Source organism: Eschrichtius robustus, chromosome 6, assembly GCF_028021215.1.
Source record: "Eschrichtius robustus isolate mEscRob2 chromosome 6, mEscRob2.pri, whole genome shotgun sequence".
In the NCBI taxonomy this organism is placed as follows: Eukaryota; Metazoa; Chordata; class Mammalia; order Artiodactyla; family Eschrichtiidae; genus Eschrichtius; species Eschrichtius robustus.
The window spans coordinates 103,735,861-103,807,949 of record NC_090829.1 but is presented as its reverse complement, the minus strand read 5'-3'; positions in this window follow the sequence as shown (position 1 = coordinate 103,807,949).

Below are 72,089 nucleotides of genomic sequence, written 5' to 3'. Positions count from 1 at the left end.
CTTTTAAGTGACTCCTAAGTACTTGAGTGTTGAATTTAGCCGAGCCTCTTTGGAATGAGAGAATCTCCTTGAAGGACCTAGGTGTGTGTTACCTATTTTTTAAAAGGGTGAAATGCTGATTTTTAACAGTGGCAGAGTTCTGATATACTCTTTGTTAATATTTGCAGGATATTCCCCAGTAGAAGATCTCTGTTTTTGCCTAATATTTTTCTTAAAACAATGTTGTTTTAAGAAGAATGTTGCTATTCCAATCTGTCACTCCCTGGGGCAAAAGAGCATGGCTGATAAATTTCCTGTCTCATATATCTGGAGCTTCTCTACAATAACGTATTTTGAACTTAATGCACCCTTCTTGCTATGTATGTGAGACGCATAGTTTGTCATATTGTTCTTCATCTTGTAGGTTTCACTCCTTTAATCAGACCCACTTCTGTATATTAAGGAAGTTAATTGGTTAAAACACTATTTCAGGAATATATTAGAATACGTATCAAGTTAGGAAGGTTCCTTAGAGATTTCGCCAGCCCCTGCAGTGTATAACAGTGGAAAGAGCAGAGACCAGAGCAGTTAAGACTTTCCAGTGTTCAAAAAGCAAGTTCACAGCTGATACTTTTTGTAACTGTACTCAGGATGTGAGTTTATTTACATTGTAATCCATGTAACGACAATGAAAAAAAAAATTTCCTGGACTGTTAATGGTTTCAGAAAGGCTGAGTTACCAATATGGATCCTCTAAAGTTATATGCAGAAAATACATATTACTGTTTGTATAACTGATTTTTTAGAGTCATGGATACAATACCAAATAAAATGAAATATGTTAATATTGTTGCATTATTTGTTCCATAATACATTCATGTTGCTTTGCATTACATTTACTCTATGGACTTTAGAAATACTGAGAAAAACAGATGATACCAGTTTATGAGAGCTTTAATTAAAATAGTAATGAGTGTTTTATTACCAAAATTGATTTAAGTTGTGATAAAATATTATCCTTTTTCCTGACCCTTTGGCAGCCTTGCCATGCTGGCTGATTCTTAGAAATGCGAACTTTTCCTTGTCTTAGTGGCATAGGCTACTCTGGTTTTCTTTACACATCCTGTGGGCTTTTTACTGTTTTTTACTCCTATCTCTGAAAACTAGCAATCTCTAAGTTTCTTTCCTTGATTCTTTTAATTTATATCCCCATGCTTTTTGTATTTTCAAGCATTTCCACATATTCAACAATCATCCCAGCATACATGATTTCTAGCATTTTCAGCTTTTTTCCAACTACTGAAACTGCATTTTTAACTGCCTGTTAAATAGGTTCATTTTGATGTCTGCTGGTATAGCAGGTTTAATATGTCCAAATCTGAATTCATTATTTCCTCAACATCCTAAACCAGCTTGCCCTCCTTATTTTCTTCTTTCTGTTAATGTCACATCTTTCTCCTAGTTAATTAGGCTCAAAGTCTAGGAATAATTTTTCCTTATTATATATCATTCCCTTATCCTTGACATTAATAGAGTTGTCAAGACTTGCAGATTTTACTTCTGAAATGTTCTCTCATCCATCCTCAATTTTGCATTTCTCTCCTGCAATCCTAATTCATCTCTTTCCAGACCATTGTAAGAATGAACTGTTGGTCTCTTTACCTCTGAAAGTCTTTGTAAATTACCCTGCAAATATGTTATGCTAAAGCATAGCTCTGGCTCACGTGGTCAAAGGCTGACAATGGTCCCACTAGCTAACAGTGTTTTGTTTTCTTTTGTTGTTTTTTTTTTTTTTTTCTTTTGGTCAAAGCATAATAATTTCTCTAGGAAATGGCTCCAGACTACCTTGCTATAGTCTTTTCTTTCACTTTGCTACAGGGCCCCTATCCAAGTGTTTGTCAAATTTAACATGCATGCAAATCAAATGTAGATCATGCACTGTTCTCAGAAAGTGCTTTCTTGGTTCTGTGCTATTCACTGCCTCTAATACCTTGTCCCCCATCTCCGTCTATTATAATCCTATTCCTCCTTCAAAACACATCTCAAAAGCCAACATATCCATGAGATCTTATTTGCATGAATTTTATGTCCTTTCTCAAATTCTCAAACATCTATATGTATATTGTTCATAACACTTAAACTATGTTACCTCACATGATAGTTTCTCAAGTGGAAGGTAAGAATTGTGAAGCTGGGCTATGCTCTATTTCACTCTAAATCCCCTATAGACCTTGCTGAACACTTCACGTGAAGTAGGTGCTCAGTAACTATTGTTTAAATGGAATTATTCTATGTGATGGAACGACGCTGGTAGAATAAACTACTAGCAAACAGACTTGAGTTCGTAATTAATGTTTCTGATATTTCCTGTAAACTGGAAAAGCTTAGATTCTCTTTAGCTCTGGCCTTTCCAGAAATGTTTGTATAAATTCCAAATATCAAACTCTGCCCTATTGTTAAAACAACAGCAGATTTCAAGTCAACTTGAAGTCTGAAATTAAAAAGGAAAATGCTAAGTCGCAATGAATATGAAGAAGGTTAAAGCTTTTAATTTTTTTTTTAAGGAAAACTTAAATTGGTACAATTAAGTAGGAACAGGGTGTTCCTGTGGCTGAACTGGATTCTTTTACCTAGTTGTTCAACATATTGTTTGAGAAATGCTGTACGTTCTCAGTGCTTGTCTTAGTTTGTCACCACCCAAGCAGAGGGAGAATTGTGTCCATTATAAAGTGAGAATTGCTGGAGCTTTGGACTTAAAGGAAAAATGTCCCTGAGGTGCTCATTCAGCCATTCATATTTCTTGTGCTATTAATAGGTGCCAAGCAACGTGTAATAGATGGAGAACTGAAAGTCATAATCATTTTATAATCTGCTGAAAATCTAGTGGGAGAGATGGAAAAATAAACAATTACTAACAAAACAATGTGACAAGTTGTTAAAAATTGGGGAAGCTATGGCGCGTAAAAGAATAAGTAGGATTCGTTTGATAGAACAGGCAGGAGAGGACATTTCAGAGTGAGCAGTGTTCCTCAATCTTTTTTTTTTCATTATCACCCTCCTAAGGAGCAATTTTAGACCCTTTTTTCCTAAATGCTAGCCCCACCCCCATGAAATGTTAATACCACAGATATATTGTATGTCCCTTTATGTATATGGCATGTTGGAGAGCCATAAACCATTGTAATATCTAACATTTTTTTGTCCCCCCCCAAGAGCCAATTTTCATTCCCTTGGGTGATATCACCCCATTATAGAATGCTTGGCATGGAGGGATTAACTGCCTAGATCTAGTCAGTTAATTTGAATGCCCTAGGGTCAATCTTGGCAACCATTTTAGTGTCCTACTGCCCTTAGATTGTTGTCTCTACCTTGCTGTCAGCGATTTTCAACTGATTATGGCTTAAGTATTATAGCCAACTGGCTTTTGGGGTAACCTTCTCTGTATTTAGTAGGTTAAGATTCTTCTGTGAGTAATAGAAAAGTGAAAACTAACAGTGGTTTATGCAGGATAGTTTATTACTCACTCTCTTTTATGTACAGAAAGGCCAGAGATGGGCAAACCAGGGCTGGAGTACGACTCTGCTCTGCGTTGTCTTGAAGGACCCAGGCTCCTTCAGTTCACCCTGCTTTGTCACTCTAGACTGGCCCTTGTCCAAGTTGGCATCTGTAACCTAGTAGCAGGAGGAAGGAACATGTGACAGCTGTCTGTTAAGGTAGGATTCAGGAAGCTGCCACAGAGGACCCCTACTCACAGGGTATTGGCCAGGACTTAGGCACATGCCCAGACCTGGCTACAAAGGAGATTGGGACATGTTGCCTTATGCCCAGATAAAATTTTTATGAAAAATGAGAATGGACAGTGAGAAACCACTAGGGTTTTTGTTACTCCCTGCCAGGAAATTTTACTTTGAAGAAATTATTTTTGCCAGATAAATAATATGTAATGATTGGATCAAAATACAGTGCATTAAAATGACCCACAGTCAGAGATTTAACAAGTCAAGCTCCTTTAAGTATTCTTTTTACCCATATAGTTACCATCTGGGCACGACTTTTATATATTTATAATTAAATAGACAGATATAATTGTTTCTTTTTCATTTAATGTTTTAATAAGTACTTTTCTGTGTTATAGAATCCTCATAATTTTAATGGCTTTATATTTGTTATAATAAATATTTTCATGTGTATTAACTTCTCATTTTTTCTTTTTTTTTCTTTTTTCACACACACACACTGTATTTTATTTTTACAAGAGATAAATAGACTGACACCAAGCATTGTAAATGGATGACCACAACAAAAGCAACAATGATTGCAATTACCAAACTCATTTTTTCTTATTATTTTCTTTATTTCCTTTATCTTCTTACCAAAAGTGAGATAATTGGGTTAAAGGATACAATCATTTTATATGTCTTGAAATATACTGAAAAATCATTTTTCCAAAATGAATCTGCCAGTTTATTATTTTTATGTTATGTGTGAGAGTGCCAGCTTGATTACCAAATTCTCTCATTGTATTGGTTTTAAAAAGGCACATTGCTCTTATTTCAGTGTGTTCTTTTGAGAACTAGCAGAGTTGAACAGTTTTATATAGATATTTTACTTTATTAACTTTAACTCAAATTGTTCATATCATTTTTTATTTTAGTGTTATTTTTCATACTAATTTCCATATGCTTTTTATATAGTATATATTATGATTATTTTTAAAAAATTTTTTTAATTTTTGAATTTTATTTTATTTTTTTATACAGCAGGTTCTTATTTGTTATCCATTTTATACATATTAGTGTATACACGTCAATCCCAATCTCCCGATTCATCACACCACCACCACAACCCCCGCCACTTTCCCCCTTGGTGTCCATACATTATATATTATTTTTTATATATAAAATTTGCTGCAGATGTTTATCTGGATCTGTTTTTCTCTTATAAAATCATTATTTTTATCATGTTATATATTTTTACATAATATAAAGAAATTTTTATATAATATAAAATAGCTCTTTTATGCATATGGAATTTACATATTATATATATAATGGTATACATTGTGAGGTTATATTTGGTTTATATTTGTTTCTCCAAATTCCTCAGCAGTTATCACACTCCATTTTAAAATAACTCCTTCCTTTATATCTATGATGTAGCATTTTTAATACATAAATATATAACATATATGCATATGCATATATGTATGTACATAGGTGTAATTTGAATTATTATGCTATTTCATTTCTGTTTTTGCAGTAATTTCCACTGATAAAATGATGTTTTAAAATACATGTGGCAATGATGAATAATGTTAGCTCTTATTTTACCCGTTGTAACCTTTCTTTTAAATAATATATTTTGAGAGATTTATCCATTTTTTAAGGATATTTATTTTTTAATGGAATTTTGTTAAATAGGACAAAAACCCACTGTTAAAACCGGCTTTGGACACAGGCGTTAAATTTTGAGAATCATAAATGTGTACTGAGGAGTAGAGCAGCCCCTTTCAACCCCCAACTCCCACCCCCAAGCAGTAGTACCTGTGGAGAATATGTGGAGAGTATTTCTGCTCACAGGTGTTGGAGGGAGGCTGAAGCTCAAATATCTGTCCATTATTCTGAGGCTAAGTTCTAGGTTATCTGATTACCTCTCATCAATCATCTTTTGGGGGAAGTGACCTATAAGAAATAACATTTTTCTCCAACTCCCCAAACAAACTTTATCTTCTTTGTGTTGGCATATGACCTGGCAAACAACAACTAGTATCTTTCCAATCCCTGTTCTAGAGCCTGAGAGAAGATCAAGGAGAAAGAAAAAGCAGGAGGGATCTTTAGCGGAGGACCTGACCTAGAAAGAGGCATGGCAGAGAGAGGGGGAAACAAATTAGGAAAGAATGACTGAGATGATTCAGATATGTGGCAGTTCTCTTTGGCTTCTCTTCACATTTAAATGCATATAAGCATTTAATGTGTGTTCCTTTAAGTTGTGCTAGTTTTTCTAACATCTCATGGCCTATACCAAACCAAGACACTATTGTCTGACCTAAAATTATATGCAAGTTTAACTCCATCACATGCAAGTTTTTCCTCTTTGTTATAAGAACAAATATAAAATAACAAGTAGGGACCAATTTACATAAATTTACTCACTTTAGGCAGTCATAGCTTGAGATGAGTTTCTTTGAAGTTGCAAGTTGAAGTTTTATTCATTGAATCATCCAGGTTTGCAGCTTACATCAAATAATTCTTGAGCTCCACAATTCCCTTTGTACATATATGGGTTCAATATAAGGAATGATACTATATTGCTATTTATCTTGTTTTCTTATATAATTTTTACAGGAAAATATAAGTAGAAGGAAGGGTTCATTATTTTGGCCACTTGATTCCTAAAACTGTCCAAGAGGAAGAATAAATAAAGACCTGATTTATTATAAAATTTTGCAAAATTCAGCTAACAAATTCCACCAACCTTTCTTTCCTCAAACTCTCCGTCAAAATGAATTCTGTAGAAAAATCAAAATATAAAACAATAGAATACATGTCAAACATCAATTAAAGCTGTTAGAGCAGACCTCTGTTAGCCAAAGAAACATTCATTTAAAAAAATATCCTTCTCTGATTAATCTTTCCCTTGCATACCGCTAAAATAAATACACACACAAAATCAACCTTCAGGGTTTTCTTACTGTTTGCTGTGACAGTGTGGTTCAATCCATTAGAAAACTAGCAGTACAGTACTTCCCACACTCCACTCAAGGAATCACAATTTCACAGTTTGGTTCCCAGCACTGCCTTGCAGGGCTGCTATCATAATGAGTTTCTGGCTCTGGACACGCAGGCAGTAGTCTCTTATGTTGGCTTCTCAAAAAGGAAGGAGAGAAACACTAGAGGGAACAGCAGTCATAGCGACATATAATAACACAAAAGCTATAGAGTCGTTCCCAATACTCATAAGTATGTTGCTGAAGTAGTGTGTCTCTTTCTCCCTCAGACAATGATTTTTTTCAAGAAGACGGGTGCAGATTTGTACAAGCTAAAGCCTAGGAAGAAGCCTGAGAAACTAAGGTATTATGCATTATTTATTCAGAGCATTGTTTAACTGGGGTCTTTTTTACTTATTTATTTTTAACCAGAAGAAAAGAAATGACCAAATCCAAGAATTTAATCAGCTATAAAATTTCTGATACAGAAATCTTTTATGGATAAGTTGTTTATTTTTAAAAATCTGTGTTATTAAAACTATTATGAAAATAAACCAGTTTGAGGACATACTCTCATCGTATGCCGGGCAAGAGGGCATAATCATTTTATGTTTTGTGGCATTTTTCTAAAAAACAAGGTCGATGAGCAATCAGAAGAATCTAAAGTTATTTTAGCATGTGCTACTCCAGTGCTCTAGAGACATATGGCATCAGACTCCTCACTGGCACTCCTTCTCACCAGAGGCAATGTGATATATGAGCAATTGTACTGGCCTTGAAGCTAAACTTGGGGACACATTACAGCCTCTCCCTCCTTCTGTGTCCCTGGATAAGTTTCTTAACCTTTTTGTCTCTCCCTATTGCAAGATTTTAAAAAGTGATGCAAATCTACCTTGCAAGGTCATTGCAAACACCTGTGATAATGCAGATACAGTATCCACTTTGATGGCTATAACAACACGGGGATTCAATGACTAGTAGCTATTATTATTTTTCCTTCTCTTGTCTATCTGACATTATTTTCCTAGATCATGTGGGGCAAAAGTGTCTTAATTGTACTTGCATTTCCACCCTCATCCTCTTTCCACACCCCTGAGAAACACTGTTAATTGGTAATGGCACTGTGTTTAGACAGTCTTAGAATCTAATTATCTTACAAATTTGCTGAGGGAGATGCTGTGTTATGTACTTTTTTTTTTTTGGTAGGTGTTAAAATTTCCAGTACAAATTGCATGCAAGAAAAGATACATTTGTTGCATCATTTCTCAATTTTGTCATTTGAATTTTATTATAGTTTAGTTTTGTACAATACTGGAAGAATAAAGTAAGTGGGAACTAGTTTGTGCCATCCATGTTTTGAAAGTAATTTTTTTTTTGAGGACTGATACTGAGTAGAATCAGATTCCATTATGAATAGGTACCTAACTCCCACCTGATTAGTCTCCACTCATTTATGAAGAGATCCAGAATTCAAAAGGCAAAGAGTCCCCAACACTCTGTTCTTTTCCTGAGAAAGTCCAGAACTGAGTATGCTTATGGAAACTAAACCTTTAGGTAATAGGGAAAGCCAGTGCTGCCTCATGCACTGGGCCCGTGCTGCCCCAAAGAGGGACATCAGTTAGTGTCAGCCTAAAGCAAAATTTCCCAAGGGCAATTTCATCAAGACAGGTGGGCAGAGTTGTGATAGAGAGTTGTAAGAATTGCCATTATTTTCCCATTATCTGTTTTTTTTTCAGTTTTATTGAATACCATGATTTAGATCTCTGTGTAGTCTAATGAGATCTCTCTGTAATTCTACTCTTCCCCTAACTCTGCATTAGGAGGGTCTCACCAGTTTTCAATGGTTTTGCTTTTTTCAATAAGCATTAAACTTCTAGTTGTTTTTCTTTTAGATTTTGTTCTTTTAAAAAGTCCTTTGGGAAGGACTTCAATAAAAGATGTAAAACAATATACATATGTATGTATGTATATGTATGTATTTAGAGATGAGAACACACTTATTAAGTGAAGAGTGAACAAATCTCCATTTCAGAAAGAAAAGAAAAATATTTAAATTTAGGGTGATGGCTTTCTTGATGTGTTACACAGGATTCTGAGATGACCCTCAAAATTCCTACCTCCTGGAGTATATAGTCTGTATTATCCCCACCCATGGGTATGGAAACAACCCGTGAATAGAATGTATGTCACTCCTGTGATCAGATTACATTATATGATAAAGGTGAAGACATTTCTCAGATGGAATTAAGGTTGCAAGTCAGTTGACTTTGAGTTAATCTCAGGGGAAATAACCCTGGGTGGGCCTGATCTAATCAGGTGAGCCATTAAAAGAGACTGGACCCTTCCTGATGTTGGAGAGATTTGAAGTAGCAGTGATTATTTTCTCACTGGCTCTGGGGAAGCAAACTGTGGAGCAGGCAACATGAAAGGGACAGCAGGTGGTTTGCTAGCACAACACCTGGCTGACAACCAGCAATAAAGCAGGGACCTCAATTTCACAGCTGTAAGGAACTGAATTCTGCCAACAAGAGTGGGACCCTGAGCCTCAGATGAGAACAGAGCCCCAGCCAACACCTTGATTTCACTCCGTCAGGCCCTGGGATGACCCAGGTAACCAGTGTCCAGCCCATGAAAACTGTGAGATAAGAAATTTGTGTAGTTATAAACAGCTAAGTTTGTAGTGATAGAATAGAAAACTAATACACTTGGATATGAAAAAGTTTGAGTCCATCATTTTCTTTTTCATATAAAGAAAAAAATACTTCCTCCCTTAAATTTAATTATTTCACTTGGGGGTGTTTTGATTCCATCCTGTATCTTCAAAGTCATTCTTTACTCATACTTCTAATGAGCATTTACCATACCAGGTCTCTTCTTCCTTAAGACAGTCTTTTATCTATTCTATATCCCTCTCTAAATATCTTCCCAACTCTATCTAAAAGAGTTGTCTATCATTACGTTCTGGAATTTACCTTCTCTCGTTCACTGCAGACTAACTTGCCCCCATTAATCCACAAATACATTCTTTCTGTGTTTGGTCGTAATATCCTTGCTAATGAGTCCAGTAGACACTTTTCAGTTCTTACCATCCTTGACCATTCAGCAGCATTAATATATTCTCTCTTCAAAACACTTCTTCTGGTTTTCATCACATTTCACTCTTCTCAGTTTCCTGTTTTATCCGTGATATTTTTTTGCTTTAAATTTTAGTATTATCCAAGGCTCCATCCTCTGTCTTCTCTTTTTGTCGATCTAAATATAGTATCACTGAGCAATCTTATCCACTTACTTTATTTCAGTTGCCATATATAGTGCTGATGATTAACCTCTAGACCAGCTCTTTCTTTTCTGCTTCAAACCTGTGTGTCCAGTTGCCTACAGGATGTCTCCATTTGGATAGCTTAGATATCTTGAGTTCAATATACATAAAGTTCAATTAATCCCAGGCTTGTTCTCTTCCTACCTACCCTATTTTGTTGAATACCATCACTGTCTTCCTGGTTACTCAATCTGAGGATCTTGATGTTATCTTAGATCTCCTTATCTCCCACATTTATTCCTTTACCAAATTCTGCTATGTCTTAGTATATCATATTTATATCCATTTTAACTATTTAATTGAATCTACTAGTATCTCTTTTCATATTCTGCAATATCCTAAAAGCCAATTTCTCTTTTCAATCCAGTCTATTTGCTTTTCTGCATCGCACCTGGAGTAATCTTTATAACACACACATGTGATTACGCCTTTCCCTGCTTTTTTAATGACTCCTTTTCTTCTGCGTAAAATCCCACATTCTTTCACAGGGCCACACAAACCTTTCGTTATTCTCCTCTCCTTTACAGTCCTCTCCCTTATTACCATCCACAGCTCTTTGTGCTCTCCAGCTTTTGCCCACTGCCGTCTTCTGGGCTAGGAAACTCTTTCATGTCTGCCTCATTTATTTTAGGTGGTCTAGTTATCCCTTACAGACAGGCTGAAGAAGCTTTCTTTGATCTATCAAACCTGCATTAGGTGCTCATCTTTTGTCCACGACAGCACTGTGTCCTGAGCTCTCAAACTGTGTTATAGTTAAATGGCTTTTCTTCCCTCTTAGACAATAACTTTCTTTAAAGTGGACCCGCTTTCTTTTCACTGTTGACACCTCTAATCCCAACACAGTGCCTGACACAGCATAAATATTTTAGGAAAAAATTATTGATCAACCAAACAATAGCTAACTTTTGTTATGTCATAAAAATGCACTAATAATGGTACAATCTCAGTGAATTTTGCTGTTCAATGACAAATGTCCCATACATAAAACTATATGAAAGATTTTTACATGTGTAATATTGCCTAAAAACTGAAATTATATAAGCAAATTGAGGCAAAATTTTTTGAGGAATATTTCTTTTTTTTTGTTTTTTTAATTTATTTATTTTTATTTATTTATGGCTGTGTTGGGTCTTCGTTTCTGTGTGAGGGCTTTCTCTAGTTGTGGCAAGCGGGGGCCACTCTTCATCGCGGTGCACAGGCCTCTCACTATCGCGGCCTCTCTTGTTGCGGAGCACAGGCTCCAGACGCGCAGGCTCAGTAGTTGTGGCTCACGGGCCCAGTTGCTCCGCGGCATGTGGGATCTTCCCAGACCAGGGCTCGAACCCGTGTCCCCTGCATTGGCAGGCAGACTCTCAACCCCTGCGCCACCAGGGAAGCGCCGAGGAATATTTCTTATACAGTCTGTTTATATATCAACCCAGTTCCTATTGTTTTTATCTTATTTGTTAAAGCAAGGTTAGTGAAGCAAAGCCAATAACATGCGTATTTCTGGGACTTCCCTGGTGGTGCAGTGTTTGGTGGAATGTGTTTGGCTGAATTTGGCTTCCTTTTGGGTTCATATAAGAAAGAAGTGGAGAGGCAGCTAATGAAGTAGTAGGGAGCCGTGATATAGAGGCACTTGCCTAGCACGCTAAGGACCTTTTTCCTGATTCAACAATGGAAAATCTTTAAATGCATTAGAGTAAATAAATGGCCAAATAAATCTTTCTATATGATGGATTTGAATATGGATTAGACTAGTTAGAAAGTTACTATGGAAGAGCTGTCTTCAAGACACAGAGGAAGAGAAAGCCAAGGAGGAATCAGATGGACAGGATACATATTAAGGAGATAGAAATTACAGAACTTGGTAACAGGTTGGATGAAAAGTTTAGGCACAGAGATAAGCAGGAGGTACATGAGAGGGAACCTAAAACTGTCTCTAGGGTTTCGAGTTTATATGACTTAAGAAAATAGAATATTTTTTCCAAAAAAAAAAAGGTAAAATTGAAAAGTTAAATGTATAAATGGAAATTTTTCCATTGTAATTCAGATTTTTAAAAGTTTGCCTCAGATTATTATTTTAATTTAACCATCTAGATAATTGCTTCAATTATCTACTTTCTATTTACTAACATACATGTAGTCTTTTTAAGATAATATAAATGGAATACAGTATGTAGCACATACATAAATTGAAAATAAAGCAATGTCATAACAGAAGGTATTTCTATAATTATTGTTTTAATAAAATCATTGATTTATACTTTTAAGGCATAGTTATGCAAATAAAATAAGGAAATATGCATGTTTTTAAAAAAATTTATTTATTTATTTTTGGCTGCATTGGGTCTTTGTTGCTGCACGCCACCTAATTCAGCCAAACACATTCTATGCTTTCCAACCTTTATATTTTTGTTGTAGTTTTTGCTAAATCTTCTTAATTTTTAAATTAATCCTTCTAAAATCTTACACAAACATCGGGGTCCCAGTCATAAAGCATCTACTGCATGAAGCAGTCCTTGATTATCCAACCCTGTGATGTCACTATTTTGAACCACATTAACATTTTCTACCCTCTTACATCACTTATATCGGATTGTTAATATAGGTGTTTGTAAGGTTGTCTAACCCTCTCCCCACTTCCCAGGCATTAGATCGCCATAGTATTGAGAGTATAATTTCTTGTTTATAATTTCATCTCCACAGTGCCTAATTTTGCATCTTACAACTAATGTTATTTACTATTTTTGTTTCTGTGAAAGCAGAATTAAATTTTCATTTATTAACATACCTTAAAAGAAAGCATTCCATTTAATAAATGAAGTACAGAGCTAAAATAAGGAGTAGAAGTAAAGAGCTATTATTTAGTTAGGATCAAGTACCTTAAGAAAATTTAGTGCTCAACTTTTTAATTTACTAGAATTCTATTCAGTTAGATTCATTTTTCTTTTTTAACCTTTTTTGCCCTTTTCTCCTTTCCTTTTATCTTTGCTATATATGTCTTCATGTAGATATAGCAATAACTATTTCTTTTCCCCGCTGTCAAAGAATTCTTCCTTTACTTGCTTTTCCCTAGGGTCAGGCAGAGTGATTTAGAATAAGCTAAATTTGACTTGAATCCTTACACATTTCTGAAAATGTCAAAGTTTTAAATTGCATACCTCTTTACAGGATTTGTGAAGTCTTGACTTTGAGCAACAAAACACACCATGCTTAAAATCGAGCTCATTAGAACACAAAGTAATGTCTGAAAGAAATGTTACTCAGAATATCACTTCCTCTCAGAACTGTCTCAATATGTTCAACATCACTGTCTGCACAGCAGTAAACTTCTAGGCCCAGCATGTGAATTAGATTGATATTAGTCAGTGACTTCCCTTTGGGAAGAAGGGAGGCAGTATTAATGGAGAGTGAATGCTACATTAGGTCTATCTTTATATGTTTGTGGGCTACTTTCAACAGCTGTACTTTCAGGAAGTCATTTCATTTATGGTTTTTTGGGGGAGGGTGAAGTTTCTATAAAATACTAACCTGGATACATTTAATCTTTACATTTTTAGGAGAAAGCTTCTCAATTTGGAGCATGTTCACTTCTGTTGAAATGTTGCTGCTTGAAGCTGCATGTAGATCTTTTGAGAGTCCACATGCTTGAGTCTCTATTCTTACATTTTCATGACAGCTTTTACACTCTCCTGAGCATGCAGGATCTAAGCTTCTATTGAAGCATGCAATTACTGGTGATGACTTAGCACACACCATGTTGTGCCAAGTAATGGCAATTGGAAGCAATGTCAATAAGAGAAAATTGGCAAGCTGGAGATAGCCAAGTGAGATAACTCAGAGACTCACATGCTCTGGCAAGCACTCCCACTACTGCTAGTAGCACAAAAGAACTTTATTTACAAGAAATTTTATGTAATCTCCAAGGTGTCTACATCAGAGGAAATAAAAGGGCAGCTTTGTTGTTTAGAATGAATACATAGCTTCATGGATGATTTGAGTGTCCTACTCTTCCAAAACGATTTTTCACCTAACCTGTCATTTTGTCTTCTGCCTCCGCTATTTGATTTGCATTTTTGGATTAGCGCAGAATCCGTAAGGAACAACTCTCAAGACACATAGCTATGACACGGAATACCTAAGAATGGGATTGGAGATGACCCTGCAACTTAGCCTTTGAGCTGTACAGGAATCACATGGGGGAGATTATTAAAACTGCAAATTCCTGGGCTCATTCCATAGAGATTCAGGTTCAGTAGGTCTGCAATTAAGCCAAGCAATCTTCATTTTTCTGAGCCACCGAATTTTTGGACTAGACAGCTCAAAATGTGATCTTTGGATCAGCAGGATCCTGGAAGCATGATAGGACTGCAAAATCACAGGTCTCATCCCACTTAATGAATTGCATTTTGACGAGATCCCCAGGTGATCCACATACATATTAGAGTGTGAGAAGCATTGCCTTAGCAAATACATTGGATTTAATTATAGCTACTTAGTTAATTAGATTAGCTGTCACCCTGAAGAAAGAAAGGAGAGTAGGTCACAGAAGAGGAATGCTTGGGGATGGAAGGGTGGGCAACAGCAGTTTGGGCATTAGGTTGGAAAATGGTGGTAGAAGGCTTGAATCATTTTGGTAGGAACAAGCTGTGGGTAGAACTGGCTATGAAGTAAGCAGGGCAGATGTCACCATGATTCCAGGGGCCCTTCAGCCCAGTATTAAAAAGTGGTAACCTGTATTGCTCCTCCTTTGGTTATAAATATCTTATCTATGTCATTCATTTATATTTTTCATTTTGAACAAAGCAGTTTTGAATTATTATTATAGTCTGTTCATTATGCTTTAATGTTTGATGGCTGCAACAGATAGTTTCTGAGCCCTCCCTATTTTGAAATTTGTACAAATTGACTCATAGTTGTTGAATAATTCACAGGGAAAATATCAGATATTATTTAGGTACCCATGATCATTAAACCTGGCTACAGATGCATTTTGCCTGAGTCAAATGATCTCAATTAAGATTAAATTTTCAAGCAAAACATAGAAGCTATCTTCTCTGAATGAGTCCTAAATCTGGTGAAATGAACTCAGCTATTTTAAGCATCTATAAAGCAGAATAAATTTTATGATAATAAATCACATAACCTAATGAATGTACTTCTTGTCACTTAGCAAGATAACCATTACAAGCTAAATACTAAAGCTGTGTATTTAATTGATAAAAGCACATTTATTGCATCAGAAATACATAAAGTTACCCTGTAATGTCACTACCCCACTGAATTCTGTCTCATTAATTCCAAAGAGATACTGTGAGAGTTTCATGGTGATTTTGACAAATTAAATTTCTTGGTGTTTTAATTTGGATTTTGTAATCTTTCTTGCCAAATAATTATTTAACCTCACAAATGCTAACTTTCTAATAATTAATTGGTATTTAATTATCATATCACCAGTAAGGTTATAATCTCTAAATGAAGTTTTATTTCATTGAAAATAAATGCTCATTTTAATTTAAAATTTTTTTCAGAGTAGTAGTGGGAGGTTTTATGTATGGGATGGTGAACTTGGTCATCCTTCCCAGTTGAGCAAGCAAGGTTAACCTTTCAAGGTTAGCAAGGAATTTAGGTTTCATTCTTGCTGAAAACTGCTCTGAAGTTTCATTTTCTTTCTAAAACATAAATCCAAATCACATACTTTCTTCTCTTGGGAATTTAAATAGAATAATCATTTGATTTGTGACATTATAATTAATGAGTATAGAGATAATGAAATGTAAAAACTAGCTTTCAGTGCACTGATCTAGACAGTATTCTTGTCCCTCATTTAAAAATAGCAAGAGTCATACATATTTATTTATTTATGATGTATCACTCTTTCTTAAGTTTCCATAATGAGAAGAATCACCCAGGGTACTTGTTTAAAAGATACTACTTCCTGAGGCTTTCTTGGAGATTCTGATTTACTTGGACTGGGATGGGGCCATGGAATTTGTAGTTTTATCAAGGACCAAATAATTTAAATTACCAGGAAATGTTGGGAAACACTGTTCTCATATTAAGATCCAGACAAAGGAACTGCAGAATCACTTGTGCAAAAATGAGTATAGATCAATGTGTTCAACCTTGGTTACACATTAGAAACCCTGTTTTAAAAATCTCAATGTCCAAGGCACACTCCAACCACTTAAATCATAACCTCTAAAGTGGGACCCAAGGGTCAGAATGAGTACTCGGGGAACTACCTCATAGAAGGGTGTAATGGCCATACCAAGCAGTGTCAGAGAATTTGAACAGGTTTGAAAGTGAAAGATCAGAAGATAAGCATTAGAGAAAAATAATGCATAATTTTCAAGGTGATAAAGTTACAGGGTTACTGCCTGTTTATGGAGAGAACATAATTATTAAAAATTAATGAATTAGGAATCTATGGTTCTAAAACCTGAGCTTTTATCAGAATCACATGGAAGCCTAGTTAAAACAGATGGATTCACCCCACCCTAGAGTTGTTTTTGTTTTTTGTTTTTTTAAAACTTTTATTGGAGTATAGTTGCTTTACAATGTTGTGTTAGTTTCTGCTGTACAGCAAAATGAATCAGTTATATATATATATATATGTGTATATATATGTGTGCATGTATATATATATTTTTTTCCACTCTGTTTTTGATTTCCTTCTCATTTAGGTCACCACAAAGCATTGAGTAGAGTTCCCTGTGCTATATAGTAGGTTCTCATTAGTTATCTATTTTATATACAGTAGTGTATATATGTCAAACCCAATCTCCCAATTCATCCCACACCCTCTTCCCCCCTTGGTAACCATAAGTTTGTTTTTCACATCTGTGACTCTATTTCTGCTTTGCAAATAAGTTCACTTGTACCATTTTTCTAGATTCCACATATAAGAGATATTATACGAGATTTGTCTTTCTCTTTCTGACTTAATTCACTCTGTATGACAAACTCTAGGTCCATCCATGTCTCTGCAAATGGCATTATTTCATTCCTTTTTATGGCTAAGTAATATTCCATTGTATATATGTACCACATTTTCTTTATCCATTCCTCTGCCAATGGACATTTAGGTTGCTTCCATGTCCTGGCTGTTGTAAATAGTGCTGCAATAAACATCGACCCCACACTAGAGTTTTTGATCAGTAGGCCTGGGGTGGAGCCTAAGATCTTGCATTTCTAATAAGTTCCAGGAAAAACTGATGCTGTTGATCCAAGGCATACATCTGAGAATCAATGTTCTAAGGGAGGGAAGAGAGATATCAAATGGGAGCATGGTGGGACCAAAGTAGATTGAGCCCAAGCCTGGTTAAGATGTTCATCTGGTAGAATACCTCCTGCATGGGATTATAATAGAAATAGCTAACTGTTATAGAGTTCCTACTATGTGTGAGGTGTTATACCAAACATTTTGTAAATATTAAGTCATTTAATCATTAAAATAATCCTATATGACAGATGTGCTATTATCATTTCTATTTTATAGCTGTGGAAGTGGAGGTACAGGGAGGTTAAGTAACTTATCCAAGGCAATGCAGTTAGTAAATTGTAGAGCTGGAATTGGATTCCAGGTGGTCTGGCTCCAGGGTCCATGCAGTTAACCACTGTTATGCTTAGGGAGGTGAAGATGTACAAGATTTGTTCAAATAATAAATTATTGTAGCAGACCTAGAACTCACTCACTTTACCTATTTTACTATCCCCACAGGGAAAATCTAGAGAAATATGTTAAAAGATCTGGACCGTAAATCACAGTAAAAGGAGAAAGAGATCCAGAAACAGGCTTACATATGTAAAAGGAAGAAGACCAATTTAAGAAGGACTTTAAAATATTATAGCTCAGTTATACCTTCCTGAAAGAGTGTGGAAACAGTAAAAGGTTTATAAACCACTAGGGGCATATCCCATCACTGGAGGAAAAAAAAGTAGCATAAAGAAATGTTATACAAGGGTTGAAACATGCATATATGGAGGAATAACCACATCTGGAGAGGTTTTGGTTTTCATTAGGTCAGTGGGGGTACAGGCTTTGGCAACACCTTTTGCAGTTTTCATTCATGAATCTATAAGGGTGATTTTTCAGTTAGAAAAATTCCTGCACTTATTAATTTTTTTGTTCAACTATCAAATGTTTATCTACTATATGCTAGGCATCGAGGCACTAACGATTCAGCACAAGACAAAAACACATTCCTGTTGGGATGGTGCTTACATTCTAGTGAGGGAAATGGTAATAAACAAATAAAATAAATGTAATATGTTAGATGTTTATAAAATGTTTTTGAAGAAAGTAAAACAGGATAAAGGAGATAGAGCATGTTGGGAATGGTGGCAGTGTGTGTGAAATGGTAGATGAGAATAACATTTGCTCATACAAAGTAGTCAGAGATGTCTCTCATAAGTTGATAATTAAATAAAAATCTAAAAGAAATGAAGTATGAAGGAAAAGGATAAGTGAAGCCTTAGCCAGAGCCCTAGAACTAGCCACCTATTTTCATGAAATGAAACACAGGTGCCCATGTCATGCATGGTTGGGTCCAATGACAATACATTTCCTTTGTACCTGAAGAGACCAAATGTCCACAGGACAGAAATCACCCAAAAGTGATTTTAGGCAGAATTTCCTGAAGACAAGTCCCACCTTCTCTATAGTGGGCAAGTGGACTATGTGGGTTTCTTACCAATGTAGTTCCTATGGGCTACAAATGGGGGCTAACTGGAATTGGTATATGTGCATATATTCTGGGCTTTCCTTATCCTGAAAGAGAAGAAACTGTAGAGAAGCAGTTAAGTTTTGAACAGAAAATTCTCTATCAATTTGACTCACCAAGATGTTTCTTTTGATCAACAAAAACATTTTACTGCTACTAATGTATTAGAAAGAACAAGAAAATATAACATTACATGAACATATCACATTCTTTGACTCGCTGAGCTATGTTCTCTGAAAATTGGAATGGGAAATCAAAACACTTCATATTTAAAATAGGTAGGGGCAAATTTTGAAAGACTTGTTTAGTCAGTTAAATACATTGAATATGAGAGGGTAGAGAATGCACATATTTTTCTTTTGTTTTGTCTGCTCTGCTTATCCTGGGACCAGGATCAAATTTGTTCATGCCAGTAGAGGAAGGTACCACTGCATAAGACATCCTATCCCAACCATTAAATTGGTAGACTGTAAAGGTAGTCTGTGATCCTTTACCTGAAAAATTCTATGACACCTTCCTGGAAATGGGGCATAGGAGAGACAATGGCAAGTCTATTGTTACTGTTTGCTTTATGGGTAAGCACTAGAGAACCATACCGTGGCTTGGAAGATATGGCTAAAAACAGGTACTAAATGGAAAGGTAGAGAGAGTGGCAAATGAGAAGGCCTCCCAGGAAGGGATGCAATTATACTATTCCCAAGAAAGAGATTCAGAGCAAGAAAATAATACTCTCTCCCAGAGCGCATGATGACTAGTGGCTGATGTTGGGAGAAGCCACTTGAATTGTTTTCTGCAGAGGAGAGAAAAGGATGCCTGGAGAATTAAGGATTCTTCCTAAAAACTGTACTTCATAATAGAAGTCCCTTTGTTGAATGGACTTACTGGAAGCTAGCTAGAGCTACGGTTTGGCTCACAACTTTGGTTCTTTTAGGTATCCTGAGAGAAATACCGCCATGAATTGAAAGGGAGAAAGATACCCAAGTCTAAATATATTTAAAATGAAGGAAATCATACAGACTAAATTCTCTGACTACAATGGTATTGTTACAAATAAATAAAAATAAAATGACCAGGAAATCCCTAATATTTGGAAATTAACATATCTAAGGTCAACAATATGTGTAATGGCTTGACTATTATTGGCACCCATATGCCAGGGGTTCTAAGGGATTTAGGAGGATTCAGGTAACTTGGGAAGGCTGGAATATGGAGGCCCATCATCATGATTAAAACAACCTGCTAACTTCTATTTCTGGCCAAGTTTAAGTACATACTTGCCCTCTACCATAAACAACTAGAAAAGCAGACAAAATATGTGAAACTGGTGTTTTCAGACATTGGACAAAAGGTAGCACAGTGCTGTGATGCAGAAAAAGGACTATAAGCAAGATGAACCGTATGTATGATTGCCCTGTCTTTCTGCCTGGATGCTCTTCTGCAAAGTGCCCAATGTGGTGTGTGTGTGTGTGTGTGTGTGTGTGTGTGTGTGTGTGTGTGTAGGGGTATTGGGACCCAAGCAGAATACAGTGGTGGTGTTGAGTTGAGAAGACAGAGATTGTAGTTCAGGAAGACTGAGTGACTAGAATATTTAGGACAGAGTACTGGGGAGGAAGGAGCTATGCAGAGAAGATTCTCTTTGAATCTGTCACAGAATACTTACTACTCTGGGCATGTATGAGTGAAACTGCATGAGGCCAAGCAAAGACTCTTGGGGAGGTTGTAATTTGAATAATTCCCAGAATTCACACAAGACTAAGAGATGTTCAAGTTCTAACCAGCCAGATTGGAGGCACCTAATTGACTATCAGGTGTGTTCAATAAAGATCCTGGAAGAGTCAAGCCTCAGTAATAGTAAAAAGTCCTAGAGCAAAGAATACACCTGACTTGTCCTGACAAAGCTTAAAGATAAGCCTCAAAAGGATAAAGCTGACCCACAAGTTACTACCTACAAAGTTCAACACTCTTTACAGAAAGACAACAAAACCCAGAATATAGATAATAATTACCACCTTCTCATCAGAAACAGTGCAAGTCAGAAAGCAATGGAATAACATTTTAAAAGTGTTGGTAAAATGAAACAAAACACTTTGTTAACCTAGAAATCTCTATCCATTGAAAATATCCCTAACAAATGAAGGCAAAATAAAAATATTTTCAGACAAGCAATAAATTAGAAATTTTATCACCAGAAGACTTGCATAAGAAATGTTAAAGGAAATTTCTCAGGCAGAAGAAAATGATGCCAGGTGGATATTCAGATCTATCAAAAGGAATGAAGAGTGTCAGAAATTATAAATATGTGGGTAAAAATTTTAAAAACATTTTGTATGTTAAAAATTCTTTAAAATATAATTCACTTTTTAATGAAATAGTAACAGTAACAATCAATGAAAGGAACCACATAATTGGAGAAAATATTTGCTCTACCCATGTCTGACAAAAGAAATTCTAGGGCATTTTAGGAGTTTTTAGTTTTGTTGGTACTCTACAGTTTGAACTATAATTTTGCTACAGGTATATGATCATAGGGAGGAGTTTATAATCAAATGTGGGGATCTCTATGTTATTGGGATTTTTATCATTTGAGTGTTGTTAAGTATTTACTCCAGGGTTGGCAAATTTTTTCTGTAAAGGGCAAGATAGTAGTATTTTAAGTTTTGAGGACCATGCATTTTTGGTTATATCTACAAATGATCCTGACTTATGATGTTTCGACTTACTGTTTTTCAACTTTAAGATGGTGTGAAAACAATATACACTCACTAGAAACTATATTTCAGATTTTGAATTTTGTCTTTTTCTGGGCTAGGGATATGCCATTAGATACTCTCTCATGATGATGGGCAGTGGCAGTAAGCCGCAGCTCCCAGTCAGTCACATGATCACAAGGGTAAACAACTGATACACCTACAACCATTCTGTATCCATACAATCATTATGTTTTTCACTTTTAGTACTGTATTCAATAAGTTACATTAGATATTCAACACTTCATTACAAAATAGGCTTTGTGTTAGATGATTTTGCCCAACTATAAGCTAATGTAAGTGTTCTGAGCGTGTTTAAGGCAGGCTAGGCTAAGCTATAATGTTCAGTAGATTAACTGTATTAAATGCATTTTTGACTTTTATATTTTCAAGTTACAACGGGTTTATTGGGACATATCTCCATCATAAGTCAAGGAAGATCTGTATTCAAATCTCTCATATGTAGTCATAGACAATATGTAAATGAATGGGCACAGCCAGATGTGGCTCATGCGCTATAGTTTGCCAGTCTCTGGATCTCATCATATATTCTGTGTTACATTTTATTAGGCAAAACAGTTGGACATAGTGGAACTGAGAAATCATAGAGGGAATTAGTTTTCTTTAAATTTCATCAGTAGTTATTTTATATTCTGTATCTTATATTTACATCTTCTGAAGTCACTGGGAAACCTAAAATTGTTTTCTGTTGTTTCAAGTGACTTTCACTCATGGTGGCTTCTTTCCTTATTTATTTGGTAAGTTCTAATTGTGAACTGTACTTAATTTCTTTGAATTTGTGGCCCAGATTGAAGATAGATTTCCAAAGAGGATTTGCATTTGCTTCTACTGTATACCAGTGTATGTAAAGAATCTGGGACTATTTAAAATTTTTAGTTTGAGGTTTTCCTAACTATGGTGCTGGTTAACCCCAGGGTAAGAGTAGATTTATGATGGCAAATATCCAGGGGAGATTTTATTATTAGTATTTTTATTGTTATCATCATCATCATCATCATTGTCATCATCATCAGTCTTTTCCATCCAGAACCCTGGCAAATATAGGTAAATTTCCATCTTTTCTCAATACTGTTAAATGGATTTTTTCCAACCACTCCTTCACTAAGTAGACTCAAGTTCAGGAGCTCCATTTTGCACAGCTTCAAAGCCTAGTCCTTTGATCACCTTGAAGCTCTTAATCTCCACATTCTCCAAACACTTATTAGTAGTATGTTGGGAGTGTCCATCTACCTGGTTCCTGTGTCTATTTCTCAGTTGCTTCTGAACTTAGATGTGAAATATTGGTGTAGTTTATTAGGCCTCTTGAAACTTCAACACTATTAAGATTATAAACTCCTTCACAATAAAAAATGTTCATATGTCATATATATATATGTGTGTATATATACACACACACACACACACACACACACACATATATATATATATATATATATATATATACACATACACACACAATTGCATAAAATCACAGATGGTGCAGAGGTCCTCTGGAGACAATCCCTGGACTCCTTAGAGTTAAGCTTTAAGGGTATCTATTAATTATTAGTTTATTTAAAGTTTGAGGGTTTTTTTGGTTAAAATTAAATTCAAAATTAAATTTTAGTAAAAAAATTGTATTTTCTAAATGTTGTTATTAGGAGACTGTATTGGTTCTTTAATATAAAAATGGGATCTTGTGGGTGTGTTGGGATGGAGAAATACGAATAGTGATTAGAGGTTTTCCACTTATAACTGGAAGTGGCATTATTGGCAGTAAGCAAAATGCTCTGGTTGCCTTGCTAATCATATACTCTTATTTCCTGCTTTAGATAAGTTGATGGTTTGAAAGAACAGTGATCAAGGAAAGGTTTATACAGTGTGGTTCCTTTTTCCATTTTTCATTTATTGATGTCTGTGAAATTTTTGCTTTAACACTTGGTTCTTTGGATTATTCAGAAATGAAGTAAGGGTTTATATGAGCATCCTAAGTCTGAAGAGAAATCTTTCAATTGAGGCAATGGGTTCAACAAAATATTTAGGATTGTGTGTTATATGTTTAAACTATCTACAAGTATTTTCTCTGTTAAGCAGTCTCTAGAGGCCCATATGTATTTCAAGATTTTAAATGACATTATTTAAAGTAGGATTCGAAAATGTATTCATAATACGTTTGAAAAGAGAGCTTTTTTTTTTTAACATGTTTATTAGAGTATAATTGCTTTACAGTGGTGTGTCAGTTTTTGCTTTATAACAAAGTGAATCAGTTATACATATACATATGTCCCCATATCTCTTCCCTCTTTTTATTTATTTATTTATTTATTTATTTATTTTTGGCTGCGTTGGGTCTTCGTTGCTGCATACGGGCTTTCTCTAGTTGCGGCGAGCAGGGGCTACTCTTCATTGCGGTGGGCGGGCTTCTCATTGCGGTGGCTTCTCTTGGTGCAGAGCACGGGCTCTAGGTGTGCGGGCTTCAGTAGTTGTGGCTCGCGGGCTGTAGAGCGCAGGCTCAGTAGTTGTGGCACACGGGCTTAGTTGCTCCATGGCATGTGGGATCTTCCGGGACCAGAGCTCGAAACCGTGTCCCCTGCATTGGCAGGCAGATTCTTAACCACTGCACCACCAGGGAAGCCCTCTCTTCCCTCTTGCATCTCCCTCCCTCCCACCCTCTCTATCCCATCCCTCTAGGTGGTCACAAAGCAGCGAGCTGATCTCCCTGTGCTATGCGGCTGCTTCCCACTAGCTAGCTATTTTATGTTTGGTAGTGTATGTATGTCCATGCCACTCTTTCACTTTGTCCCAGCTTACCGTTCCCACTCCCCGTTTCCTCAAGTCCATTGTCTAGTAGGTCTGCATCTTTATTCCTGTCTTGCCCCTAGGTTCTTCTGACCATTTTCTTTTTTTAGATTCCATATATATGTGTTAGCATACTGTATTTGTTTTTCTCTTTCTGACTTACGTCACTCTGAATGACAGTCTCTAGGTCCATCAACCTCACTACAAATAATTCAGTTTTGTTCCTTTTTATGGCTGAGTAATATTCCATTGTATATGTGTACCACTTCTTCTTTATCCATTCATCTGTTGATGGACACTTAGGTTGCTTCCATGTCCTGGCTATTGTAAATAGAGCTGCAATGAACATTTTGGTATATGACTCTTTTTGAATTATGGTTTTCTCAGGGTATATGCCCAGTAGTGGGATTGCTGGGTCATATGGTAGTTCTATTTTTAGTTTTTTAAGGAACCTCCATACTGTCCTCCATAGAGGCTGTATCAATTTACATTCCCACCAACAGTGCAAGAGTGTTCCCTTTTCTCCACACCCTCTCCAGCATTTATTGTTTGTAGATTTTTTGATGATGGCCATTCTGACTGGTGTGAGATGATATCTCATTGTAGTTTTGATTTGCATTTCTCTAATGATTAAAGATGTTGAGAATTCTTTCATGTGTTTGTTGGCAATCTGTATATCTTTTTTGGAGAAATGTCTATTTAGTTCTTCTGCCCATTTTTGGATTGGGGTGTTAGTTTTTTTGATATTGAGCTGCATGTGTTGCTTGTATGTTTTGGAGATTAATCCTTTGTCAGTTGCTTCATTTGCAAATATTTTCTCCCATTCTGAGGTTGTCTTTTGGTCTTGTTTATGGTTTCCTTTGCTGTGGAAAAGCTTTTAAGTTTCATTAGGTCCCATTTGTTTATTTTTGTTTTTATTTCCATTTCTCTAGGAGGTGGGTCAAATAGGATCTTGCTGTGATTTATATCATAGAGTGTTCTGCCTATGTTTTCCTCTAAGAGTTTGATGGTGTCTGGCCTTACATTTTGGTCTTTAATCCATTTTGAGTTTATTTTTGTGTATGGTGTTAGGGAGTGTTCTAATTTCATTCTTTTACATGTAGCTGTCCAGTTTTCCCAGCACCACTTATTGAAGAGGCTGTCTTTTCTCCACTCTATATTCTTTTCTCCTTTATCAAAGAGAAGGTGACCATATGTGCGTGGGTCTATCTCTGGGCTTTCTATCCTGTTCCATTGATCTATATTTCTCTTTTTGTGCCAGTACCATATTGTCTTGATTACTGTAGCTTTGTAGTATAGTCTGAAGTCAGGGAGCCTGATTCCTCCAGCTCCATTTTTCTTTCTCAAGATTGCTTTGGCTATTCGGGGTTTTTTGTGTTTCCATACAAATTGTGAAATTTTTTGTTCTAATTCTGTGAAAAACACCAGTGGTAGTTTGATAGGGATTGCATTGAATCTGTAGATTGCTTTGGGCAGTAGAGTCATTTTCACAATGTTGATTCTTCCAATCCAAGAACATGGTATATCTCTCCATCTATTTGTATTATCTTTAATTTCTTTCATCAGTGTCTTATAATTTTCTACATACAGGTCTTTTGTCTCCTTTGGTAGGTTTATTCCTAGATATTTTATTCTTTTTCTTACAATGGTAAATGGGAGTGTTTTCTTAAATTCACTTTCAGATTTTTCATCATTAGTGTATAGGAATGCCAGAGATTTCTGTGCATTAATTTGGTATCCTGCTACTTTACCAAATTCATTGATTAGCTCTAGTAGTTTTCTGGTAGCATCCTTAGGATTCCCTATGGATAGTATCATGTCATCTGCAAACAGTGACAGCTTTACTTCTTCTTTTCCAATTTGGATTCCTTTTATTTCTTTTTCTTCTCTGATTGCTGTGGCTAACACTTCCAAAACTATGTTGAATAATAGTGGTGAGACTGGGCAACCTTGTCTTGTTCCTGATCTTAGTGGAAATAGTTTCAGTTTTTCACCATTGAGGACGATGTTGGCTGTGGGTTTGTCATAGATGGCCTTTATTATGTTGAGGAAAGTTCCCTCTATGCCCACTTTCTGGAGGGTTTTTATCATAAATGGGTGTTGAATTTTGTCGAAAGCTTTCTCTGCATCTATTGAGATGATCATATGGTTTTTCTCCTTCAATTTGTTAATATGGTGTATCACGTGGATTACTTTGCGTATATTGAAGAATCCTTGCATTCCTGGGATAAACCCCACTTGATCATAGTGTATGATCCTTTTAATGTGCTGTTGGATTCTGTTTGCTAGTATTTTGTTGAGGATTTTTGCATCTATGTTCATCAGTGATATTGGCCTGTAGTTTTCTTTGTGACATCTTTGTCTGGTTTTGGTATCAGAGTGATGGCCTTGTAGAATGAGTTTGGGAGTGTTCCTCCCTCTGCTATATTTTGGAAGAGTTTGAGATGGATAGGTGTTAGTTCTTCTCTAAATGTTTGATAGAATTTGCCCGTGAAGCCATCTGGTCCTGGGCTTTTGTTTGTTGGAAGATTTTTAATCACAGTTTAATTTCAGTGCTTGTGATTGGTCTGTTCATATTTTCTATTTCTTCCTGGTTTAATCTCTGAAGGCTGTGCATTTCTAATAATTTGTCCATTTCTTCCAAGTTGTTCATTTTATTGACATATAGTTGCTTGTAGTAATCTCTCATGATCGTTTGTATTTCTGCAGTGTCAGTTGTTACCTCTCCTTTTTCATTTCTAATTTTATTGATTTGAGCCTTCTCCCTTTTTTTCTTGATAAGTCTGGCTAATGGTTTATCAATTTTGTTTATCTTCTCAGAGAACCAGCTGTCAGTTTTATTGATCTTTGCTATCATTTCCTTTTCATTTATTTCTGGTCTGATCTTTATGATTTCTTTCCTTCTGCTAACTTTGGGGTTTTTTTGTTCTTTTTTCTCTAATTGCTTTAGGTGTAAGGTTAGGTTGTTTGTTTGAGATGTTGCTTGTTTCTTAAGGTAGGCTTGTATAGCTATAAACTTCCCTCTTAGAACTCCTTTTGCTGCATCCCATAGGTTTTGGGTCTTTGTGTTTTCATTGTCATTTGTTTCTAGGTATTTTCTGATTTCCTCTTTGATTTCTTCAGTGTTCTCTTGGTTATTAAGTAGGGTGTTGTTTAGCCTCCATGTGTTTGTATTTCTTACAGATTTTTTCCTGTAATTGATATCTAGTCTCATAGCATTGTGGTCAGAAAAGATACTTGATATGATTTCAATTTTCTTAAATTTACCAAGGCTTGATTTGTGACCCAAGATATGATCTATCCTGGAGAGTGTTCAATGAGAACTTGAGAAGAATGTGTATTCTGCTGTTTTTGGATGGAATGTCCTATAAATATCAATTAAATCCATCTTATTTAATGTATCATTTAAAGCTTGTATTTTCTTATTTATTTTCATTTTGGATGATCTGTCCATTGGTGAAAGTGGGGTGTTAAAGTCCCCTACTATGATTGTGTTACTGTCGATTTCCCCTTTTATGGCTGTGTTTGCCTTATGTATTGAGGTGCTCCTATGTTGGGTGCATAAATATTTACAATTGTTATATCTTCTTCTTGGATTGATCCCTTGATCATTATGTAGTGTCCTTCTTTGTCTCTTGTAATAGCCTTTGTTTTAAAGTCTATTTTGTCTGATATGAGAATTGCTACTCCAGCTTTCTTTTGATTTCCATTTGCATGGAATATCTTTTTCCATCCCCTCACTTTCAGTCTGTATGTGTCCCTAGGTCTGAAGTGGGTCTCTTCTAGACAGCATATATATGGGTCTTGTTTTTGTATCCCTTCAGCCAGTCTATGTCTGTTGGTTGGAGCATTTAATCCATTTACATTTAAGGTAATTAACAATATGTATGTCCCTATTACCATTTTCTTAATTGTTTTGGGTTTATTATTGTAGGTCTTTTCCTTCTCTTGTGTTTCCTGCCTAGAGAAATTCCTTTAGCATTTGTTGTAAAGCTGGTTTGGTGGTGCTGAATTCTCTTAGCTTTTGCTTCTCTGTAAAGCTTTTAATTTCTCCGTCAAATCTGAATGAGATCCTTGCTGGGTAGAGTAATCTTGCTTGTAGGTTTTTCTCTTTCCTCATTTTAAATATGTCCTGCCAGTCCCTTCTGGCTTGCAGAGTTTCTGCTGAAAGATCAGCTGTTAACCTTATGGGGATTCCCTTGTATGTTACTTGTTGTTTTTCCCTTGCTGCTTTTAATATTTGTTCTTTGTATGTAATTTTTGATAGTTTGCTTAATATGTGTCTTGGCGTGTTTCTCCTTGGGTTTATCCTGTATGGGTCTCTCTGTGCTTCCAGGACTTGATTAACTATTTCCTTTCCCATATTAGGGAAGTTTTCAACTATAATCTCTTCAAATATTTTCTTAGTCCCTTTCTTTTTCTCTTCTTCTTCTGGGACCCCTATAATTCGAATGTTGGTGCATTTAATTTTGTCCCAGAGGTCTCTGAGACTGTCCTCAATTCTTTTCATTCCTTTTCCTTTATTCTGCTCTGCAGTAGTTATTTCCACTATTTTATCTTCCAGGTCACTTCTCCATTCTTCTGCCTCAGTTATTCTGCTATTGATCCCTTCTAGAGAATTTTTAATTTCATTTATTGTGTTGTTCATCTCTGTTTGTTTGCTCTTTAGTTCTTCTAGGTCCTTGTTAAACGTTTCTTGTATTTTCTCCGTTCTATTGCCAAGATTTTGGATCATGTTTAGTATCATTAGTCTGAATTCTTTTTCAGGTAGACTGCCTATTTCCTCTTCATTTGTTAGGAATGGTGGGTTTTTGCCTTGCTCCTTCATCTGCTGTGTGTTTCTCCGTCTTCTCATTTTGCTTAACTTACTGTGTTTGGGGTCTCCCTTTCGCAGGGTGCAGGTTTGTAGTTTCCATTGTTTTTGGTGTCTGTCCCCAGTGGATAAGGTTTGCTCAGTGGGTTGTGTAGGCTTCCTGGTAGAGGGGACTAGTGCCTGTGTTCTGCTGGATGAGGCTGGATGTTGTCTTTCTGGTGGGCAGGTCCACGTCTGGTGGCGTGTTTTGGGGTGTCTGTGGCCTTATTATGATTTTAGGCAGCCTCTGTGTTAATGGATGGGGTTGTGTTCCTGTCTTGCTCGTTGTTTGGCATAGGGTGTCCTGCACTGTAGCTTGCTGGTCGTTGAGTGGAGCTGGGTCTTGGTGTTGAGATGGAGATCTCTGGGAGATTTTCTCCGTTTCATATTACGTGGAGCTGGGAGGTCTCTTGTGGACCAGTGTCGTGAACTTGGCTGTCCCATGTCAGAGGCACAGCCCTAATGCCTGGCTGGAGCACCGAAAGCCTTTCATCCACATGGCTCAGAATAAAAGGGAGAAAAAATAGAAAGAAAGAAAGAAAGAAGATAAAATAAAATAAAATAAATTAAAATAAAATAAAGTTATTAAAATAAAAATAATTATTAAGAAAAAAAGTTTTTTTAAGTAATAAGAAAAGAAAACCCCCAAAAAATGGACAGACAGAACCCTAGGACAAATGATAAAAGCAGAGCTATACAGACAAAATCACACACAGAAGCATACACATACACACTCACAAAAAGAGAAAAAGGGAAAAAATATATATATATCTTTGCTCCCAAAGTCCACCTCCTCAATTTGGGATGATTCGTTGTCTATTCAGGTATTCCACAGATGCAGGGTACATCAAGTTGACTGTGGAGATTTAATCCGCTGCTCCTGAGGCTGCTGGGAGAGATTTCCCTTTCTTTTCTTTGTTCTCACAGCTCCCGGGGTTCAGCTTTGGATTTGGCCCTGCCTCTGCGTGTAGGTCGCCTGAGGCCGTCTGTTCTTTGCTCAGACAGGACGGGGTTAAAGTAGCAGCTGACTCAGGGGCTCTGGGTCACTCAGGCTGGGGGGAGGGAAGGGTACGGAGGAGGCGGGGCGAGCCTGCAGCGGCAGAGGCCTGCGTGACGTTGCAGCAGCCTGAGGCGTGCCATGCGTTCTCCTGGGGAAGTTGTCCCTGGATCACGGGTCCCTGGCAGTGGTGGGCTGCACAGGCTCCCGGGAGGGGAGGTGTGGATAGTGTCCTGTGCTCGCACACAGGCTTCTTGGTGGCGGCAGCAGCAGCCTTAGTGTCTCATGCCCGTCTCTGGGGTCCGTGCTGATAGCCGCGGCTCGCGCCCGTCTCTGGAGCTCCTTTAAGTTGCGCTCTTAATCCCCTCTCCTCGCGCACCAGGAAACAAAGAGGCAAAAAAAAGTCTCTTGCCTCTTCGGCAGGTCCAGACTTTTTCCTGGACTCCCTCCTGGCTAGCTGTGGCTCACTAGCCCCTTCAGGCTGTGTTCACGCCGCCAACCCCAGTCCTCTCCCTGCGATCCGACCGAAGCCTGAGCCTCAGCTCCCAGCCCCCGCCCGCCCCGGCGGGTGAGCAGACAAACCTCTCGGGCTGGTGAGTCCTGGTTGGCACTGATCCTCTGTGCGGGAATCTCTCCGCTTTGCCCTCCGCACCCCTGTTGCTGCGCTCTCCTCCGTGGCTCCGAAGCTTCCCCCCTCTGCCACCTGCAGTCTCCTCCAGCGAAGGGGCTTCTTAGCGTGTGGAAACCTTTCCTCCTTCACGGCTCCCTCCCACTGGTGCAGGTCCCGTCCCTATTCTTTTGTCTCTGTTTTTTCTTTTTTCTTTTGCCCTACCCAGGTGCGTGGGGAGTTTCTTGCCTTTTGGGAAGTCTGAGGTCTTCTGCCAGCGTTCAGTAGGCGTTCTGTAGGAGTTGTTCCACATGTAGATGTATTTCTGATGTATTTGTGGGGAGGAAGGCGATATCCGTGTCTTACTCTTGCGCCATCTTGAAGCTCCAGCCGAAAAAAGAGCTTTATGGTTAAACGAATTGGCAATGTTCCGGGTTAGACTTAGTGAAACAGTTTTCTTTACAGCATATTTTTTCAGAAACTTTAAAATGCAAATATAGTATTGTGAATTTCTAAAATAAGGTATAACAAGCTGCATTTTGTGCTCTAATTTATATACGAAATCCTTTTCTCTTGGTGCTTGTTTTGGACAATAGATATACAACATATTTGTGTCCTTTTTATACTACTTTTCTTTCTATTTAAATATGAAAGAAAATGTATACAGATATATGTCATGAATATTTAGTCTTTTTCTTCATTGGATATATAGAAATTTAAATAATTATTGCTTAAAATGGAAGTTATACATACAGAACATAGAAAGAGTAAATTGTTTTTAATGTAAATCTAAATTATCAAGATGACTAATAAGTGGAATTTGTCATATTATACCTTGTCATTACTGTTCATCCTAAATCTCCCCAAACAAATTGATGTATGGCAGACACCAGGACCAAAATGCTCATGGCCAAATCCTCAAATGCGTAGAAATGCTACTGCCTAAAACATATATGTAAGCATGAACAACATGTTTTCCTCTGTGGGTTGGACTGAATAGGTGAACATTGAAGTTTAAGATGCTAACTACATATGTTAATACCATGTCTTCTTTAGTAACAATGTGTCATTTTCTGTGAAAAGCTTGTAATTAGGTTTAGTAAAGCTCAATAACTAAAAATTAAATAAGGTCTCAAATATTTTAAAACACACTACCAAAATCTTTGAAAATATTGTACCCTTTATGCTGTTATACAGCCACCAGGTAGTAGATTTTTGAAGAAATTGAGTTCAATTTGTTTAGTTTATGGTATTACTATCTGAGAAATTTCAACCAACTTCCGTCTGTTGAGAATGATTATCCAGTATCTTGTACAGGAAGTATGTTTTATTCCCACCATATCACATCTTGTAAAGAATAAATAAATTTAGTTTAAAAAAAATAATGCATGTGGGTAGTAACTGGTATAGGGGGCTGACAGTCTTCCTCTTCATGCCTTTGTACCCTGGCTGAAGAGGGCAGTGGTCTTCTGGTTTGCACCTTCCAGCACCTGCCTCCTTGCTCAAAGCCCTATTGGGCCTCTACTGGTCTCTGTTAGGACTCCTGGATGTTTTCCAGCATCCCTCTGTAGTTTGCTCACCTTCTTTATTTACTAGGAAACTGCCCTACATATAAAGAAGGCATTGTAGCTTTAATGGAAGGAAAATGAGAATAATCTGGGGACATTCCTCTCTGCAGTTTTGGCTTTACTTCATTTTTGCCTTTACTTCAATTTACTATAGACTCTTGTCTATAGCTTTTTGCTAGGAAGAGGGTCACTTGTGTTTTTACCCTTGAGAGAATACCAGTCAGCCAGCAATCTTCAGAACTCCGACGCCTGGTAAGGCTTGTGCCCTACTGTCAGCATCTAGCCCTAATGATAGCAGCCGTGGCTAACACTGTGCGTTCGCTATTTCACTTCTACATTGTATGTATTCTAGAATACACATATGCATATCAAATACATCTATGTAGTTTTACTTTAAACTTTTGTACATTATCTAATGAGTAACTTGTAAACTCACGAAGTTAGGACTCCAAGGTAGACAATGGCCTGGAAATCCCACTTAAGATATTTTAACATATATGTTTCATAAATATATAAATACAAGTTATAATCATATCTTATATGATTATCTCATATCTTTTGTGGTATCCAAGTACATAGAAAGAGATGAGTGGACTACGGGTTTAAAAAATAATCATATGTTTATCTAGCATATTGAGTTAAAAATCCAAATTTGTAACCAAAAGAGCTAAGAAAAGTTACATGTACTTTTTCTGTTAAAATAATTTTTTACTTCATTAAAAATAAGACTAGAACACTTGTTTTTAGTTGTTTTTCTTTCCCTAATGCAATGGTATCCTCCAAATCTGTGAATAGCTTACTGAGTAAGAGGGGTTGCCTTCCAGTGACTTCACATTAATATACGGTGTGTATCTTTTGAAAATGAAGTCTATGTCTAGATATGAGTTATAAAAAATATATATTAACACTCTAGTGACAATAAAAAGCATTATTTATAGAAAATTATTATCAATTACATCGTTCCCACCAGTGTTTTCAATCAATTTTATTTAACTAAAACTTCACCCCACTGACTAAAATCACATCACTGATAATGGAAAGGAAGAATGGCAAACTACATCATCAGCATTGACTCCAGGAAGGTCAAGATACCAACCTTGGATTAATTCGAGGAGGCCTTTATAACTTAAGAGACTCAGAAAAACATGCAAGTTGCCTGATGGTACTAACCGTGATGAAAATCATCTACTGAAGTGGGTATTATTGTAAATCTTTGTCTACATGACAGATTTACAACTCCTTACCTCCATAAAATTCACCATTAATGGCACAACACCTATTAAGCTGAGATATTTCTAGGTGTAGTACGTCATGGTATTTTCCTGTATAGTTTACATTATTCTTGGCATTTCACAGCCTGTCTCATGAGATGGCTAAGAAGGAAAATATAGTGACTTGCACTCACTTCTCAAGGGCAAAATGCCACGTCTTACCAGAGGAAACATTCAGAAAGTGAAAAGCAAATATTAAGAATAATAAGGTTGAAAAATGTGGCATATGAGAAATCTGGAGACTTTAGGGAAAAACACTTCGTTTTGTGGAATACAATTTTAATACATTACCGAATTCCCAGTTTTTAGGGTTTTTCAAAAAGGGACAAATAAACATTTATAAAAGCTCATTCTTAGAGCAGGGTATGTATAGGGGAGAAAATATGCTTTTGACATAAACCCAGTCTTAGAGCTTAAGCTTCCTCAGTACTTGTATAGGGAAACCCTGGGGCCTCAAAAACATTTGGGGAAAACCACAGTAGCACTTTCTGACAATACAAGCTGAGCAGGCTTTGTGTAACAGAGGCAATTAAAATGTCCAGGCTCTCCCTTGAGATATGTCAGCATAGTGAGAACCTGGGATACTGAATAACTTAATTCTTATTCACATAGAGCCTGAGAGGAAAATAATTTCAACTCTTATCATAGACTCTATTTTCTCTCTTAAAAGAAACAAACAGTTACAAGAATGTATTAAACTTTTGGCATGTTGTTATGAAGTTTTTGGCCATAATGTAGGGAAGAAAATTCTATAAGCTTATGCCACTGAATTTTAGGTGGGCTAAAAATAAATTTCAAAAACCAGATTGTAACATTCCACAACTGAAAGCAATCCATGCTACTTTCTCATTCAAAGCCCTGATTTTTGTATATGAGAGAGCTGCGAAATGACTAACCCAAGTTTATATTGTTAACAAATGGTAGAACCAGGGCTTAAGAAACAGGTGGTCTTCAGAGAATCTTCTCTTGAACCCAGATATAAAGTATACCATGTTTGCTTCCTTTTTATTTTTATAAATTTATTTATTTATTTTTGGCTGCATTGGGTCTTTGTTGCTGCGTGCGGGCTTTCTCTAGTTGTGGCGAGCGGGGGCTACTCTTCGTTGCGGTGCACGGGCTTCTCATTGCAGTGGCTTCTCGTTGCAGAGCACGGGCTCTAGGCGCGCAGGCTTTAGTAGTTGTGACATACGGGCTCAGTAGTTGTGGCTCGCGGGCTCTAGAGCGCAGGCTCAGTAGTTGTGGTGCACGGGCTTAGTTGCTCCACGGCATGTGGGATCGTCCTGGACCAGGGCTCGAGCCCGTGTCCCCTGCATCGGCAGGCGGATTCTTAACCACTGCACCACCAGGGAAGCCCCCATGTTTGCTTCTCATGAAGCTATCTTTGGGGAAACGTTGTACAGTAGAAAGGCCTTTGTGCCTTCTCACTGTGGGAAAGGAGAAACAGAAGATGGACTTATTGAAATTTAAAGCGAACTTTTAGAAAGAGAACTTGTACTTCTTTTGTGTGCCACGCATAACGCTGCCTGGTCCATTCCTTTCCTTGAAGCAACATCCCTTTTATTTTATATTAGAAATAAAGGGCCCAGTAGAAAAGCCTCATGTGCAACAATGTAATCATTACACAAAGCTTTGGATGTATGATGTTTATTGGTGCTACAAACTATTGGAAACAGCCATATAGATCTTGTGGAAGAGTCATTTTATAATGGCTAGTAATGGTTTCTTTTCACATAATAGGGGCTCAGAAAATATTTATTTGATTTTCTTCTTTTGTGGATGTTTTTTGTTGAACCTATATCTAAGATAATCCAGTCTGGAACATGAATGGCCTGAAAAATTAATATACTGAGATGTTCAATGTGCATCATGTGTTTATAGGTTTTTATATAAAAGGATTTTCTTGAGACTGCATGGAACAGTTTTACTATCTCCACAAAGCAGGGTGGGAAAGGTCCCATAATCCTAAGTATCAACAAGTAGTCTGTGCTTCTTCTTGACTTACAGGGAAAGTGCAAGAATATTCAGGTTAAACTACTGTCCACTTGACAATTTCCCAGCTGCCAGTTAAGTCACATCAAACCCACTATGCAGAGACCGTTTGTCTCTGGTGGGTAGAATATTACTGTTATTCTGCTAACTGTAGAACTAACTGTAATTGTGCTTCACACCCCTCCCCAAATTCATATGTTGAAATCCCCAACTCCCAATGTGACTGTATTTGGAGATGGGGCCTTTATGGAGGTAATTAAAGCTAATGAGGTCATAAGGGTGGGCCCTAATACAATAGGCTGAGTGTCCTTATATGAAGAGACACCAGAGAGCTTTCTCTCTCTCTCTCTCTCTCTCTCTTCTCCTTGTGAGGGCACAGTAAAAGGTGGCCTCTACAAACTACGAACAGTCCTCACAAGAAACTGACTCCAGCAGACCTTATCTCAGACAACCTCCAGAGCTGTGAGAAATATATTTCTGTGTTTAAGCCATCCAGTCTATGGTATTACATTATGGCAGTCAGAGCTGACTAATACATTTGCCATTTACATTTGCCAGATCAACAAATAAGTATTTCTGGAAAACTATTATATGCTTAAAGCTTTCAAAAATTGAATTTTTTTTTCTTTTTTCTCCATCTCCGTATTTTATGGTTCTTTATTTATCCACTTCTTAGCTCATTAAGAGAGCAAACTATTCTTGGGAAATTAAAAACACACACACAAACTTATAAAAATAGATGCATTGCAATCTTTCTCCCAGCCCAATTCCTTTGTAGATCAACTAAAAAAGAAATGAGAAGTTTTAAATCGAGTTCAATTATTTAAGGACCTGCTGTGTCATGTGACTTCTATTCTCCTCACTCAGATTTGTTTTTCGTTTTGCCCTTTGGACCAAGCATATCATCTCCAAAGGCTTCATGGACGGCGACTGCTTCCATTAGAGCTGTTTGGAGTCAGAAATTCTGTTTTCCAAGATGAGAAATTATGTTTGCATAGCAAAAAACATAAATTTAAGTTAGAAATATGTTGGAAAATGTCATTTCCTTTGCAACACAAACAAATTAAGAGGAAGGAAAATATCACTTGGTAGAATTCAGAACTTGTGAAATTTTGAAAGCGTTCCAGAAATTTTGACAAAACCAAGCAAAAATATTGCTTGGCATTTTTACCCAGGGATGAGCATTTTAGGAGTCTAAATTAAACTTGTAGACAGATATATACTGAGAACATGTTAATGTATTGCTGTTTTTGTTTCTTGCTATAAGTACTGTCCTATGAGCTGAGGATTTGTTCCACATGTAACCTATTCAAGTTATTATGTGTACTTGAATATATTTACTGCATATTTTTAAATCATGCTCATATGCCCATAGGACAGGATATTCCACAATGCTTATAAAACTAAACATAGAAAACCAAAATTAACAGATTTCAAGGATACCACTATGCTATATATCATCTACTAATTGAAGAGAAAATGGCAGATGCCATGGAAGTTAAAAATTCAAGACTACTAAAAAGCACTAACTGCTTTCATTCTGTAGATGATATGTGCATTTAGATGCTGTATCTGATTGCCTTGAGCCACGATTATAGTTAGTTGTACATCTCCATTTTACCCAGCTTGGACCACTGGGTTGCATTAGTATTTCAGTTTTACATGAGGTACTGGAAAAGTCAAGTTGCAGCTCAAGCAAAATGGAATTTTAAAATGCATCACACATACCCTGAGAAAACCATAATTCAAAAAGATACATGTACCACAATGTTCATTGCAGCACTATTTACAATAGCCAGGACATGGAAGCAACCTAAATGTCCATTGAGAGATGAATGGATAAAGAAGATGTGGCATATATATACAATGGAATATTACTCAACCATAAAAAGGAACGAAACTGAGTTATTGGTAATGAGGTGGATGGACCTAGAGTCTGTCATACAGAGTGAAGTAAATCAGAAAGAGAAAAACAAATACTGGATGCTAATGCACATATATGGAATCTAAAACTATGGTACTGATGAACCTAGTGACAGGGCAGGAATAAAGATGCAGACGTAGAGAATGGACTTGAGGTCATGGGGGGGAATGGGAAGCTAGGACAAAGTGAGAGAGTAGCATGGACATATATGCACTACCAAATGTAAAATGGATGGCTAGTAGGAAGCTGCTGTATAGTGCAGGGAGATCAGCTTTGTGCGTTGTGACCACCTAGAGGGGTGGGATAGGGAAGGTGGGAGGGAGGCTCAAGAGGGAGGGGATATGGGGATATATGTATACATATAGCTAATTCACTTTGTTGTACAGCAGACACTAACACAACATTGTAAAGCAATTATACTCCAATAAAGATATAAAAAAAATAAAATGCATCACAGGCTTTGTAGAGGTGTTATGGAGGTAGAGATCATTATTGTTGAGAAAGTGTAAGTCTAACTTTTAAAACTAAGTTCTAACTTTAAAACTTAAGGAAATGACTGGTATTTTGATTCTAATGCTATAGAATAATCTTAAACAATTAGAATTCAAGATTTCTCTCCTATATATTTGCTAAGTAAAATAAAATACACACAACATCTATTATAGTCTTTGCATAAATGTTATTTCCTTTCCTTCTCCTTCTTAACAGAGGACTAGGAGTGGAAGAAAGTAATACTTTGACCTGCTTTGGCTACATGTGGATATTGCTTAGCTCTCCAATTTGGTGGTTGTAAAGAAGGGAGAACAGTGAAAACAAGGTGGGCTACTTCCAGTGTCTGGTCTAGGAAAAGGAGCATCTGATTTCAGAATCTTTTGGAAAATGTGATGGTTAATTTTATGTGTCAACTTTACTGGGCTAAGGGATACCCAGATAACTGGTAAAAGAGTATTTCTGTGTGTGTCTGTGATGTGTTTCAGGAAGAGATTAGTATTTGATTCAATAGACTTGGTTAAGAGATCTGCCTTCACCAATGTGGGTGGGTATCATCCAATTCTTTGAGGACCTGAGTGGAACAAAAAGGCGAAGGAGGGGTGAATTTTTTTCTGTTTTCTTGAGCTGGGACATTCATCTTTTTCTGCACTTGGACATTGTAGGTTTTTGTTCTCGAACCTTTGAACTCTGGGACTTACACCAGTGGCTGCCTGGTTCTCAGGCCTTTGGCCTCAAACTGAATTATACCACTGGATTTCCTGGTTGCAGATGGCAGATTGTGGGACTTCTCAGCTTCCATAATCGCATGAGCCAATTCCTATTTTATATATACATAATAAATTTGTTCTGTTTCTCTGGAGAATCCTGACTAATACAGAGAACAAAGACATTGGAATTGAGACAATTTCTAGCATACAGTAGACAATCAATAAATATTTGTTGAATGAACAAGCTGATACATACATAAAGATAATAAGTGCCAACATATGTGCAAGTGATGACTGAATAAGCCAGAAACAGAAGTCATGGAATGTATTAGTCTGTTCAGTTTGAACCACAGACTGGGTTGTTCAAACAATGGAAATTTATTTTCTCACAGTTCTGGAGGTTAGAAGTTCAAGATCAAAGTGTTGTCAGGGTTGGTTTCTGGTGAAGCCTCTCTTCCTGGCTTGCAGATGGTGGCCTTCTTGAAGGAGGAAGATATCTCTCTTCCTCTTCTTATAAAGACACAAATCCTATTGGATTAGGGCCTTATTTTTTTTTACCTCATTTAACTTTAATTACCTCCTTAAAGGCCTCTCTCCAAAAACAGTCACATTAGGAATTAAGGCTTCAACATATAAATTTGGGGACTGATGCAATTCAGTTCATAACATGGAGGAAAACTGAGATTATAAGAAACGTGAACCATATACTTTAGGCAGCTGTTGTCTAGTAACCACTTTAATTATCCACACATCTTTCACCTTGAAGACTAGTTTTAGAACTGTGAAATCTGCTCTAATCTGGCATTTGCAGGGTGGAGATAAGAGGAATTTTAAGTGGTTCAGTGTATCTATCGTATGTTCAAAGCTTTCAAATTTGAAGATGCCAAAATAAATTCTCTTGAGAATGGCCTACAGAGTTCGCTTGAGTTAAATCTCTTCACAATATTCCCCAAACAACAACAAACAAGCCAAAAAACACACTTGACTAAAATCAGTGTTTGGTTCGATAGAACCCATCTCATAGATTGTTTGAACTTCACTTGAATGGGGTTGATTCAAAGGAGATGAACTGAATAACAGGGAATTTTATATTCCTAGCTATTTAGCTACATTTATTGATCAATTCATAGATTATATAATTTAATAAATACTCATTTTTATGTAAGTGACCCAGCAAAATTATAAGGTACTATACAGTGTCTTTGTTATAGTATTTATAATTCTCACTGCAATTTCTTATTTTTTAATTAAAAAAAAATAGCTGCAGGGTTTTTTTTTTTAAGATTTAATTTTATTTATTTCTGGCTGCGTTGGGTCTTCGTTGCTGCTCGTGGGCTTTCTCTAGTTGTGGAGAGCGGGGGTTACTCTTCATTGCGGTGCGCGGGCTTCTCCTTGAGGTGGCTTCTCTTGTTGCGGAGCACGGGCTCTAGGCACGTGGGCTTCAGTAGTTGTGTTGTGTGGGTTCAGTAGTTGTGGCTTGTGGGCTCTAGAGTGCAGGCTCAGTAGTTTTGGCGCACAGGCTTAGTTGCTCCTTGGCATGTGGGATCTTACCGGTCCAGGGATCGAACCCCTGTCTCCTGCATTGGCAGGCGGATTCTTATCCACTGTGCCACAAGGGAAGTCCCGCTGCTGGGATTTAAGCTGTGTAATCTAGAAGACTGACAGGGCCACTTAGTTCTATTATTATTCACAAAATATATATCACTAGTTTAAAATAAAAGAATAAATATATTTTTAACAATCCACATTACATTAACTTCTAAAGCCATATCCGATAAAGATGCTCACCAGTGTTATACCAAGAATATTAAAGTTAGTATTTAAGGATTTAAAGATGATATTACTTGAGGTAATTTTTGGATACATTTTGAAGAAATGGAAATGATGCATGTCTGGTTTTATTTTACAATTTAATTCTGGATATGTTTTATTGAATTTTGATTTTATCTATAAACGTTGCAGACTAAGGATTGTTTTTCTTAGACTAGTTCAGGTTGTCAGATTATTTCTAATCTAATATTGCTTGGTTTACATACAAGATTTATATTTTTATAAAAACATACGTGTTTTGTCACACAGCGTGTGACAAAAGCAACAGGTTATTACATATGGGATAAAAAGAAGTTTGTCTTTCTTCAACATATATATTTACATATGCATATATATATTTATATAATGTATTTAATTTTTTCTATTTCTCTTTTTGTTTTTTCCTGTTTCTTTTTCTCTTCCACTAACCTTGCTGATCACAATTTCTTATTTCCCATTTCTCACACAATTCTCCATCAAGATCTAAAGTGCACATATTTACCAGAATCCTTCCCAAATCATTTACTTTTAAAAGTGTTCCCTTTTGTCTCTTTCATCTGCACACACATACAAAGGAATATATAGGAATATCTAGGTACTTTTATACCATTTCCAAGTTAATTTTAAATAATAGCAGATGATTGACATTTGGCACTCAGTACATGTGAGTTGATTTTCTTCTATCTTTTTGAATAAGGAGGATGAAGTTAGCTGAACGTGAAATCTCATAGTTTCCTGACATGCATAAATCCTTTCATCTGTAGTAAGTATAATCTCCCCCCACCAATCCTATCAATTAACCGCTGAGCTATATGGTCTTTTTGCAATACTATCTGAATTATAGTTTTTGAAACAGAAGTGCTAGGTGGGCACTACATGGAAATATAACTTTTTGAGACCAGTAAAGAGTTTCTGTTGCTTCTCCTCTCATGGTAGTTTGATAGTTTTTCAGGAGATTAAATGAAAATATATGAGCATGTGGTTTTAGAGGAGATGCTGCATTTTATTTTATTTTAATTAAAAAAAATTTTTTTCTGTGCATAGGTCACACTGCGAAGTGGTAATTGATCAGTGCCTTGATGTTGTTTTTATAGCTGTGAACTCTGTTCTGTGCTTTCGGTTACAGTGACAGAAGGCCACTGAATGCAGCTTCAGAATTTCTGGAAGATTGGAATTTGTAGGGTACATGGCATGGCAATATCCAGAATGTGTGAATACGGTCTTGGCTTCTTTTAAAATGCTTTGCTAATTCTGCTTGACGATGCTCAAAGCTAAGACAAAACTCCATGAGAGTTACATAACTTTTATACCTAGAAAAGATTGGAAAAAAAATCTCCTTCAAAATTGTTCAGTTAGTGTTCTGTGAAAAGCCATACCCGTAGGATGTTGTCTTTGAGCAATAACAGGCAGAAATCTAACTTAAGGAAAAATTTTTTTTTGATTGGAAAGAAAATGACATGATTCATAAAAGAAGGGAGGGCTGTTCTGCAGATCTCAGACACTGGACCTGGAGATTCAGTATTGCCAGGCTTCTTTCTCTTAGAATCTTATTTCTACCTTTCTGTGGGTATAGGCTCTAGTCTTTTAGATTCTTCTATATGAAAACATTTTGCTAGATCAGAGATCAGAGAGGAGAAGGGAATTTTATCCAAAATATTCATTTAGAAAAATACTAAGGAGAAACTCTTGTTGGACTAATATAGCCATGTAACCATCCCTGGAATAATCTCTGGGCCAGGGGAACGAGGTACAGGTATGTGCGGATCATGTGTTCACTTCTTTGGTTAGAAAGGTAGGCCAAATTGGCAGTTCAGTTGGAAACACAATGTTCTAGTCACTAAGGGGAGGGGAATGGTTACAGGTAACACAAATAACAAATATCCATACGGATCCACTCTGTGAATGCACAGTACCTAATCTGTCTTTCCACATGTATAATTTCTAAAGGACTCCTCTGTTATATCCAATTGTTTTATGTATAATCACAAACTCTCTTACCCCTTCCCTCAATGGGTGACAATCAAAACTACTTAATTCAGCTTTAAATCTAGACTCTTGGAAGATGGGATGTCATCTCAATCAAGCCCAGATGTGGCTTATCATGAGCCAGCAACTTATGTATTGAATGGTACATATGACCACCTGATGCTCACAACCTACAATGACGATTTCCATTCAGCTAAGGTGGGGTTTCTCAACATTGCCACTATTGACATTTTGGGTTGGATAATTCTTTCCTTTTGGGAGTTGGCCTGTGCATTGTGGAATGTTTAGTAGCATTCCTGGCCTCTACCCACCAGATGTCAGTAGCACATCTCCCCCTTCTCCTCATGTCGTGACGATGAAAAACATCTCCAAATATTGCCAAATGTCTCCTGAGGGGCAAAATCACTAACGGTTAAGAACCATAGAATTAAGGGGAAAATGTGAAGCAACGTAAGAGTTGTCAAGTGTCCAAACCACTATACTCATTAGAGTGGAATAGTTACAATCACTGACCCTGGAGTCAAATTTTTGGGTTTAGATTTTGACACTATCACTTACAAGTTTTCTATCTTTGGGCAATGGGACTTACGTTCTGTAAGCTTGTGTTCTTTTCCTCAAAATGAACATAATGATAGAAACAATCTCATGAAGTTGTTTTGAGGATTCAATAAGCCCTTAACACAGTGCCGCCACATAATAAGTGAATTTCCCACTAGCATTAGCTGTTATCATTATTATCTGGCTAGGCTGGAATATTAAGGTGCATTCAAATATTGACTCACTTTCCAGAAAGCAGAGTGAGTTTCTTGATCAGATATTTTGTTGTCCTGATTCTGCCCATGGGGAAAATTCCATTGTCCGAAGTTCCTTATAGACATACCTAAAGGGCTATTAATGAGGCTTCACTAGCTGCAGAATGGTCTACCACTAGAGAACAATTCTATCATGACCATGTGGATTGCCTCCTCAGTTAAACAATGATGCACCATTGTTTACCAAGCTTGGGGTTTCTCTTTCCCTAAGTATTTTTTTTCTTTCCTTCCTTCCATCCTTCCTTCCTTCCTTTCTCCTCTATCCCATCCTTCCCTCCATCTCTTTCTCTCCTTCTCCTGCCTTCCCTGCCCCTTCTTCTTCCTCTCTCTCTTAAGCTCTAAGTTTAGTTGCCTATAAATTTCATTTGATGGGAATCTTTTAGCAGTAAATAAAATTAGAAATTGTAAAGTCAGGAACTTTGCATCTGGATCTTTGCCCTGCAGTTTCTGTTTCTTAGCAGCAGGTCTTGTACCTTCTCAGTCTCTCAGGTCTCAGCTCAATTCCTTTGGCTTAAGCCACTGCCCAAATCAGGACAAAGCAACAGGCTGGAGTGGTATGGCAGAGCTTCCCCAATGCCCAGAACCTGCATCTGCCTTGACGGTACTTTTAGGGGAAAGTTTCTATCTCCACCAACTAGGGAGTTCAGAACAAGAGACATTTGAGGGTAGCCTGAATAGGACATTCTAGTGATTCTTTCTGGATTCCAGTCTTAGCTGCTGCAATGTTTCTCCCTTCCTAAACTTTGCAGACACAAATTTCGATATAAGGCAGAGAATCCAACTGTTGCAATTCTTTAGGATACACTGGATATGTGTTTTTGAAATTACAGCTTAATGGCCATGGGCAGAAAATCTATCTCTTTAAAAAAGCTGTTTATACTAGCAATGGCCTTTTTGTTTCCAGGTGGAGAACTTTGGATCAAAACTTGTTTGGGAGTAGTATACTATCAGTGGCAAGTTTTGGGTCTCTCTGGATCCACCTTTCCGTAGAGTAAAACTCCTGTCTTCTATTGGGGTTGACAAGGAACAATAGCCTGTTTTTATCCCCTGCTGTAGCCCTGGAAGAGAGCTAGTGCCTCTACTTCCTAAGACTTGATCCCCCATTGTAGGCTTGGCTTTCCACTTTCTCAAGTGGTTTTCTAGCTCTCCAAATATTGTTGCCGTTGTGTTCCATCGTCTTTGTCCTTGGATATTTACGGTTTTTATTTAACTTCTTAAAAACATTTTTCTCTCATTTTATTGCAGACTCAGAGAGAGTATGTGTAAACTGTTACGTTATTTGTAAGTTTCATACAGGTGTACTTTATATGAAATCTCATTTGACCATTAGTCTTTAAAAATACCTACAACTGGTGCAGCCCCATCCAAAGTTTATGCAGTTGCTTTGATAAAATCCCATTGATTAGATTTTCACTTTATCAGTGTTCTTTAGGTCAAAAGCTTTATATTTAATTTTCAGATAAATTGATGTAATGGATGAATTCATATGAAAGACAATCATTTCCTATTAAGTTCTTAATTTTTTGTAGACATCTTGATAATTTCATGTCATTATCTCTCTGCAGTGGTATGAATAGCTTGACTACTGATTTGTAATGGTATTAGCTAGGTCCTTCCCTACTTTTTTTGAGCCATCAACTTTGCAGGAAGGGAATCTTTTCACTGAAAGAACTATATTGGTTTCCACAATAAAATATTACATCTTTTAATATTGAAGAATGTTTCAAAATTTGACGATGCTGACAAAGGCTTTAGTGAGAGGAAAAGGAAGATATTTGTATTTCATGTTTTTATGCAGCGACCAAAATTCTCATCTATTAGTTTTTACTTTTGCAAACGCACATGTATACTGACAAAGGTTGCTGTGTGGCTTCTGACCATAATACATCTAATGAACTATACTAACAAATAAAAAAATATTAGGTGGTACCTTTTAAAAATATCTAACACCCATTTCTACCTCCACTCCTGATACTGCTTACTTAGCTTTTTTTTTTTTTTTTTAAAGAAATTCATGTTCTTTCTTTCTTTCTTTCTTTCTTTATGACTGTGTTGAGTCTTCGTTTCTGTGCGAGGGCTTTCTCTAGCTGCGGCAAGTGGGGACCACTCTTCAATGCGGTGCGCGGGCCTCTCACCATCGCGGCCTCTCTTGTTGCGGAGCACAGGCTCCAGACGCGCAGGCTCAGTAATTGTGGCTCACGGGCCCAGTTGCTCCGTGGCATGTGGGATCTTCCCAGACCAGGGCTCGAACCCGTGTCCCCTGCATTGGCAGGCAGATTCTCAACCACTGTGCCACCAGGGAAGCCCCACTTAGCTTTTAATTATGCCTGTATCTCAGTGTTTGCATATTGGAATTACCTTGGGGCTCTTAAAAATATTGAGGCTCTGGTCCCAACCCAGACCAATTAAAACTGAATTTATGAGAATGACATCTGGACAGCAGTACTATGTTAAGCTTTACAGGTGATCATATTATGCAGGCAGAGTTGGAAAATACTGATCTCTCTTATGTCCCATAGGAACATGAAAATGAATATGTTTTTGGCCTTTTGTTGGTATGTCTGGCTTTTGACTTCCCACTGTATCCTGATCTCAGGATCTATGAGATCCCTGGGCTCTGAATATTAGTCATTATTTTGCTTAAAGAGTCCTAATGCCAGGGAGTTCTAAAATTTAAGTGTATGGAGTCCTAAAATATAAAAGGGATTTAAGAGAATTTTGCTGTAGTACAGAACTTGAAATGCAAAAGCTGTTTTGGACTTTCTCTGTAACCTGGCCAGAAGAGTGCATGAAGACTTAGTTACTCAAAGCTGAATTATTTTAATTCATTTAAATTCATGCTTAATTATTTGAATACATTTTATTAATGTATAACCATTCTTTTATGTCTTAAGTGCTTTATACTACTATATATCATATCTTGTAATTTTGTTCTCTACAATATTGGTTTTGGTCTCTCTAGATAAGAAACTAATTTTTTCTTATCTAACATGTGCCATAGGTTACTTGAGAGTGTCAGGGTATTAAAAGCATTATTATGGATACTATGAAGTCATGAAAAGTTGAAGTCTTTAGAATCTGGATAACTTTTGGGGAGTATTGAACATAATGGAATGATAAAAAAAAAAGGTAAAGATCCCTACAAGAGGACTTTCTTGCTAAAAGCTGTTATTTATGGAATGTTAGTTGTTATGGTAATAGAAGAAACAGAAGTCATTTATTAAATATTAATTATTTATAAAAAATATTTATTTGTGCCTATTACTTTGCAGGCAATGTATTAGACATTTTAAATGGGGAGCCAGATTGAAGGAGATTATATAAAAACAAGTATGGAAATATGTATACACAAATTTGTATGTCAAAAATATTTTAATTATGCTTAAGGAGATATTTGGCTCTGTCTAATGATACTTCCTTATCAAATGGTTAAAAATGCCTCTTGGGATTCTTCAAGCCAGACTGGTTTCTATCTTTCCCTTGTTTTCTAGGTCTCTAAGGCAATACACAAAAAAATGTGTGGAGAGAGGATGGCCCTATTACTGAGTGTTTGATTCCTGAGAGTCACTGCTCCTCCTAATTCTTGATTTGAATTCTTTACTTACCACCACTTTTTAATTGCTCCTAAATCCTAAACTTGGACTTGTTTATCCTGGTTTGGTTTGTGTTTCCCTCGTTATTTATTTATCACATTTCTTGGATAATTTAGTCCATTTTTGTGTGCAGACCATAAATCCAAGACCAGAGCGATATTTTCCTATGTTATAATCAATTTTGGAATCACTGTGAATTGATTTTATCTCTCTTGGCCCCGTATTTCTCATGACCCTTAAGCTGTTTCCCTAATTTATACAAATCTTGAAGATGTTCCATAATTTAACTTCAGAATCAGCTTGCTCATTATTTTTCACAAATGATTATTTATATGTTGAAAACTAATAACAGGTAGGAATTTAATTGTTACATATTATTTTTAAACTGTAGATTGATAGTAAAATCATTTCTCAAGACAGTGGTTCTCAACCAGGGGCAATTTTGTCCCCCAGTAGCTATTTGACAATGTCTGGAGACATTTTTTTGATTCTCACAATTGGGAGGTGCTACTGGCATCTAGTGGGTAGAGGCCAGGGATGCTGCCATACATCCTACCATGTACAGGGCAGCCCCAAGGACAAAGAACTATCCAGACCAAAATATCAATAGTGCTGTGGTTGAACCCTGTCAGAATAATTCCAAGAAAAATACTATATTGTTGAATCTTTAATGTATGCTTGAAAGCCAGGATGCTATAATTTTTATCTAGGGAAAAGATAATTTAAAAGCATTTATGCTTCGAGTCTTCTTTCCTTTACGCATTAATGTACTCCTTCTAAAGCTCTAAATTCAGTAAATTAAGTAATTTCCCTTCTAAAATGTTCACCTACCTATAACCACGAGTACTTCCTTTAAGTGCAAGTGCAAGCTGTCTTTTCGACAAGTTATGCCAGATTTAGTTATTAAGAAAACGAACACCCTGCAGATAAAATATGTTCCCATTTCAAAATAAATTACACATTTAAAGGACGCTGCAGCAATTTTCCAGATATGTTTCTTCTGTACAGATCAAAATTCTATTCCTGTGTTCACCATATAGTTTCAGCCCTAATACCTAGGCTTGATTTCTAGCTTTGTAAGGGAATGCAGATAAATGTGAACACTCATGCTCTTTGGGAGTGCTCAGTGTGTGAGTTCCCTATATGTATATCTCTGTATATTTGTGTATGGTTTACCACTTCTAACCTTTACTGGTACCTAACATGGTGCCTTTCAAGGAAAGTTGTGATATTGTGAAAGACACTTAGCTTATATCTATACTATTATAAAGAAAATATTTTCTTGCTGGATGTGTCCTCATGTATGTTATGATAATGTGTCATACAGCCTTAATTTTTAAACGAATTTCCTTAATTAATAGAGGAGAGTGAAACCATCTCTTTTTAGAAGCCTTCTCTGACTCCTTCTGTCTGGAGTACACCCATAGCACTAGCAGTATGCCACTATTAATCCACTCCCCAGATTGTTTCAAAATGTCTATTTATGTTTTGTCCCCCACAAGTGCCTGCCAGTTTTTCTTTATAGCCTTGGTCTGCCACATTGACTGACATAAGGTAAAACCTCAGTGTTTGTTGAATTATAATGCAATGCGATAGTTTCTAAGACAGAGATAAGCTTGATGTTAATGGCAAGCCCTGTTTCTTTTTGTTTATTTGTTGTTGTTTTAAGTCAGTCTTGTTCCAGAGCAACATAAGTATGTGATCATATGAGTTAGAGATGTGTGCCTTTTATGTTCCTAAAAGAATCCCAGCTTTGTTCAGATAGACATTCATCCCACTACAGCCCACATGACTCAAGTGAAATGGTAACATTTGCAGCTGTGCAGCCATGTGATGGTTAGTCTAGTAGGCCAATCTCAGGAAATTCATCCTCTTTCCAGAGAATGATTTTGGGAATCCATAGCTAAATCCCAAACACTCGGGACTTTGGGTGGGCTATTTATTAATTTAGGGAGGTCAGCCTAATAGGATAGGAAGAAAAGATATCTCCCCCACAGTTAGCAGACAGAATTTTTTTCCTGTCTTGCTTACTATACATGAACAAGGAAGCACACTGCCACAGTTGCTGCAGGCAGTCATCTTGCTACCATGGAGAAAGTTTTTCTAATAATAGAATTCACACATAGAGGAGGGGAGAGCTGAGGCGATAGCAGAGAAACAGAGCTGGATCTGTGTATATAACACACCTGGAGACTATCCCACTTTTGACTTAGATTATGTGAAAAAATGTCTTTCTATAAAGACTGTTGGAGAAGGGCTATCTATTACTTATAGCCTAGGTAACAATGTTAAAAAATTCCCAATCTCCTCCCTTTTAAAAAAAAATCGTTTGTTGATTTTTTTCCTGTAATTCAGGCTATAATCACCCATAACACATTCAGCTATTCCTTCTCTCTACTCACTCATGCTGCACCTCAAGATTTCTGTTCATATCTTTTCTCTTACCTTAAGGCCTACTGACAATTGCCTTTTGGTTCTCAACCTTCCCCAAGTGACTTATCAAGACTCCTTTAGAACAAATAAGTTCCTTCTCTGAGAGAAATTTCAGTGCCAGTTGTCAAGATGTTACAGTTTTCACATTTCCTCAGTCTTCCCATCACTGAGGATGCAAGAGACTACAGAATCCTAGAGGCAGTATAACAGTGGTTAGGTGCTCAGATCTGGAGTTAGTCTGTTTTGAAAGGTTGACCTCACTACTTAGTGACCTTGGGTGACTTATTTAACCTTGCTAAGCCTCAGTTTCATCATCTGTAACAGGGGTAGGCAAACAATGGCCCACAGGCAAACTCCAGCCTGCTGCCCGCCCCACCCCACACTTTTTTTGTAAATAAAGTTTTCCTGGAATACAGGTACACTTATTTGATTATGTATTGTCTCTACAGCTTTTGCACCACAATAGCAGTTGAGTAGCTGTGATAGACTGTAAGGCTGGCAAAGTTAAAAATATTTACTATCTGCCCCTTTACCAAAAATGTTGGCTAACTCCTGATCTACAAAATTATAGTGTTGGTAATAACCTCTAGCTCATAGGATTGTTGTGAGGCTCATCCGCATAGATAGTTAGCAGGGCAGCTGGCACATATAAACCTTCAATAGATGTTAGCTGTCATTATGTTGTTGTTAATAATAGTAATGTTCAGGAAAAGGTCAGTGCCTGCAGATCAAAAGTTATTTGAACAAATAACCTCAGCATGTTTTGCAGTTGAGGGGAAAGACTGCCATGAGGACACATGATGTAGTTTCACTGAACAATATTTATTAGCAGCTGGGTGAAGAAAACAATATTTCTGGAGTCAGTCCCCCAGGTGAGGTTAAATATAATTAGAAGCCTGCATAAATATATTTACACCACCCCAGTGAGGCTGAGATACTTTAAAGCTTATTTTTCATCCAGTGGAAATAAATGTTATTTTAAAAATCATAATTCATAGCTATTGTGAATTCAATAATAACAGTTGTGTATGGTGCTGCTTTAGAGGAGAGTATATCGCTAGTGTTTGGCCAGACAGTGGAACAATTAATAGAATCCCCATTTCCCCTAAGAGGTTTATTTGTCATATCAAAGTTACTCTGGTCTGGTGCAACACAGATGGTGTTGTGACAGCACAAAATGATGAGTGCCACATTGTTCCTTCTAATGATCTTCTTCCACTCAATTCATCTTGTTTTGCAGGCTTGGATCTCTGCTACAGGATTGTTTTGAAAATAGGGGGAATCAAGTAGGGAGAGTCAAAGAAGATGCTAAATCCTCTTGCTATTTTTTGTTTTTTTGATTGGTATGTGGGTCCAGAAAGTGCTAAAACATAATGTAGACTTGAAAAAGAAAAATCACCGTCTTTGTCCCATAAATTAAAAAATACCTTAATGCTTACTTTTCTCAAAAGCAGTAGAAGGTATCACAGTTGTATACAAAATAAGTTCTGCTAAACTAATTTAATCATCTCTATGACATAGTGCTGGGTATGATAGATAACGAAAAGCTTTATACATAGTAAGAAAAGGATATATGGTTAAGTTGTGATTCTCTTTCTTAATTCACTGTTGAAAGGACACAAAACTAGTTAGAGAATCAATGAAAGGATCAATAGAAATAGTGTAAGTGTCAGTAGGGAAAACAAGTTCAAATAATGAAGAATATTAAATCCACAAGCTGACATTATGATAATATACTATTAACATATACTTTGATTAAAGTTGATGGTGTTGACAGAGTAGAAATAAAACAAAGTTATATTCAAATTTACACTTTTCTGAAGTTTGCTGTATGGCTTTTAACTTTTTCACATTTCTGTAATTTCTGCTTATTTAGATGTTGAATTAAATGCCAAATGGAAATTTCCTTCATCCTGTAAATCTTCCCTGAATAATGGGAATAATAGTAAAAAGTTAAGGACAGTTTTTCTCAAATAAAACTCTTAGGAACATTCAGCATATATGTAAACAATCAATTTTAGATTAATGATGTTTCAGCATTTTAAAAGTAATATTTAAAATTGGTAATTATATCAACTTCATATTCATGAGAAAGATGATGACCTTTCACCAAGCTATACCTATTAAGTTTGATAATAGTTAGCTTGAGCTGTATATTAGATTCCTCATCCAGTCAATTTTTATTCTGTATTCTTAACTAAAATAGAAAATCTTATCTCACAATAAGGGCATTATGAGGCTCTAATTGTTAGATCATTCTGGATATTTAAATAAAATTTCCTCTGAGTCAATGAAGCTTTTCCATTCAGAAGTCAGATTCATTAATTCATTCTTTGTTTACTTTCGGCTCTGGAACGTCTGTTCTGTTGTTGTATTTGGATGTTGTTTGTAAATTGCTCGAAAAAAATTTTTTTATCTATTTCTCCAATTAATGAAAAAAGAATTAAATGTTAAGAAAGAGTGAGACTTTCACTGATCTCAGAAATTCTCCCATTTTGTTTTTGTCTTCATCAATAAAAATTGTGATATTTTGGTGCTAAATTGATGGCTTTACGTTCTTTAAGATATTGAAGATAGCCCTGAGATGTACCACTAAAGCAAGCCATATGTAATCATTTAAATGTTTTTCCCAGGCATTATTATGTCATGAAGTGTTTTTCATCTCATACCCTATTTTGAATTTGATAATACATTTTTCCTTGACTATCAGTATGCTTCAATGTGGAAAGTTAGTCATGTATTTTTTACCAATTTCTTCACACAACATGCTGAAAGACATATATGCTCAGTAAATGAAATGTGATTAAAATGAAAGTTTTCACAATTTTTTTCTCTGTGGATGTGACCATGTGCTGGATTGGCATTCAGGTATCACTTTTAAAAAAAAATTGTTGAGTAGTGCTTTTCCTTATGAGACGCAAAAACGCTGCTCTGTCAAGATTAATCCCAGCACATATTTTCTGGTGTACACTGCAAAATAAAAATATTATCCCCTGTAGCACATTTTTCAGTAATAAACTATATAAAAGATATCAGTCACTTCTCCCTTATACTGCAAATAGCAAAAAGTTTATTCACATCCTTTGCATATACATGGTCTTGCCTACTGCAAAATGAAATATGCACATAATATTTTAGTAATTGCTTTTCCACATTCTATGCCGTGGATATGTGTGTACAACTTTTAGGTAATACCTTAAAAGGTAAGCACTCTCTTCTCTTTGTCTGGGCAAAGGGGGTGTTAGTACACACTGCTGGGACTTAGAGATGGAATGATACGTTTAGAAGGGTAGAGGCCTCCTTCTAGCCCTGGATTCTATGATCTTGTTGATCAATTTTATTTATGTCTCTTACAGTAGCTTAGCTGTGCTCTAATTAATATAAACACCAAATCTCCTAACTGAAAAAAATTTGCATCAATATCAATGAATCTAACTGTATCTATATTCATAATCATTAGAGAAAACTTCTTAATACCTTTGCGCGTCAGCTTTTTAATCTGTAAAATATGGATGCTAACCCCTACTTCACATGGTGGTTATGAGGATTAAATGGTTTAAAATACATAAAATGCTTTAGCGTAGTTTGTAGTGCTATGACTAAGTACTCAATAGATTTTAACTGTTACTATTGAATTTGCAATTTAGGTACTTTGGATCATCACTAAATTATTCCTTAATTTATTATTCTTATGAATAAATATTATATTTAATTAAATAAGTTTCAGGTAACTTTCTTGTTGCTTTAACTCATTTGATGCTGGGATATGCATTGGCCTGGTTCTTGGCCTGTCAAATAGATATATCGCCAACTAGCCAATGCACTCCTCAACCAGTGATTATGGGTCCCTTAGTTCCTTCAGCTGAGTTCTTGTAGTTCTGTGTTTTATGTGTTAAATTAAATAATGGTTGTAAATTGATTGGTATATATATATAGTACTCAATAAATTATTATTATTTGCAGTTATTATTTACCCTTCACTTTAGTGATGAGGAAAGAATTTTCAAAGGTGTTAGGTGACATATTCAAAGTTTCTTCCCTCTTTGATATATTTTTTTACCCTCGGTGAAAGTAGAGCAAATCAAGCTACTTTATGGAATAAGGGATTTGTCAAAAGGATTTATGGTAACTAACAGAGCCAGTGGCAATACCTGACCCCTCAAGTCTGAGGAAAGATAGAAAATTGAGACTTTCTTGGGACTTGATGGCCAGCAACAAAGACCCTAATGCCATCATACTCTCTGTCTTCCTCTCTTTCAAGAAAATTACATATTCCTAGAGTTATCAAATATCCAGTTTCTTAATATTAGAAAATGTTTGCATACTTTGGGAAAACTCCAATCATGTAGATATTTTATAAACACAAATAAGCAATATTTTATAATTATCATCATGTAATATTCTGGCTTGATGTACTTTAGTATTCTTACTGATTTTCTTAGCTCTTTGCTGTATCCTACTAAACAAATTCATTGGAGAAGAGAATATGAAATGGAAATGTTAGTTTTATTGCACATAAGTTAGATCCAATATTTACAACAGCACATAGAACCAATCACACTATTGCAAAATTTTAAATTATTTACCAATTACAAGAAGTGAGTATGCTTCTTGACACCTACAAATCAGTGTTGAAGTTTTTTAAAGCAATTAGCTTTGTCCATAAATCATTTTTAAAAGTATATTGTCATCTTTTTTTAAGACATTTGAACTTTTGGGCAGTTTTCTACTAAAGACTTGCTGAATTAATTACAGTTAAAATTAATTTGGATTTTAAATTCCTCAGGGAAGGCTTTGATCAACACTTTCATATAAAAGTGTCATTCATCATACATTAACATAAGCATAGTCGTTAGGAGCTGGACTCTAGAACTAGATGCCAGGGTTTGAATCCTGATTTTGCCACATACTGGATTTGTGACCATGGGAAATGACTTAAACTCTCTGAGCCACAGTTCCTAACTGCAAATCAGAATGATAAGGGTAGCTACCTTGTAGAGTTCTTGTGAACATTAAATGAGTTAGTTTGTGTAAAGTCCATAGAATAGCAGTCACTGGTATCATTGTTATTCTATAGAAGTATAATTAAAAAATAATTTTGACTTGTGAATACAAGATACTTCAAGAAAACTATTTTAATAGTAAATCTTAAATCTGAGGCTTAATGCCTTCTGCAGTTTTTAAAAATGTTTGGTCTAATATTTCTAATATGGCTCTTTGGATTCTAATTGCACATATGTTAGAGCTTTTCACCATATTTTATATTACTTTTATGATCTTTTTTGTATATTCCATCATTTTCTCTTTATACTTCAGTGTAGGTATTTTCTACTGGACTGTTTTCTAGCTCACTAATCTTCATTTCAGCTATGTCTCTCTAATTTGCTATTAAATCAATTTGAGTTCTTAATTTCAGTTATTGAAATTTTATTTGGAGAATTTTCATTTGGTTCTTTAATACATATTCTAAATTTCTCCTGATTTTCCAACTTTCATTTTCTTGAATATGTTAATAACACACGTTTTAAATTCCATAGTCAATAATTCCAATACAGATATCCCCGACTTTTGGAAAGTTTACGCTACTTCACTTTTATGAAAGATCTAAATTAATACCTGTTTTTGCTAACAGAAATAAATCTGAAGAGGACTTTTACTTTTACAAAAAAAAGCAAAAGGGGAAATAACGCTCAGTATTTGTTTTGCCATTATAAAGGCAGCATGCACGCCCAGCAGCGAGATTGGTATAACCAAGTTCCTTCCAGGGGAACTACACTCAGCATCTCGGCATCAAGCTGTGTCTGTGAGCTCTGTGCTTTATCTCAGTTTATTTTGTGCATCCATTAGCAAGATGTGTCCTAAGGTAACTGCTTCTTTGATTTACGCCATTGTGGCTTATGAAAGTTTTCATAGGAACGCTCTACTTTTGGACAGTGGGGGAAACCTGTATACGCATCTTCTGTGGGCATGTTTCTATTATCTCTTTTTTCTTTTTAGTATTTTGATCTTATTGTCTGATATGCTAGGTAATTTTTAGTTAAATGCTGGACACTGTAATCAATACATTTTGGTGCGATTTATGGCTCTGAATAATCTTATCTTCCTTCAGCGAGAACTTATTGTTGCTTCTGGCAAACTGTTAGGGAATATGCAGGTAATATTATTTCAGTTTTTCTAAATGTAAGACTACTTTTACTTAGCTCTTCCTCTACAATATAGCCATTCAGGGATCACAACAGGAATCTTGGGTCCTCCTTGGTGCTTCCTGAACATTCAATCTCCCATGAGATTACTCCAAGTCTGCTTAGCTTCTCAGCCACTGCTTTCTGCTCCCCTGCAGCTGGGACATAGGCCACAGCTTATGAATCAGCAAATGTTTATTGGGGAAAAGCAGGGTCATATACCAGGTTTTCATGCTTCTTTTTTTTTTCCTCTGGGATTTTGGCCCCCAGATTCTTCTGCTATGGTGGCTCTCTCTAGTGTCTTCAAACAAATTTTGAAAATTATATTTGGCTTTTCCAAATGTTCTCAGTGGAAAGGTTGGTATAAAAATACCCATCATCACAGCCATGTGTGGAAAAGCTAGTAATCATTCTTTGTTTTTTTTTCTTGGGCTGCTTTGGGTCTTCGTTTCCGTGTGTGGGCTTTCTCAAGTTGCGGCGAGCGGGGGCTACTCTTTGCTGTGGTGCGCGGGCTTCTCATTGCAATGGCTTCTCTTGTTGTGGAGCACAGGCTCTAGGCACACAGGCTTCAGTAGATGCAGCACGTGGGTTCAGTAGTTGTGGTGCGCAGGCTGTAGGGCACACAGGCTTTAGTAGTTGTGGCGTGCAGGCTCAGTAGTTGTGGTGCACAGGCTTAGTTGCTCCATGGCATGTGGGATCCTCCTGGACCAGGAATCGAACCCGTGTCCCCTGCATTGGCAGGTGGATTCTTAACCACTGGGCCACCAGGGAAGTCCCTAATCATTCATTCTTGAGGAATCTGTTTGGCGGCCTTACGTACTGCCAAATTCCTCTTTTACTTGCAAAAGATTAGTGCATTTTTCCAGACATCTCTTGCTTGCATGTACACATAGACTTTCACCTTCATCTTCCTTTCTCTGACTCCTAACTTTAGGCCCTTGTTTTTGGTTACCTATTTCAGGAAAATCATGTAGTGCTAGTATTAAAAATACAATGAGAGAAAAAAGCCTGTAAATCTTAATATGCAAAGAGACATCAAAATGAATCATTATCATCAAATAAAGCCTCTGTAAAATTCTATAATGTCCCCAATCTGAATCTTCACAAATCAAAATCCTTGCTTATCTCCCCTTCTTAAATTTAAGTTCTTGTTCAAACAGCAACATTCAATATAAAAGTTAATAGTAGAATTATAAAAGCAAATATTTATTGAATAAAATGTTTAAGGTATGGAATCAGAATTTTATTACATCACTCTCTATTCCTCCCTGCCCCAATTATTTGATGCATACTTTTGGCCCTATTAGGAGACTCTATTACTGCCTTTTTGGAGATTTTCAAGTTGTCCAAACAAATGAGGTACTTACTCAGTCAAAAGAAGTCAGTGCTACTTTCAGATGTCAGGTGGCCCTTTTCTTCTAACATGGTTGAAAACTTAAACATCATAGATGAACACAACCTTGTCTACTTTGTGATGAAAACCTCGGTGGCTCACATCGCTGCACTGGCCCCGATAGTTGCACCCCATTGGGTTCTGAAGATTATGGAATTTTAAACTTAAACTCTTTTTACTAAGGCATAGTTCTCAAACATTGACCCCTTTATGAGGGGAATGGAATTGACCTTTCTTTATCAACTTTATAGCCTTAGGTGTTGAGCCTGAGTCCCTGGTCCTGATTTCTTCTTTCTTCTATTGTGGTTCCTTTTGGAGCCTCTGTTTCTTTTCCCCATTAGCAGTTCTCTCTTGAGACCATCTCCATCCATCAGAGCTAATGTTAAACTGGAAATTAGGGCCAAAGATGTGATTCCCTTTCTCAAAGTCTCCTCACCTCTATATAAATTTCCCTCAAGAACCAAATCTGAATCAAAATGTTTGCAAGAGACAGATTTTGTCAGGTCTCACAGGCTCTTGTTCTATACTTCCCTGGGGAAATAGCTGTTTTTGTAATTGACTGTTTAATATAGAGGCTAATTAGGTATTTAAGAGTTAAAAAGATCTTCTCTAAAATGATTTTGTGTTCATCTTCAGTATAACTAATTTAGCAGTTTTTCTTGTTCAAAAGTATTTTTCAGTTTTACCTGACTTAGGTCATTTTAAGATACTTCATTGTGGAAGAGAAATGACATGTACACAAGTAACTATAAGTCAGTGTGGGAAGAGTATTCTAAAAGTCATAGGACAAATATACACTGGAAATTTAGAGGATAAAGTGGTTACTCTCTACAATTTATTTTAAAAAATAGCGAAGGTAATAATTAGCAAAAAGGCTTTACCTGGGAATTAAGCTTTTGTGAGCTAGTTTGGGAATGTGATCATTGTATATGCAGAATAAACATATTAAGGCCTTCCAAATCACTGATATATAAATAGACTTCAGTACCAGTGCTTTGTAAATTGGGGACTACCTGTGTTTCTGCTACCTTTTTTTTTTTTTTTTTGGCCCTTTTCATGTTTTGCTTTGGAAAATGTTTAGAGTGGGGTAAATGAATGTGAGAGAATTTGGTACTTTGAAGAAGGCAAAAAGACATCTGATATGTGAATCACTGTATTTCGTGGGGGTAACATTTTAGGATTAAAGAGTTTGCTTATTTACACGCAAACATTCAGGAGTTCATCCATTATAGAAGGTGTGGTATACCTGCTCCCTGTTAAGGATCAGAACTAGCTGTAATACACCATGTAGATTACTGCCAGTGGTTTTTTTTCCCCCTTTTTCTTTCATGTGTTAATGAAAGTAGTTTCTGATCCCTGATGGCTATTTATCATGGATTGCATTTATTTCTCAGTGTCTTAGTTCTTATTAAAGAGAACATCATTGGAAAGACATCATACTTTCACAGATGACTAATCTGTGATTAAGATAGATCACCCATTGCTTCATAAGTAACATCTGGCATCAAAGATAATTCCATTGACTTGAAATCTCATAAAATGTAACATCATTAGATTGAAGAAAAGACTGTCATTCTCTGTCTATAATGAACCATTCCTACCAGAAAGTCACACAAAGGTGCTTTATAATTTTCCCCAAAGATCTATAAAGTGGCAAACACATTTTTGGAGCTATCCTGGAAGTTTGCTTCCCCATGAAAGAACAATTAGAAAAAAGGTGTAATTCTGAGCACAGATCATGCTTTACCAAGTAGCTTCGAATTTGCTAGTACTTGTCTTGCTGATCTATAACCACATATACTAACAGTGGAGACAGTTGATTTCTAATGAAAAATGTGTTCCCGTAGCTAATATAGTCCATAAACATTATCACTTTCCCTCCAGATAATAAACTTCAGTGAAAAAATTTATACAGAATTACATCATTGATAGGTTTAAATTGATGAGAAAGCTTTACAGCTTTCTTGGAAGAAGTCAAGTCATTTTTTTTCTTCCAATTTCTAATGATGTCAATTCAATGCTGGGAACTTTCCTGAGTTCATATTAGGTAATTATAGTTTTAACCAAAAAAGGTTAAGTATTACATTAATTAAAAACAATAATAATAGGTTTTAATAGAATAAAAATCAGGAATATTTTCTTTAAAGAAACTTTTCCTTGATAGAGTTTTAATTCAAAAATTAGATGTTTTCATGAGCTTAACTTGTTATAATACTGATTGCTTTATTGTCTTTGAAAATTTTTGCTCACACTGTCTTTTCTATATCAAAATCAAAAAATTCTGTTCACAGTTTCTCTATGAAAATAATAACATTTTACAGGAATTAAAAATAATATGTACTGAAGGTGAAAATGCTAGTGTGACTTGATGTTTAACACACTCTTCTCATTTAGAATATATAAGTTTAAGAGCTCAATAAGCTGAAAAATCTGTAAGTGATATATAGTATTAATATACAACACACAACTTTTGAAAGCATGTTCTATTTTTATGTAACGTATTTTAAAATGTTGATTTATCCTTCTCTAGGGAACAGGTACAGTATCAAAAAGCAGGAGACAGTTGAATTCATGGTACATAGAAAGTCATTTCTGTAGATACGACCTTTAATTCTGATTACATTATCATGAAGAGTTTTCTATATTTTAAAATAAATAACTGCAGAAAAGATATTATTCATATTAATGTGTCTTTTTCTTTACCAAAGAATTTAGATTTCTCTAAGTTTTGGTTACTCTGCCTGTAAAAGAAAACCAAAATCAGAATGGAAAAAAAATAAAATCCAAACCAGACTAGACTCTAGTGCTCAAATGATTATAAATGATAACTGTAAGAGGTTCTCTCTGACTGGTATCAAATAAATTCCTTTAAACCTTTTTTTTTTTTTTTTGGTGAATGATGTATTTAAAAATCAAAAATAAAAAACCCTTTTTTTTGGCGAATGATTTATTTAAGATACAAAAGAATTTATGGAATGTACATCTTGGTTTTAAATACCCAGTGGTAGTCCTTGAAGGGAAGGGAATTAGCATTTTTTAAGTACGGATTGCTTGTTGCTCTGGCAGTTGCTCTACATATATGACATTTTTTATTCCTTTCTTTAATTCTGTGATACATTTTACCTGTTTGGACAATGGGGCTCAGAGAAGTTAAGTAAACTGTTCAAGGTTACATAGCTATTTCATGCTGAAATATATTTCAAATATATAACTATATAACTCAAAAGACCATGCTCTTTCCATTATATCACACTAGTGACATAATTGTTCAGAATCAATGGTTGGAGAAGTCTACTTCTTGTGAATATATAGATCAGCTGTCAGCACTAGTTAGACCTGAGGTTAGCCTTCAGTTAAGTAGGCTTTCTATGTGAGGAAAAGCTTTTTGGATTTAATATATTTCTGTTAAATAGGAGAAATGAGGCCCTTTTAAGAGTAAGAGGGGTGCCAATAACCTGTTAGTTCGGAAACTGTGAAGTGTCTGATGATCTGCCACAGTTTATGCACACACACACACACACACACACACACACACACACAAAATAACACAGAAGAACAAAAGTTCTCTGGGTCAGAGAGATCTTTTTTTTTTTTTTGCTTGCAGCAAAAAGCAGCAGCCAGAGCAATAACTTGCATCGGCTTCTCATGTTCCCAGGGTGAGATGATAAGTCTGATATTTATCTACATTTGCAGTGGGCTGCACCACAGGAGAAGAAATCCCAATCTAAGGAGACTCTAAGCTTTTATAAGGGCTATTGGTGATGTTCTCATCTTCCATTCTGGGGAGAGATACTCATTTCTTCTCTGGAGAGCAAGAAAATCTCCTCTGGGGTAGCAAAGAAAGGCATTACAAGATTTATTGCCCTGAAATGTAAGCAAAAACTCCAGGAAGGAAAAGCCTTTCTCCTTACTATCCTGGGATGTCTCTAAATCTCTCTGGAGGATACATCATTTTCAGCTTCCATAGTCAATCATGCACTTTGTTCAAAGGCCTAGAATTTGCAGGAGTTCAAGAAATTCAGGGGAACTTTCTTAGCCCTAAAAAAGCAGAGCATGAAACAACAGCTTAAGTGCACGTAGTCTATTTGAAAGTGTGATGTTAGGAAGCAGTAATGAGACACAGGGAATGAAACAGGAAGGAGGGGGAGCCAATAAAAGGTTATACTATGAAATGCCTCCTTGTGGCCTTTTGGAAGATGTTCCATGTTCTTCTGAAGGAGGTTGACCTTTTTGTTCTTTGTGGCTCATAGTGAAATGGTAGTTAGTATGGTGCTAAATTACATCACATCGGTTCACATCTTTTGTTGCCTCAGTTCCTTTTTTTCCCTCACCCTCACCTCCGGTACTTGCTTACATGTCCCCAAATAAAGCATTTTTTGCTGCAGGCTCTATTTGCTAGAGGACTTAGGCTGAGACAATGTGCTTTGTGATTTAAGAAGAAACACTTCCACAAATGTCATCTTAAATATATCATTTTAAATTTAAGATTTTTAAAAATCAAAGTTAGATTGTGAACATTAAAAAAACTATTATATTGTTTTAAAGTGTTTACGTGGAAAAACAGCAATCTCCTGCTCTACTGCCTTTCCAGTTCTGCGTATTCAATCCGCAGAGGTAGTACTTTCCAACTCTTTATCAATAACTTTTATTATTTACTTAAATATCTCTTTCATATGTGTATGCAGTTTTAGAAAACACCAATTTTAGGCAGTATATATTTACTACTATGATATTGAGGGGTTATCACTTTTATAGTGCTCAAGCTTATCCCTTCTGCTTATCCCATCACATATTTGTTTTTTGTTTGGTTAATAGTTGCCTCATTTTTCCAGTTACTCAGTTTTATATATACCTATGATCAATTTTTTCCCAGGATTTTCCAACATGATCTAATACATACCAATGATAATATTTCCAAACTCTCCAATTTATTAAACAATCTATTTGTTCCATTTCATTTTCTTGGAAACCTCCTCTTTCAGACCTCTACCCCTCTGCTCTGATCTGAAAGAATTACTCTCTAGAATTAATGCACAAATGTCATCCTGGTATTTTCCTTAGTTTCTCTCCTCTGCTAGATATCCTATTTCTTGAATCTTATTTCTTCCTGTTTCTTGGTTTACTCCTTCATTTGGTTGGAACACATTCTCTAGATTTCTAAAAAAGGAGGTAAATATTGGAAACTTTTTGAATTAGATTGCTTCATAGAGCTCATCTAGGTTCAAGATTGGAGAGAAAGATTTGCATTTGGCTCAAATTACTTTTACTTTGATTTATACTAAACCAGTAAATGATACTGCAAAAATACACGAGTTGAAGTATCAGAGAGAGACTGTTCATGGCCCAAATTGTGCACAAAGTTCTGCAGTCAGTGCAGCCGGCACATAGTGGGCAAACCTCAAGATCATAAATACTGCAAACTGGATGTTTGCTGCTTTTTGTTCCATTAGATTGGGAAGAGGGGCTATGTCAGTATTCAAGGTCTGCCTAATGCTTTTTTTTTTTTCACTACTGGGACATTTGGCCATGGCTAAACACTTCTTGTGTACATGAAAATGTTTTATTTTCTCTGTATGCTTGATTGATGGTTTGGCTGGATGGAACATTCTAGATGAAAATCATTTTTCCTCCCAATGTTGGATGCTTGGCCTCACTGCCTCTTAGCATCCAACATTGCTCTTAAGTAATCCAATGCAATTCTTACTTATCTTCATTTTTATTGTGTCATTTTCTTTTCTCTCTCTTAAAATATTTTGATCTTCTCTATAACCATTAAGTTACATCACTTGTGAACCTTCTCCAGCCCCTTGTCCACCCCCACTACTACAGTGGTAGCAGCTGCAGGGGTAGAGAGGAAGGGAACTTCCTATTTAGTAGATATTTATTATCTGCCCTTGGCTCCCTTCAGGTACTTTTCATACTTCAATAAAGAGACTCTAGGTTTCCCTTTCTCCATTGTTTCATGTCACCAGGACTGTAAATTTCAAAGCAGATCTATATTCCAACTGATTTAAAGAACATACCTGACATGCTTGATAATGAAATCCAGAGATGACTCAAAAGTAAAGAGTTTAGGAATTATGAAGGTGACTTATAAATGGACTGTTGGTGTGCATTGAGCCTATTTAAAATAAAACTAATGCCAAGTAAAAGTGAGAATTATGGTTAAATAACTGAATACAAATTTATAAACATTGAAAATGTGGAAATGATAAACAAAAATCAATAGACTGTATGAAGGAAGTTTAGGAATTCCAATCTAACCACTTTTTGTATTAGGAAGTAGTAAGTGGGTAATGTCTCAGTCTAGTAAGTAAAGAAATAATGGTTTGAGTACAACAGTAATCCATTATAAGAATTCAAATCTGATAGTCTCATGTGAAAGGAAAGATATCAAATTATTGATATTGTTACATCCCCCTCCTTTTAAGGAAGAAGTATTTATTTCTTGTCGTATTGGCTAGTATAATGTCTTTGAATAAAGAATCCAGGTTATTGATTAGAAGAAACATAGCAGGTAAGAAGGTGGCCATGGCAGTTTCTGAGTATCATTTGATATAGATAGAAGAACAGGAATTTCATGGATTTTTACCATGTAATAATTTTTTTCAGAGACCAATAAATAATTGCTTTTAAATTATTCTTATTTTTATTGGTATTTCCTAGAATGACACTTGGTGCTGTGATTGGGCTACAAGGTTGTTTAACTCTATATGTTGTACATTTGTAAGTGCTAGCCTACATACTTTGTAAGATTACACTTACCAGTTTGCATATACTGAGTATTTTAAGAGAAAGAAAAGGGGAAGTGAAATGGTTTGTTAACCTCTTCAGCTGAAAAATTAAAACACAAATCATGGCCTGAAACAAGCTAACTTTCATTCTTTTTCAGTTTTCCCACCAGCCACTCATAGGTCTTACTCATCCCTGCTATAAATACAGGTCTATTTATTTCCTGTACAATTGTAGGGTAGAATTCATAAGATCTCAGAGTTTTAAGGTACCTAGAAGCTTAAATGACTTGTTCAAATTCCCTCAGGTAGTTAATAACAGACTTTTGACTGAGATTCTTTGCACAGTAGTATACTATCTCTTTAAAGCTAAGATTCTCAAATTTTAATATAAAACAATCACTAGGGAGTCACTTGACAGTCTCTCAGATCTGGCTCAGACTCAAAAATATGTCATAAGAAGTACTCCAGTTGTCATAATCCATACTTGGGTATACATTGTTTTAAGGTTGTTTCTATTAAAGCAGCCCAGTGGTCACTTATCTTCACAAAATACTTGTATCAAATTGCTTTCAGACCTGATCAATAATAGTGGAGGAATTTTTGTTCCAGTCCTTACAGAAAGAAAACATGAAATCTGACCTCATTGTGCTTTATTGTACAGTTTTCAGAAGTTAGAACAACTAGCTATTGTCAAAATGAGCATCCAAAGTGCCTATTTCACATCATGGTTACCTTGGGTTAAACTCTTGTGCAAATCTTTAACAGCCACTTAAATTTCAGTCTTAGAAACCAATCTCAAATTCCTTTCTTATATACAGTAACAACTTGTACATGAATTGGATTTCTGTATATTCCATCTGCAGCCTTATTTCATGTTTTTCGTCATCTGCATTATAAAACTTTATGAACCTGGGCTATAATACAACAATGTAGTTCACAGTCCATTGATGTTGCTTAAATCAGCCTTCTGAGATGCCTGTATGGACATGATTTTGCAAGTAATGGGCTGTTTCAGTTCTGCTTGAGCTTCCAGTGCCATCTCCACCCCAGCAACAGCTGCGTTTTACTGTTGTCATTTGGAATACATAAATAAAGGTGAGAGCACTGATATTCCTTTTCATATTCTTTTCAGATAAATAATTAGGGTAAGTGTAAAGAGTGTTCAGTTGCTTCAAACGAAAGATGCTATAAAATTTTTGACAATTTAGCATATTTTCATAAATTATAAATGCATTTATAAGCAGAACATTGTCTATGATGGTTCTGAATCACATTCTAAAAGTTCTCTGCCAAATTTTAGTAGGTCTTATTTTCAGCAAATTAATTTTTTTTAATGAAACAATCATATGTCTTATCAGTAACAAAATGGGAAATAATACAAATAAAGTCATTGAGCTGAGGAGAGGATATAGAATTTTTCAATTCAGAGGCTGACAAACTATGACCTGTGTGCCGAATCCAGTCCACTGCATGTTTTTGTAAATAAACTTTTATTGGAACTCAACTACTACCATTAGTTTGTGTATTATCTATGACTATACGTCAGCTATAACTATAGAGTGGAGTAGTTGTAACAGATACAATATGGTCCGGGAAGCCTAAACTATTTACTATTTGATGCTTTATAGAAAAAGTTTACTGACTCCTCATTTAGCCCAGCGGTTTGCAGACTTCACAGAATTCTTGGGGATCTTTTGAAAAAATACAGAAGTATAGACTCCGTACTTAAGGATTTGGATTCACTTGTCCTGGAGAGAAGTTTAGAGCTTCCTACATAATTTGAATGTGTAGCAAGGATTGAGAAACACTATCTGACCTCTACAATGAGCTTACATTCTTCCCAAAGTACATTACATTGTTCTCAGAAAGTGGGGGGCCAATAAGAAACACTCAGGTTTGTCAGATCAGTCATGATCTCAGGTAAGAACAAACTCGATGACTTTCTTCTGTTTTTTGGTTGACAAAATAAATGTTTCACAAATGATCTGACATGACTTGAGATGATCCTAGAGAAGTTGAACACCATGTAAAATATATTTATTGTTGCTCGGAGGAAGGAAAATTAATTTTGAGTAGAGGTGTCAGGGGAGACATCACAGTGTGTGTTTTGAACTGTGCGTAGATGCTTCAAATATGGATAGGATCCAATACTTCAGATAGGATTGCTGTAGAGATTGCCTTGTTTAAATTATTATTATTTTTTCTTTTCTACAAGTCTACTCTAAAATTCCAGAATCAGAGTTTACCCATCTTGGCTTGCCTTTGCCCAGTTCAGTTCAACAAAATGTATTGGTCCAAGCACTGTTAAGTATTGAGCATATCACAATTAACAAGACAGACATGACCTTGCTCTACTGGAGCTTCTATACAGCAACAATACATTGTGCTAAACACTTTGATAAGGGAAGGATGCCTTTTAGTCATATAGAAGAGTTCCTTACTCAGCCTTTCATGAGCTGGGAGGCCTTTTCAGACCAAGTAAATTATAATTTGGGATCTTTTGAAAGATTGGTATGGAGTAGGGTGGAGGGGGCTGGTCAAAGCAAGAAGGATAAGTTTAAGCAATGGCAATAATCTTGGATTGATTAATACAGAGTACTAATGGTAGACATGAATTTGGAGAGTAATTAGAGTTCAGATTTTAAGTGCCTTTTAAATGTTGTGTTGTAGTGTCTGGGCTTTTCACAAGATCATAGTAAATCCTAAAAGAGTTTTGAGTTGTAGAATGACATGATCAGAAGGCAAAAATATTATTCTACTTTTATGTGGGGGAAATATTCAAGAAAGAGCAAGTCTTGAGACACAAAATCTTAATAATTGTCTGTTATAGTCTTTGAGGGCACAGAGATTGTGTCCTATGAAGCAGGGCAGTGACAACACTGAAGGAGATAAACATGACTTTTAAAGGTAATTTGGAGGCATGAAAGATACAGGACTTGGAGATTCATTATATGTTGTATGTAAAGAGGGAGAAGAAGGAATCTAGGGTGACAGAGGGTCTAACTCTATCTTTGTTCAAGAAAAAAACATTTGGAGTGCCTGATATTGACCTATAGAATTTACTACTTCAGTTTTATATCTTTCTTGCTTCCAATTCTGCTACTGAAGTAACCATACAAAAAGCTCTGGCTCTACTGAGACCACCAATGCAAAGTCAATTTGCTTCATACCCCTGAGGAGAGGGTTGATTTTGAGGATTTCATTTTGTAATGGCTGGGGACTCACACTGAAATGAGCTGTGACACATTCACAAGTATCTTAATATGGCAAGATGTAAAAGGCAAGGGTATTTGCACACCTTTTCTGCCAGCTTTGGACAAGAAACCCCTTCACCTTAAAGATCCATTCATCCTTCCAAATGATCCCACTTAATGTATGACTCATATTCATTCAACTGCTCTACATGGAACATTTAAAGGATCCGTGGGCCATTTACTTCTTTTAGAGTTTGTTAGCAATGCTGTCCTGGGGATTTATGCTTCCTTTACCATGTTTCGTGAACGTGAGGTGGGTCTTTACTATTCAGTTATCCTAGTCCTGGAAAGCCAGATCAAGAATAAAAGAAAATTGTGAGGAAGGCAGTGTTTATATTTATTGTTTGTACATTGAGCATTGGCAAAACAGTATTCTGCATTCAAATGATAAATATTCAGCAAGGTATGTATCAGCTATAGAATTACCCAGTGAAAAGAGTAAGTTTTATCTACATTTGTATTGATTCCAGGTTTGTCATACATCATTTTTATTGAAACAGCACATGGCTTGCTATGAAAGCAACATATTCTTATGTTCTCTTGTTAACTCTCTTCACTTTGCCTCTTTGCATTTTAAAGTTTTCTCTTTCACTTTAATAGCCAAACATTAAATGCAAGTAGGTATAAGGACTGAAACTGCGTAATTGATAAAATTAACTATCCTATTTTAAAAATGTAATTTCTTCTTTCCTTTGCTGTCTTTTCCTGTTAGACTGTAAAGCCCTCTGTAATATCACAAGTCACTTCCTCTCCATATGCTAATTTCTTACTAGTTTCCAATCATAGTAGATATTTGATCTGTATTTAAAATTTCATTGAATTCCCTTTTCCACCCACTCTCACACTGAACTCTCTTAAAAACTCTTTTTTTTAGTTGTCTTACAACTATGAGCCATTTCTTCTTTTTCTCTGCAGTGTCACTTCTCTCACTTCCAAGTGTCTGAGGCTCCTGCAGAGTTAGCATTCTTTCGGTAGGTTTTGATTTACTTGAGTTCGAAGAAGTGTTGCTACCTTGAACCCATCTGTGCTTGGCATTTCCAAAAGCAGTAAAAGAGTTCCATGATTTCTGTGCATAATTACAGATAGTGGGAATACTTTTATCTTTAGGAAGTGTCAGTAAATTCTCCAATCAACATTTCTTTATTTCATCTCTGCAGGGAAAATACACAAAAGAAACAGTTTCTGTCCTAAGAAGCTTTTCAGGGAGAAAATCCTAGGAGTCCCTTATTTAGAGAACAATTAAATGGCAAACATGATGGTACTGACTATAGAAATAGCAATAGGTATTCAGAAAAGGAAGATAATTCTAGGGGGTGGAGTTATTGGAAATGCTTAATATCAAAGATAAGACTTGAGCTGGGAAATGAAGGATGAATAAAACTAGAAGAGGCAGAGACATGTATAGGGTGGAGGTGGCAAGGTACTGAGGGAAGATAGTAGCTACTTCAAATAGAGAAAATGGCCTAAACAAACAGGAAAGCTAACCTCAGGTTATGGCAGAAACTCCACCTAGTGAAATCAGGTGTACATGCCTCTTACCACTTCACCCATGAGTGTGTCTGCCTTTCTCGACTGGCATATGGGTTTTACTCTCACCTCTGTGTATCTTGTCTTGATTTGATAAACTAGAGCTGTATTTCCTGTATTCCTGATTTTAATTTTAATTTGCCTTGCTTTCTTCATCCAACATCCTGGGCTCTTGGTAGTAAACCAGACTGAGTTTTTGTTTTCTCTCCTTGATTTACCTTGCTGCTTTTGATTGATTTGTGAACCTACACCATGCTCTGGTCCTTAACATTGTAGCAGAATAAGATGAAAACTGTGATTTATTTTGAGTTACTAAACGGCTTTCACACTTAAGTATTTATTTTCTCCAATATATATGACCTTTCTCTAACCTGCTTTTAGTCCTGTTTATCATAAATTTTCAAAAGAAAGATAATAAGGAACTACTAACAATATATTTCAAGGCTTCCAGAACCTTTAGTTATAAGACAGCAAAAAATTGAATCATCTTGCAAATGATGACTTTGCTATTCTGTCAGTCCATCAGCTCATAAATATATGTCATGCATGGTTCTAGGTCCTGGTCATAGAGAAATAAATACGTAAATCTCTCAGGGAGCTTTCATGTTAGTGTCAATAAAATATACACAGAAAAATAATTGAATAATTTAATAATAATTTAATTTCATATGCTTATGGAGTTTGGAGGGGTAGGGAGAGGGTGATACTTTAGCTGAAATGTTCAATAAAAATATCTTTGAGGAAGTGATATTGAAGATGGGATGTTTCATTTGAGACAGAACAGATAAAAAGAAATTAGTCATACAGATAATTGGGGGAAGCATATATAGTTGGAAAGAGGTTGATGTAGTCAAGAGACAGAAATAAGGCCAGCATGCTTTGAATATAGTGGGAATGAAGACAAAAATAAAGGCTTGAATACAGTGAGAATAAGGGTACAACTGAAAAAATGCATATGTTAATATTTTAGATTTCTAAATAAGTAGGTATTTTTGTAATGCACCATATTGGTCCAGTTTTTATAACATATTTTGATGTGTTGCAACATTTCTATTTAATTTTTTGCTTACCTTTATGGGTTAACTTTAGGTCAGATATTTTGAAAGGCTAAATCAATTTCTAATCCTGTGACAGGATTCTGGCTTGCAGCAATTTCATCACTTAACAAAAATCAAAGTAATTTTTCTTCCTTTTTAATATTTAAAATGTGATAAAACTTCTCCTCCTTATTACATTTTCCAGCAGGCTTAAAGTTTATGATATTACATGTAAGCAATGCTAAATGAAGAAAGTGCTAATGAAATTTAACCAAGGGTTCATTTTATGTGACTACAAAGTGGATGTGTGTTTGGCTTCTCCTTTCAACATGGTTGATGAACTTTGTAGCTTATAGATGTGTTTGAATCCTAGACACTTTCATTATTAGCTCTGTCAGCTTAGACAAATTAATAAATTTTCTGGTCTTCATTTCCCTCATCTGTAAAATGGAGAATCATTTTATGAGGGTTTTATGGGGATTAAACGAAGAGATGAAATATGAGGAAACACCTAACAGTCCATAGCACTTTGCACAATAAATGCTTGAGTTTGTAGATATGAGTGTGAGTGAGTATATATCTCCTCATCTTTCTTTAATGTTCTTTACCTCCTCATTTGTCCACAGAAGTGTTCTGCTCTGAATAACATGGTGTTGAACAACATCAAAAGGATATGGATATTTGCATCAGAAAACTGTTTGGGGGTACACCTCTCTGTTTGGGTGATGATTAAATTACATGTTTTGGGGCCCATTCCTACTCTTTTGTGGTGGTTTAGCCAGCCCTTCTCTGGGAGAAAGAGGTTGCCTATTTAATAGGAACATTAACTTTCTTCCAGGGCACCTAAGGGGTTTCTTTCTGCTCTGTGTTCTCATTTGCAAACACCCTCTGAAATGCTCTTTTTACCTTGGCCTAGTGACAGAAAATACCTTAGGCCTCAGCTGTGGAATTCTCACCTGACTTCTCATTATCTTGCCTGCTCTGTGTTTCAGAGTCTGCATTTAGCATCCATTTCTACTCTTCCCTAACCTCCATGTATTTGGCCATGGAGAACCTAACTGAGTCTTAAGCTGGTCCATACCTGCATTACTTGCTGGTGTTGTTCCTTCCAGACACGATCTGCAACCCAGGGACCTTTGCTCCTACTGAGACTTCTACCCTCCCTGTTGGTTGTTTTCAATAATTTTTTACTTTTGGATTTAGTGAGTTGCTAGTGAATTCCTTTTCTACTCACAAAATAAGTAGGGAAGGTCACGGAAATCAAGAGGAAACTGAAAATGATTTGATAGGTGTTCCAAACTCCAAAATGGTACTGCTTTATTTATTTTATTAACAAAACTTATCTTACTGGGTCTACACTTTGAATTAAGTAATTTCAAATATGCTAAATTGTTTTTGGCTGAAGACATCTTTTATCCTTTCTCTGTCTTTCTTGTGTTCAAAGCAAACAAAGAGTAGGAAGTGTTTTGAGTCATATCACCATCTTCAAAGTATTTACTACACACTTGCTCTTGAATGGTGTCTTGCTTGTTTCAGCAAGTTAAATGTTGATTACCTTGAGAGAAGTAACCATGTCCCCCACTCAACCAAGTACAAAACAAGTGCTCAGAATTTATTTATTGAACAAATAACTGGATATATGGGAAAAAAGAAGCTTCCAATAGATACTTCATTATATTTACCCAGAAAAAAAAACCAATATTTTCCAGAATATGATACTACCTCTCAGTGACACTTAAGCCCTTTATGTGATGATGATTCCCTGCATAGTTCTAGTAGTTTAGGAGTTAGATATTGTATGTATTTAACTGGCATTCGAATGATTCGGTTGCATGACTTGAATAAGATAACTAACATAGACCAAGTAGATGTATATTTCCAGTAATTAAATTATTTTAAAATGTTTAATATGTGCTTATGCAGATTTATTCAGTATTTCTAGAATTATTTGATTATGGCTATCAAAATTGGTAGCTTTGAAATTCATCTTTTTCATCATAAAATACAAACTAATTTAAAAATTGTAAGAAATCTATGGTGGGAAAAATATTTTCTGAACTCAGGGTGTATGCTAATTAGTTATGAATATAGATTGAATATATGTTCTAGAAAATTTTATGAAGGAATGTATGTGATTTAAAAATGTGTATTATCTAAAACTTCTCTAAATTATAGGTGAATTGTGAGAGAAGTGTTTCAATAAATAGAATAACCTACAGTTGACGCTGAACATAAAGTAAAAAGATGTTCTGATAACTATATGGGTAATTGGGGCAAAATGGGCTATAAAAGAGTAAGCTAGGAATGCTTATTATTCTTTTTCAGTATTTTGGTATTGCTGTAATGAATAAAAAGGATACTTACCTGTAGATTATCTGTGATCACTGCTAAAGATAGAATTTGGAATGCAATGGATTGCCCTGTCTGTTTGAAGCAACATTTCTCCATTAAAAATTTTTTAAAGAAATTTTTATTAAGCCCTTTCCTTGTACCTGGTGACATGCATTTAGGGAAATGGAAATGAATATTACATTGGATCTGACTTCTAGATGCCTATAATACAGATGAAACTAGTACAAAGATTTTTTGTTTTAGAAGATAATCGAGGTTCACAATTTTTATCAATGCCCCTACTTTGCTTTTCCATTTCATGTACTATTATAT